General features: G+C 45.6%; 2 protein-coding genes and 1 pseudogene across 3 annotated transcripts; 2 read left to right on the forward strand and 1 right to left on the reverse strand.

Annotated features, from left to right (window-relative positions):
- The first annotated feature begins 7,703 nt into the window (after positions 1-7,703).
- PRRT4 (proline rich transmembrane protein 4) lies at positions 7,704-16,138 on the forward strand. 2 transcript variants are annotated; one of them, XM_036230209.1, is made up of 4 exons: positions 7,704-8,677; positions 8,763-8,870; positions 9,231-9,356; positions 14,239-16,138. In XM_036230209.1, exons 1-4 carry the CDS (start codon positions 8,020-8,022, stop codon positions 16,065-16,067), a joined length of 2,721 nt encoding a protein of 906 aa, XP_036086102.1. In that variant the 5' UTR covers positions 7,704-8,019; the 3' UTR covers positions 16,068-16,138. The 2 variants fall into 2 exon arrangements, with proteins under 2 accessions (XP_036086102.1, XP_016004125.2); XM_016148639.2 differs by having other exon boundaries at positions 9,231-9,350.
- Positions 16,139-20,807: 4,669 nt separating this feature from the next.
- Positions 20,808-47,331, forward strand: RBM28 (RNA binding motif protein 28). The gene is made up of 19 exons (XM_036230948.1): positions 20,808-21,035; positions 24,679-24,828; positions 25,124-25,218; positions 25,601-25,676; positions 26,117-26,209; positions 26,981-27,052; positions 27,846-28,047; positions 28,190-28,332; positions 29,698-29,770; positions 32,570-32,679; positions 35,237-35,310; positions 36,113-36,248; positions 37,246-37,310; positions 39,118-39,276; positions 41,079-41,228; positions 41,541-41,615; positions 43,894-44,150; positions 44,756-44,855; positions 46,779-47,331. The coding sequence occupies exons 1-19, from the start codon at positions 20,918-20,920 to the stop codon at positions 46,911-46,913; spliced, it is 2,283 nt and encodes a 760-aa protein (XP_036086841.1). The 5' UTR covers positions 20,808-20,917; the 3' UTR covers positions 46,914-47,331.
- Positions 47,332-57,532: 10,201 nt separating this feature from the next.
- On the reverse strand, positions 57,533-57,651 carry LOC118610977 (annotated as a pseudogene).
- Positions 57,652-70,332: the final 12,681 nt, after the last annotated feature.

Genomic DNA, 70,332 nt, shown 5'->3' on the forward strand with positions numbered 1-70,332 from the left:
ACCTTAGACACATACAGATACATATTGTTAAGTGAAAGAAACCAACCTGAAAAGGCTATATACTGTATGATTCCAACCAAATGACATTCTGGGAAAGGCAGAACTGTGGAGAGAGTAGAAGGATCAGTATTCTCCAGGGGTTGGGGAGAGGAAGCCGTAATCTAGGTGAGTTGATCATAGCGATGGAGAGGAGTGAGGGGCATTGATGTGAGAGGTCTTTGAGGGAGAAAGCTGCCTGGATTTGTCGATGAATTAGATGTACAGGTGAAAGCAAGAGAGCAATTAGGCACAACAGCCAGATTTTGGTTAGTTGGCTGAGTAGAGAATGATAGAACTATTAAATAAAATAGGAGAGGATAGGGAGGCTGAAGGAAGAGTTCTTTTGGTGACTTTTTTGTGGGAAACAGTTGGGGAAAGAGTTCTGTTTTGGATATGACAAGTTTGAAGCATCTCTTAGCTAAGTAAGGATGGTCAGGTAGGTGGTTGGACGATACAAGCATGGAGCTTATCGCTCAGAGTTGATATTTAAAACCATGTTACCAGATGAGATGACCTAGGCAAGACTATCAGTGGAGGAGGCAGAGGGCAAAGGAGAGCCAGGCAGGTGCAGCGTCTCTGGAGCCAAGAGAAGTGAGTGTTCAAGGAGCAGTAAGTGATTGATAGTGTCTGTTGTTTCAGGAAGGTCAAGGAAGATTTATGTCCACAGAACTTGGCGATCTAAAGGTCACCGTGACTTGACAAGAGTTGTTTCAAGCAGAGCAGTGGAATGGAAGCTGGACTGGAGCAGGAGGAAAGAAAGTAGGAACGATGGTGCAGACAACCTGGAGGATTTCTGCTGTGAAGGTAGAGAAATGGGATGGCAATTTGGTTAGTGCTGTTCCCACTGCTCTGACCTTTCCATTGATTCTTGTGCCAGAATTATAGTCTTGTAAAAGACCATTGTAGCTGTATAACATAGTTTAATGTTTATGTAAATGATTGTTTAATCATTGTAGCTTTGTAATATAGTTTAATATTTGTGTAATTGAATACATGCTATGCAAAGGAGTAAGTTTTTGCCATATATCCTATTTGCCACTCTTCTTTTTCCAGAGTTTCTTAAATATTTTTGCCTGTTAATCTGACAGATGAACATTAGGATAACTATTTCAAATTTCAAAAATCTCATTGATATTTTAATCGAGATAGTACTCGACATAGAAATCAAGTTGGAAAAAAATTAATAACCTTATAAAATATCGAGGGATTGATCCAGAAACAAGATTTGTTTCTCTATTTATCAAGATCTTTTAGTTTTTTAAGCTTTATTGAAGTATAATTGACAAATAAAATTATAATGTATTTAAAGGGTACATCATGATGATTTAATATATGTATACATTTTGAAAGGACTTATTAAATTTCTTTCATGTTTCTCAGTAAAGTTTTGTAGTTTTCTTTCACATAGGTTCTTTTCATTTTGTGATACGTTTCTTTCTTTAATGAATTTTGCCTATATAGACTATGCGATTTTTCTCCCAATTCTTATATACAAAAGCTACTGATGGGGATGCTTAGCTTTAACCTCATTACATTTTTTTCTCAAGTTTTTCAAATGTTTCACAATGTAATGATATTTTGGCTCCTCCTTTACTCTTTTCCCGTATTTTACACTTATTATTTCTCCTCTTTCTCTTCCTCCTCCTCCTTCTATTCTTCTTTATCTTCCTCCTCCTTTTAATCATCTTTTTTCATTGACGACAATTTGCAAGTCAAAGTTAAATGTCAGCATTAACAGCAGAATTTCCGTTTCTAATTTTAATGGTAATTCTTTTTGTATTTCACTGTTAAGTATGAGGTTAGCTATTCTTTTTGAAATAGAATTTTTCTCAATTAAATAGATATCCTATTATTAATTTTTGAATATACTTTAAAAATATCTGTTAAAATGATTATAGAGTTTTCTTAGTTGGCCTCTTGATGTAACATATTAATTAATGCATTTAAATTGATATTGAAAAATGTATCGTACTTTCAGAAGAGTACATAAAAGCATATGTTAAAAAGGAAAAGGTATATCTATACATATATTCCTTAAAAAATAATAAAATAAACACTCATGTAATTACCACATAGGGTAAAAAATAGAACATGATGTCTCTCTTAGAAGCCCCTGTGTTCTCCTTCTCCAGTCATAACCACTCCCTCTTTGCCTCCCACGCCCCAGAAAATGAGTCTCTCAACGTTTAGCTTAATCCTTCCCTTGCTTTTGTTTCTGGTTTCACCAAGCATGTGTATATTTCCAAATAATGCTGAGAAGCAAACATAGTCCTCCTACCTGTGAAAGGAAAGGACAGTTTTGAGCACGATGAAGACTTCTGGGATAAGAGATGCTGAACAGAGCCTCTGGATCTTGGTGTGGCTTTGGCTTTCCTGAGAGTTTACAAGAAACTTTTCTGGGAATGTCAGTGGACAAGGTCACGGGGAGTCCTGGGAAACACAGGGCTCACTGAAGCAAAGGCTGTAGTGCCAATCAGACCTTGGATATCAGGGTGGAATATGGTCAGGGCAGTGGACTGCTCTGTGCTCTCTGCTTCTGAGCTCACTCCCATCTCCTTCTCTCAGGAGAAGGCCAAAGTGGAACATTTCCTGAGCAGGCGGCGGGGCATGGAGGGGAGAACGGTAGCCTCATTGCACTTGGTCAAGACAAGCCGAGTGCAAATAAGAATTGGAGCAGGTGCACCCAGACATCCTCACCTAAGGTTCCAAAGATGGTACACTGAGTTCATCACACTGCTCCAGTCTGAATTGGTGTCCCTCGACATGTGGTGTACAGCTCACATCCTGGCATCCCCTTCACCATCTTCTAGTGAGCTCCCTTGGCCTCTTGCCTGTGATGAGTCTCCTGTATCCTGCATCCCACGTTTTCTGCTTTCTTGGTTTACTTTCTGATTTTGGTGGAGCACTTTCTCTAGCAGCTTTTTCAGAAACTGTGTATAGCAGGTAAACTTTTTGAAATCTTATATGTCTGAGAATGTATATATTCTGTCATTTTACTTGATTAATATCTCGAATGGATATGAATTCTATGTTGAAAGTAAATTTTCTTCAGCATTTTGAAAGCATTGCTTTTAACCTCTAGTGTTGCTGTTGAGAAATCCAAAGACTTTCCGATAATCAATCCTTTGTACATTACTTATTTTTTCTTTCCTTCCGGAAGTTTATTTTTAATTTGCCCTGGTGTGGGTTTATTTTCATGCACAGCGTTGGGTCTTAGCGGACCCACCCTTATGATCTGGCAACTCATGTTCTTCTGTTCTGGAAAATTTCCTCAGATTAATTCATTGATGATTTCCTCTGTTTTCCTCCTTTTTTTTTTTTTTTTTTTAAACTTCTATTATTTTGATGTTGAGCTTCTGGAATTGTCTTCTAATATTCTTATCTTTTCTCTCCTATTTTTCTATCTTTTAATATGTTTGCTTTTTTTAAAGGAGTTTTAATCAACTTTATCTTTTTATTTTTCTATTGATATTTTCTTTTCTGCTGTCAGGATTCTATTTTTCAAGACATAATCGTTACTGTTGCTATTCTCTGAATGTTTCTTTGTGCAACATCTTCTTGTTTCATGGATGGTGTATCTTATCTCCCTAAGGCTATTAACAATGGTCTTTTTGACACTTCTTTTCTCTGTATAACAGATTTCGTCCAAGTTACTTTTCCTGGTTGTTTGTTTTGTCTTTCTCTTTTGCATGAGAAAATTTCCTAGAGTCTGGTAATCCATGGCCATGATTAAGGTTGAGGGGCGGGGAGTGGGGGGTGGATGTGGGAGGGAGGCTAGTTAGAGACTGAGCTCACGGTAGGGTGATCTAGCTGGAGAAACTCTTGTGTCAGTATTTTTAGGTCTTTCTTCTTGGACTGGTGAAATATCTCATAGTCTTTCAGTTTCGTGCCTGGACAGCAAATATCCTGTTCCCAACACTTTGGGAGCCCGATGGTAGAAGAAGGCTCAAGGTCTCTGCACTCAGCATTACATATGACATAGTCACTTAATCCCTTGCTTTCAGAATTTTTAGTATGGTATCTCCATCCACAACTGTGCTTGAAGCTTCTCTAACCCAGATATCTTCTATCTTACTTTCTTCGGAGATAATTTCTCCAGACGTTGGATGAGATAGGGGAGAGACTGTTGCCCAGTGGCTTGGAGTTGGGGGAGAGAACTAGAGATCTAACTCCTTCTCATTCTAGTCCTTATATTAGCAACCCTCCCGCAGTTCCAGAAGTACCTTGGAATGTTAATAATTTTTGCACCTCTGAGAACCTTGCAATGGAAATCAGGTTGGCTTTCAATTTCCCCCACTGCCAGCAGAGATGTCTCTTTCCTCGGGGCTGCCACATCAGTAACCACATGGCTGTTTGCCACCCTGCTTCAGAAATTTGTGGCTATTGTCTCTCTTCCTATTCTCTCCATCCTCATAGGTTTATATCTTAATTTAAAAATCCCTTTCTTGACATTTTACTGGGGTCTTGGGAGGGAGTAAAATTAAATATATGCATTCAATCACATCTTAACCCAGAGCTCTAACTTCCCTTTTCAATATGTTTTTAAATATATAATTCCTGTGAATAACCTTACTTGGTCTTGGACGATTGCTATTTTAATGTACTGGGGTTTGTTTATTTCTGTCTTTCCATTTAGAAGTGTTTGAGTGAACATAATTAGCAGGAAATGAGCCTTTCTATGAGGAAGATTCAAGAAAAATGTCTCTAGTGGGATAACTTTTATTAAATATATGAGAAAAAACCAGAGGCTGGATCTTAGTGTGCAGCCTCCAGGCAGCTTCTAAAGGACCGGACCCTATAGTGATCCTTGAGGGTGCATTTGGGGATCCCCTTTGCAATGCTTTGTTTAGGGACCCAGAATAAATTCCAGCCTTCATCGCTGACGTTCCCTGGAGAGGGGCTCAGTTGATCTGATTTTATGTTACATCGGTCTGGGGAATTTTGTGATGAGAAAGTGAATCCTGTAACCCCTTGCCCCTATAGACTCCAGAATCATTCCTTTCTTTTTCACATATCTAATATTCACCGAGCATGTACTATGGGCAAAGCGCTGTGTTAACTTTCTATAATTGAGACAGACCCGCCCTAGGTAACCGTGTAATACCCCCTCCTCAACCCTGCATAACAGCAAGGAAAGGGGAGATGGAAAGGGGACGGTCAGAGTCACATCCAAGCCTGTAACAAGGTGACCACAATTCTCTCTCTGTGGCTTGTGAGGTGGAATGTGAGGAGACCTCTAAAGCATCCAGTACGGTGCTTGGCACACAGTAGGACGTCTGGATTTTGAGCGACAGCTTTACGTGGCACAGAGTCTTCTGTGTTTTATGTTCCCCTTCTACTTTTGAATACTAGCATTTTCGGAGGGGCGTGTGAAGGAATTGAGAGGCTCAGTACTACTTAAATCAGTCCCCGAGACAGCATTAGAGGGGCCACGAAGTATTCACAGTGACTGCCTTGCTCTTCTTTAGTCGTCTTCAACACGGTGGCAGCCTCGGCGGGGTCTCCCTTATAGTCCTGAGGCTGCATGCTCTTTCTTTGACTTCACTGGTCTCCTCCTGCCCCTTACTAAAAATGAGTTGTAGGCCACCTCTCACAAGCAGCTTAGCTCCCCTTTCAGTCTGGCAGACATTTTTGAAACTCTTAAGTATTTTTGAGAGATCTGTTTTGGCAAAAAGAAATGTTACACACACAAATTGACATTCAGCAGTCCAACCGTGCCACGTGAGAGCCCCCCCCCCCCCGTGCTACTGGGCTCAAGTCTCTGCCAAGCTGTGTAATCTTGGGGAAAAAGTGTCCTTTTCTGAGCCTTAATTTTCCAGTCGGTGAAATGGACACGCACGGGGCTGTGGGGCGGACTCATGAAAGGCGTGAAGTGCCGATTACACTTCCACTCACCGCGTAGTAAACGTAGTGGGTCATCTCGCCTGGGGAGCCATCCCGGGTCGGCTGCCGAGTGTGTGTGTGTGTGTGTGTGTGTGCGTGTGTGTGTGCGTGCACGCGCGCGCGTGCGCGGTGCTCTGGCCCACGGGTGTGTTTCCCGGGAAAGGCGTGCGTGTAGATAGATGTGCGTGATGGGCCGCCCTTGGGAGTGTGTGGCTGCCGGCGCCACGCTGAGGACGAGGTGCCCGCGCCCGCCACGGCTGATTAGCAGCGCCGGGTGATCGAGCGCGCGTGGGGGCTGCGCGCACAGACGGGGGCCCCGCCTGCCGCCGGGGTGGGAGGCGGACCCCGGGCCGCCGGCGGGTGGTGGGGAGAGGGGCAGGGAGGGAGGGGCGGGACCAAGGGAGGGGAGGGTGGGAGGACGGTCGGCGCGAGGCGGCCACGGAGCCCCGGCGAGGCTCACAGCCAGGAGGCGGCGCTGCGGGGAAGGAGCGCGGCGCGGGGCCGGGCCGCCCGCCTGGGGACAGCGCTGCGGGCCGCGGGCCGGGCCGGGCCAGACCCGGGCAGAGCGTTGGCGAAGCCGCGGCCGCCGGACGAGCGGAGGGGCGTCGAGTGCGGCGGAGAGAACCGGCGAGACTCCGCGGAGCGTCGCCCAGCTGGGCGCCTGGGCCACCGCGACCGCCCCTTCTCGGGGGACTTGGCAGAGGAGACCCGCCTCCGGGACGGAGCCAGAGGAGCAGGTCGGCTGGTCCAGGCATGGGGAGTGTGTGTGTGTGTGTGTGTGTGTGTGTGCGCGCGCGCGTGCCTGCAGGGGAGGTGGGCGTGTAGGGGTGTGTGTGTGTGTTGGGGGATGACAGTGTGTGATGTGTGTGTAAGGAGTATGTGAATGTGTGTAGGGGTATGCGTGACTGCATCTACTGTGTGTCTGTGAGACGGGTCTGTGTGTGTGTGTGTGTGTGTGTGTGTGTGTGAGAGAGAGAGAGAGAGAGAGAGAGAGAGAGAGAGAGAGAGAGAGAGAGAGAGAGACAGGAGGCTAGGAGCTCACAGAGCTTGGGTCTGAAACCATGTTGGAGGGAGGGGGCTCGGCAGGACCCAATGTGTGTGCGCGTGCACTTGTGTGGAGGTCTGTGTGAAGGGTGAGTGGGTGAGTGTGTCATGGGTGCTAGATGTGGCCGTGTGCATGATGTAAGGGTGCCGGGTACACGTGTGTTCCTGGCTCACCCTCCCCTTCCCCCACCAGAGGTGTGTGCAGGTAGCGGGGTTCCAGGGAGAGAACGGGAGTCTCCTGCAGCAGCCCCTCGCCCAGCTCGCCTTCCTGGCCACCTTCCTCGAGAAGCCAGCGGCGGCTAAGCTCCTCCCCGCCCCCCTCAGTACTCCTAGGGTTAAGGGGAAGGGAGCAGGCCAAGCCCCTGAAAGAGGGGGAGGCTGAAGGGATAGAGCTTCTGCCAGACCACAGAGCTAGGCTGCCTTCTCCATCTCTGCCAGATCACTTGGCTCTCTGCTTCGCCTCTCCCAGGGCCCTGTGCTCCTGGGTCTGAGTGAGTAGAGGGCCAACATCTTAGGTTGGGGCCCGAGATGGGGATGCGAATAGGTTGAAACTCATCCGTGAGGGTTAGCTTATTCACAGTTTCATTGCCAGAAGGGTGCTGGGAACATGGTACCTCAATAAATATTTGTGGGTGGGAAGGAGAATAGAGAGAGGGAGGGAAGGCATCTGAGTCTGGGAGTCAAGTCCGCCCCCTCTGCTATCAGTCAAGGATGAGGGCAGCTGGTTGCAGTCAGATCCTAGTCCCCAGATTGAGCAGGTGGGGGAGGCAGGGGTTTCGGGAGAGGGAGCCTGAGCTGGAAGAGAAGGAAACTGTAGGGGAGAGAGTTATGCTGGGGCCTGGATGGAGGAAGGAGCTGGCAACTCTCCTTGGGCAGAACCCTTTGCATCCTGCCCCCGGCCCCCACCTGCTTCTCTGTTATCATAAGCCTCTCTCTGGTGCATTCCATCCCAGGGTTCATAGTGGCTCTCGTCTCTCTGGGACCTCCGTGCTCAAAAGGTGCTGAAGAACTGAGCTGCCTGCCCGCCGAGGCCATCTGAGGCCAGGTGGGGCCATGGCAGGGCATGGCTGTCTGGGGCTGGGGCTGTTCTGTTGGGTCCTGCTTGCTGTTCCCGTGGGCCCCCAGCCTGCTTCTTCTGTCCCAGGTGCCCCTCTCACCACTTTGACCCCACCACCTCAGAGCGAGGCCTCTGTGTTGTCTCTCAACCTGGGACTTAACTTCAAATTGCACCTTCGGGGACCTGCTGCCGCCTGGGGGAGCCCTGTCACAGAGACCCAACCACAACCACTGTCTCCTGGGCCAAGCCGGGAGCTAGAGAAAGAAGTGGCCAGTGGGCCGAAGACTGACCCCCTTTTGGAACTGCTGGTGGGCTCCCTCGGGAATTCTCCCCCAGAGTGGGGCTCTGCTGAAGGCAGCTCTACACCCTGGGCCTCCTCCCTGCCTCTAGAGTCCACATCCCCCTCCTCTGGGTCCACCGACCAGCCCACTGCTCTCTATCAGCCCAGGATGGGCACTGTGACCTGGGACACTGCTCTGACAGCTACAGCACCTCCATCCAGTGCTCCCAGGCCCCACCAGAGTGAGCTGGAACTGAAGTTTGACATGGCGCTGAGAGCCGGTGCAGCCCCCACGCTCGGGCATCGGATGCTGCCCCTGTTGCCCAGTCTGCGGGCCAGCCTGGCAGAGATTGCTGGGCGCCTGGGACCCTTTGGTGAGTACTCACCTCATCCTGAGGAGAGCCCCTGCTGGGCAGCCTGGCAGGTAGGAGGAAGCTTCAGCCCGGGCTCCTTTTGCAGGGTTTTTTGGCACTACTCTGTCCCCACTCCGGAACTTCTCAGGTCTGAGCCCCCCAGGTCCAACCGCATCCCCAAGCTCTGCCTCTGGAGTTTCTTCAGATTCTCCAGGTGAGTGTTTATTTCATTGCAACAAATATTTATGGAACCTCTACGTGTCACACACTGGGCTACGAGCCTAATCAGTGTCTTCCTTTCTTCCTGGACTCAAGGGAGACCAGCATTGCTTTCTCCAGGCCCTGGGACATGGGCCACTGCTCACGGGGGCGGGGGGGGGGGGAATCCCCTCTTTGCCATATTGAATCTGGTTTGGTCCCTGGAGCTCTGCTCCTGATGGACATGCAGCTACAGTTCTTGGGACAGGGGGTCCTTTAGAAAGCAAGCTGGGGAAGGACAGGCTTTTCACCAAAGCCCCAGAGGCCAAGGCTGGCTGAGGAGAGGGCAGTCGAAGCCCATGTGCTCCCTTTGCAGGGTTCTTTGGCACCACTCTGTCCCCGCCCCCATCCTTCCTGGAGAGAAAGCTCCCAAGCCCAGGCCTACTAGACCCAACTGCTTCCCTAAGCTCTGCCTCGATTGCAACAGCATCGCTAGGTAAGTGTCCGATTCATTTAAACTTGACAGTTATTTATTGAGCACATACTACATATTAGTCACCCATTGGCATTCTGGGAACCTTTTATTTCATTGTCATCATAACACCATTCTCTTTGTCATTATCATGGAGATATATATAATGGACTGAGAACAAGTGTTGCTGGGGATGGCCCCACACAGAGTTAAGTAAAAGTCCTCTGGGAATTTCCCAATCACAGGCAAAGCAGGATATAGACAAATGTATCAGGGGTAAACAGACACAGGATCTCCTTCATGATTTCCATAGCCTCGGCACCAACTCCACCCTCTGCTCCAGTATGCCCGGCTTGTCTCCCCACCCCCACCCAACCTTGGGGCTCTCTCTTTTGCTGTCTGATCTGACATGACATGCTGTCACATACGGGCAGAGCTGAGCCCCTCAATAGGAAAACAATGAAGACCTTGAGCAGACAGATGCCATCCTCATTCAAGGGAGCCTTTCGGAAGATGCACAGAGACAAACTGGTGGTGCAGACGAAAGACCAGGGACTCTGGGAGCATGGGATTTTGCTTTGAACCCCAGTTCACTTACTAACTGGCGGGGTGATTGGGTGATCTCAGAACAGGTCATTTAGCCTCTCTGAGCCTAAATTTTCTTATATACCTGGGGTTTAATAATAGTACCCATCTTGTTATTCTGAGCACAAAGTAGGCGCTCATGAAATAATAGCTGTTAACCTTGCTTCTTCCACTGCTGCATCACAAATACACTTCCAGACCCTGCCTCTCAGACACCGCAACCCTGGTCTCAAGATGCGATGGGATAGCACATAACCCACAGGACAGAAGGCACACTGCTTAGGGAGAGGTCCTGCTAGGTGAAGCCAAAGGAGCCGTGGAGAGGGACCGCCAGGCCCCAGCTTTTCTCTAGAAAGGGTTTACCGTAGCTGTGAATCCTCTCAGCTTCTGCCCTCCCCATAAGGAACCTGCTCAGCAGTGGAAATCACTGGTCCCCCAGTTTCTTCCAGCTCCAGGCTCAACACAGCACCTGACTCTCTCTCACTCCTGCGTGATCACTGCATTCCTGGCCATGTGGGTGAGGAGCCTGCTGTCCCCTCCCTGTCCAGCCCAGTGTGTAGCAGTGGCAGGATCTTCTGTGGGCTTGGGGGCGGGCTCTGTGGCCTCCAGGGAAGAATGATAGCTGGCACCATGTCAGCCTTGGTGACAGTGCTGTCCGGGCGGGTTTAATGAGTCTGGACAGCAGCAGAGGCAGCCCAGCTCGCTCATACCACCCTTTCCCCCTTCTACACTGATGGTTGCAGGAACCTAGCCTCCTCATGGCTGTTCCTCTTGGATAAACCCAAGAGAGCTACAAGCGTCTTGGAGAGAAGGCCAAGGGGCCTTATCTAAGCCAGCAGCGTGTGTGGGGAGCAGTGTCAAGCATTTAGGGGACATAGGGAGTCTCTCTGTGTCTCCTCGAGGACCTTTCTAACCTAGATGTGGTTAACCTTTGACCCTAGGGCTTCCCGTCCCTTGCATTAGGTCCCCTTCGCCTCGGACAGAGCTTATATTCAGCCAGTACACACAGAAAGAGTTGTATAGGTCGTTAACACCTTAAAACACTTTCATATCAGTTGATAAGTACTCACTGCACTTAGTCACCTGAGTACTCCCCACCACTCCCTGACCATCCTGGCTGGCACCTGTGCCATTTCCAGTTGTTAAATATTGCAAATGTCACCCTTAAAAAAGTATCAATCCTCTGTAATCCTGGAGGTGGGGGTGGGGAAAAGGACGGGGCCAGGCCACTGAACAGGCTGCAGCTTCCGGCATCCGCAGTGGAGCCCAGATCCCCCGGCCCTTTGATCTGGGCAGCTGGTGGATAATCAGGCCTGACGTTTCCATAAATCTAGCTGGCCCCTCTCCCCGACTCCTCCCTAGCCGGATCTGATCTCACCAATTACTCATATTGACATCCCATCTCCTCCCTTTTGCCCCTGAGGTCAAGAGGGGCCACAGGGCTGGAGTGGGAGAATCTTGTAAGGGAGGCCTGCTCACAAGAGGGACCCTAGGAAGTCATTATTTTCTGAGCTCTTCTGGGGGGACCTGAGGGCTCCTGGGGAAGCCTCGAAAGGAGAGAGATCAAGTGGACCCTTCAAAGGCAGAAACTAGGTCTTCTTTGCCTGTTCCCAGCCACATGTGGCCCAGTGCTGGGCACACGAGCTACACCCCGCCCCCTGGAAGCAGTGCTTCTAGTTCAAAACTCGCTTCTCTGACACTTGAGTTGTGTCTGTACTTTGTTTTTGTTTTTGTTTTTTAAATTCCTTTTCTAGCTTCTTAAGGAACGTTGAAACTCATTCTAGTTGCCATAGTGCTTTGGGACAGAGACGAGAGATGGGGCTTTCTGTGGCCCTCGGTGAGGAAGGATGCAGACATCTGAGAGCTGCACTGGTCTGAACAATGAGCAAGGAAGAGGTGTGTGAGGCGGCAGTCTGGCACGGGCTGTGGGGCTCCCAGGCATGGTCTCTGCCTCTCTGCAGAGCCCACCAAGGCCAAGGAAAAGCCAGGCAAACTCGTCCACTTTGTAGAAGTGGGTTGGACAAGGGCGTCTGAGGAGACCAAGGAATGAGAGTGAGGGAATGTGTATCTAATGCCACTAATATCAGACTGATGCCTGCCTCTGATCGGCAAGCTGTCTGTTCCCAGTTGAAGGGTTCCTCCTTTAACTCATGGCTGTGTTTTTGTTAGGTGTTCAGGGATGCCCAGCCATTCGAATAGTGTTCTTCAAGCAGAGTTCACAAAGTGAGACAATACATTGATGTTCACTCATTTGACTAACTGTTGATTTTGTAAGCAAGTTTAGGACGTGCTAAGGGACAGCAGCCCTTTTGTTAGTTAAATAAAGAACTAGTTTGAGGCCAGAAATGGTCACATCCCCACAAACACAAACTGATGATGAGTGCTAAACATTAGCCTATAATGATGACACCAATGGCAGTCACATACTGAATGTTTATTATGCACAGTACTCCAAACAGCTTTGCACGCATTGTCCATACAGCAGGTACTCTTCGCCACTTCAGACTTGAGGAATGCGATGGAACGGGAAGCAGGGCACAAGCTGCCATTTGCAGTAGGCAGTGAGCTGCGGATGTTTAATTTTTTTGGCTGCTCCCTCTCTGCCCTCCCCAGTTGTCTGATTCTATCTTCTTCTTCTCTTTCTCCAGAGCCGCTTTCTGCCCTCCTCGCTCCCTTTATACTTGATCTTAGTTAGCCAAAAGGCCGAGAAGCGATCTTTTTCCTCGTTCTCAAGACCGCTCTGTTTTGCATGTTCCCAGCCTGAGCTGGCACTGCCTGGGGTGGGGGTGCTCCTGAGGTCTTCTTGTATTGTCCAGCTGAGGGCTCTTCCTGGATTATCCAGTTGAGGCATGGCTGGGCATGGCCAGGTAGTTGGGGCAGGAGTCTGGTTTTCAGCAGATCCCCACTCCCCTACTCCCCCCACCCGCATTCTACATCTGCCTCCTCTTCATCTCCCCATTCCCACCAGGCCGTCCGCATCCTTTACCACCATCTTTCTCCCTCTACCCTTGCCTGCAGCCGTAGTTCTGCTGAGCCTGCTAGGTGGACTAAGGAGAAGTTCAGGCTCCAGCATCCTCCCTTGCTGCATGGCCATGAAGAGAATCCTTGAATCTGACTCTTTCTAACTCCTCTCTTGCTCCAGGAGAGTGAATTAGAGATCTTACTCCTCAACCTCTCTTGACTTGACTTCCCTTTCCCACAGGACATGGGGAAGATGTTGAAGCACAGGATGGGGCTAGGGGCCTGAGTTAGCAAACCCCAGGGCAAACTCTGAGGGGCTCACACTGACTAAGATGGCATTTTCCCTCACTACGCTCTCCCCGATTGTTCCTTCCTAGAAGTTCAAGTAAATTCAAGCCCCCACGGAATCCATCTCAATGCCACTTTCTATAAAATGGACTGGAACCAAAGAGGCACACACCTACATTAAGAGCCTTAGACTAATGACTTTGTGACTGAGTCAGGATGGGGATCACGGCCATGGGTAGAGAGAAGGGTATAGCAGGCAGGAAGGCCGATGAATAGGAAAGGTGTTCTCGGGGTGCTGGGAACAGGAGTACCTCACCTCTCCCCCTCCTGCGTGTATGCATGTGCACGCGTGTGCCTGTATGTGTGTGTATGTGTGTATGTTGGGGCTTTTATTGAAGAGACGGGGAGAAGGGAGAAGCACTGGAAAATGGTCAGGGGAAGCTTCTTCCAGCACCGAGGTGGGAGTTGGGGAATCAGGGGTGCAGAACAAGAGAGAAGCAAACTAGTATTATGAAGAGACTCAGACTGGTGCTCAGATCTGGATTCTAGTAGTAGCTCTGCCAATATGTGACCTTGGACAGGTCACTTTGCCTCTTCGTGGACCCTAAGTCTTCATCTGACAAACAAGAAGATTCATTTAGTCGACGAATCTCTGCTCAGTGCTAACTCTGTGCCAGACACCATTTTAGGCATGGGGATTCAGATGTGGGCAAAGCACTTGTTCTTAAAAATACTTGTTCTTAGGGAGCTTTCTTTCTAGTGGGGGATTGAACTGGAGGGGGCTTCCACAGTCCCTTCCAGCTGTAAAATCCTGGGACTCCTTAAGAAAAAACCATTTGCAGTAGAGTCACAGAGTTATGAAGGGAATGAAGGGAGCTGGGGATGGGAGGGGTGGGAGGTGGGAGGGGTGGGAGGAAGGATGAGGGCTGAAACTAGCGAGAGGAGTTTGATGGGGGAGAGAAAAGTGAGGGGCCAAAAGTTTAAGACAAGGGTGTCCCGGGTGCTATGAGAACCCTGCCAGGGGGTATACAGACTATGGGCTGGACAATTGCCTCAGACACATGTTCTTTGCCCACAGACCCCATCATCCCCACCTCCGGCCCAAATGACCTCTCTCCGGCCAAACTCGGGAAGCCTTCCTTGCGGCCAGAGTGTGGACCTGGGTCCTGCGGCATAGGAGAATTTCCTGAACGCGAGGGACAGCCTCCTGCGGCCCCACTGCCCCTCTTCTTCCTGACCCTGGAGGCCGACTGGGCAGAGGCCAGGGCTCGCTGGGGTCTGGCCTGGGAGGCCCATGTGTACGGGGTAGGAGCGCTCTTCGGACTGGTGGCCCTGTTGGCGCTCCTGGCTCTGGCCCTCTTGCCCTGGCGCTGCCCACCCGGCGCCCCCTGCCTGGCGCTGCTGGACCTGCTCCTGCTCTCGGCCGGGGCCACGCGGGCCTTCCCGCTCTTCTACGACGCCTATGGGCACCGCGACCGGCTGCCCGCGCTCGCCTGGCTGTTGCTGCAGGACCTTCCGCTGCCTTGCCTGGCCGCCGGCCTGGGCCTGGCCTGCCTGCTGCTGGCCCGGCCGCGCCCGCCGCGGTGTCCGGCCGGCCTGGCCGCGCTGCTGCTCCTCGGGCTGGGGCTGGCGGCGGCCGCCGCCCTTGGGAGCGCCGCCCACCGCCCGCTGCGGCCCTTACGGCTCGCCTCCCGCGGGCTGCACGCCTTCCTCGCCGCCCTCCTCTCCGGGCTCCTGCTGGCGCTCTCCTGCTGGGGGGGTCGGCGGCGGCGGGCTGGAGCGCCCCTGGGAGGGTCAGGCTTCAAGGGCACCACCCCTCTCCCGAAGGCCCGCAGCCCCTTCGCCCCGCGGGAGTCCTGGCGGCGCGCAGCGCGCACGGCCCCAGTGGCGGGCACCTTCGGGCTGCTGAGCGGAGCTCTTCAGGGCTACGAGGTGCTGCACGCCCTGGGCTATGGCGGCCAGCCCGGCCTGGAGGGGCCCTGGCCCTGGTGGGCCTTCCAGCTGGGCCTGCGCCTGGGCGAGGTGGGCATCGCGCTCCCGTTGGCGCTGCTGGGCCTCTACCCCACGCTCTGCAGCCCCCGCGTGCCGCCGCCGCGCTGCTGGGCCAAGCTCTTCCGCTTTTCCCCGGGCCACGCGGCCCCGCTGCTGCCCGGACGTTGGGTCACCGGGCCCCCGGACAAGGAGCACCTGGGTAGCGCCATCGCGCGTGGTGACGCGGAGCTGCTGCAGCTATGCGCCCTGGCAGGGCCGGGCCCCGACCTCCTACTCCAGGGAGGCGCCTGCCAGGGTTTCGAGGGGGCGGAGGCCAACCCGGTACCTTCTCCGGCCTCATCCCCCTGCAGTGATTACACCGTGGACTTCCGCCCGCCTTCCCCAATCAACCTGCGGCGCAGCATCGAGGAGGCCCTCTGCAGCGAGGCCCTGCTCGCGCCAGGCCTCTTCCAGGGCCCTGCCTTCGGGGAAGCCCTGCCCGGGCTCAGCCTCTATAGCACTTCCTCGCTGGGGGCGAAGACCAGGATCGTGCCCAGTGGGAGGTCTAAGGAGGCCCCTGGCTCCCCCGCGCCCCCGGAACTCCCCTCTCCCGGAGCCTGGCCCGCAGGCAGTAGCGCCTCATCCGGGTCGCTGTGCGGACTCTCCCGGGACAGCTCGTCCATGCTGCTATGCTCCAGCCCCGACAGGCCCCCGCGCTGTCCGCTGGTCTGTGTCCTCAGCCCCCCGCGGCCCTCGGGAAGCAGCCCTAGCCTCCCGGCCTCAGGATCCTACCAGGCCTTGTCCCCATCCTCCCACGACTCTCCAGAGCCTGCTCCTGAGCTGCAGGCTGAAGAAGCCTTGCTGCAGGAGCAATTCCTGGACGCCTGCCGACAGATCGACGAGCTGAGCGTGGGCAGCGACACCATAGACCTGTGAAGAGGTGGCCTCCTCGGTGCCCGGCCATCCCTGTCCCCTTCTGGCGCCTGCTCTGCCCAAGACCTGCACACTGTAACCCTTCCCCAACCCTGCCTGGCTCAGATACCTCTCCCGGCTTCCTTCCCCACCCAGGGGCTGGGTGGGTGGGTCAGCAGCCAGGCTCTGTTGATTGGGAATTAGTGCCACCTTCTCTGGATCCCTGGGCGCTGATGCCCTCAGCTGCAATTCTAGGCTGGCAGAGGTCCCACTTTCCTTGGCATTCACCAGCAATAAAGCTCCAAGGTGCTTCACCCCTGACCACCACTCCCCACGTTGGTGCTGAGTGGGAGGGGCTGTCCTCAGAGGACCTCCTGACCAGCCTCAGTCCCGGTATCCAACTCTGCCATGCCCGGGAATCCCATCCCTGCCTGAGTGAGACTCCCTGTCCTCCACATGACCCTTCCCTACAGAAGGGCCCATGGCCCACCTGGGAGACTCCACAGCAGTTAAGTGGGAGGTGAGTCCTATCAGAGTTAATTTATCAATAAAATATTTTCAGAGGAGAAAGGTCTGATCTTCTTGGAAAAGCTTTGATGAAGCAAGAGCAGCAACGGTTCTGCCAGAACTGGAAGAGAAGCAGCATTTGGGTGGGGTGGGTCCATCTCAGACCTTAGGGACCTTTACTCCTGACTACAAGAAGTTTTTGTCCTGTGGCTGGAATGAGTGAGGATCTTGGAAGAGGCTCCTTGAAGATCCTTCTGACTCTGGGAAGTGGCTTTTTAGAGATGTAACACGGCCCTGAGAGGTGAAACAGAAACTCTACAGTCATTGATGGAAATGTCTGCATCCCTAGGAGCCTGGCTTCAGGTGCTGGTGGGTGCCGAGCCAGGGGGCTAGCTAGTGGTAAAGTTCTTTGTGGAAATGTCAATACACATAGCAAGGGCTTGATCACCTTGATCTGCGTGCCTCAGCAATCTCCCTGCCATATTCCCAGAGGAGTTTGCACCTGCTCCACCTACCAACAGGACCTCTTCAAGGTTGGACTCACAACACAACCTCTCTTCCCCTGCAGAACACTCATCACCCATAGATACCGATCCTCCCTGGAGCAAGCCTGTCATCTCCAAACCTCATCTGCATGCTACCTACCAGAGCAGAACTCCCAGTACAGAGACCCATGAATGCATCCAACCACCAGCACTCTGTAATCCTTCCCTTGTCCAGAGCGTTGAGCTCTGAGCTCTGTAGTCTGCATTTGTCATTCAGTTAAAATGCAGTAAGTTCAGAGTGGCACTAAAACAGGGTGATAGATTAAGTTTGAAGAGGAAATCTGGCAGTGTTTCGGCAGATGTTCTGTACATTACCGGGAGACCCACGGCGGCACACATACTAGGCTTGAAGTGGAAAAACAGGAATAAGAGTGGTTTTTCTTTCAATTCTGCCCATCAACTGGTGGGGATTTGAGAAGGGAAGAGAGGGAGCCAAGAGGGAAGCAGGCAGGGAGGCCAGAGCGGGGAAGGGGACGCTCACCAGACCAGGTCCAGTGAACTAGAGGAAGAATTAAAGCACAGCTGTCCTTGCACATGAAGATCTGTCTTGTCTGAAAGAAGTGTCCAGGTCCTGGGACCACAGAAGGAGGAAGGAAGTCAGTGATGTTTTGGGGGGTAGTGAGGGTCATAGTAGGGAAGAAAATGAGAGGAGCGTGGGAGCAAGCACAGCTGAAGGATGGGACTGGAGTGGATCTGACTCTGTCTCCTCCATCACCTGGTTCAGCGGGGCTCGGAAATTCTTGCTGCATCGTCACTCTGGGCTGAAGCCCAAAGAACTGCCAGGCTCCTAATTACAGGCATTTCTCAACTGCTGTCGTTGTGGCGGCATGGCCCAGCATCAGAGCTGCTTTGAGTCATGGAAGGAGTGCTTGCTGTTTGAAGAAATTACCCTCTTCCCCATTCAGCCTTCCGTCTGCCTCTGCTCACATTCAGCTCCTCTCTGCTGTCTCGTCCTCACCCTAATCCTTGCCAGCTGCTCTTGTTCCATCCACTTTCTCCATCAAGGGTCCTTGAGTTTGTGCACACACCTCTCCACAGAGCAGTCTAAGCTTCATATACTCCAGTCAGTCAGACTCTCCTTCTCTCTCTCTCTCTCTCTCTCTCTCTCTCTCTCTCACTCACTCACACACACACACACACACACACACACACACACACACACACACTGCTTTTCTGTCTGGAAGCTCTGAATGGGGCTGGTGAGATGGGGGGAGGGTCAGGGAAACACAGCTGGTTGTTCACCAGCTCCAACACTCCTTCGATTTTCCTCAGCAAGAATTACCTTTGACTTTATAAAGAAGCTGAGACTTTGACGAGACAACCCTTCTCTTTTATCTCATGCCTCAGCCCTTACTCTAAGCAGGTTTTCCACAAAAGTCCAGGTAATCATAATGCATACACCCTTTAGTTCCATTTCTTAGTAAGGTAGGGGACTGAGAGACAAACTCACCTTTATTCATTTGGCCTCTTTAAAACATTTTATTGAATACTTATAATGTGTTGTTAGGTGCTGGGGACAGAGTTGAACAAAGTGGACAGTAACCCTGAACTTATGAAGTTGAAGGTCTTCTGGGGAAGGCAGACATTAAAGAGTCATATTAATCATTACAATAGAACAAGTAACAGTTGTGAGAAGTGCTAAGAACAAAAAGTATGCAGTATTTTAAGAAGATTTGGCTTGCAAGGAGGAGTGGAGCCAGAGGGATGGGGCTTGAGAGAGGCTGGCTGAGCACAGCCCAGGCCTCTCATTTCTTTTTCTGGTTCCTGCATAGTGATGGATGAGAGAAAGGCCAGTAGTTTATTTACTCTGGAAGCCAGGTTGCTGGTGTGGTGCACGGTACCACGACTCCTGGTATTTAATAAAGAACACTGCATGTGTCCTAGGTAGATGGATGAGCAAATATTCATGATTGAAGGACCACGTGGCCTCTCCGACATGAATGAATTGGAGAGGATGAGGCTGAGGCTGAGGCTCAGAGACTGAGATGGGAAGCCAGGTCTGAAACTTGGGAGGTGCAGAAAGGGTCACCGGCATCGTCAGCCTCTTCTAGAGCACAGAACTCCTCCACACTGTGGGTGACTACTGCCCCCTGATGGGCACAGGGACACGTTTTCATTTTGTTCTTTAAGGAAGGTTGGGGTCCTAAGTATTAAAAACTTAGCATTGTGGGGGTGTCACAAAGGAATGTCGAAACAGCCTTCTAAGAGTTCTTTTACTTGTGTACACTGCAGGACTGGGAAGGGATCCCAATAGCTGGGGCCATGAAGCTTGCAATTTAGTCTTTGGAGATGGAATTTTGATTGCTAAGGTGGTGAGGGGACAGGAGAGAAGGAGGAAAAAAGGAAAGAATGCGGAATCCCAGACCAACTTTATTCTAATGATCCATCCTATTTCCTTTGTCTCTTTGTTTCTCTTTATCCTGGATAGAATTAATCCCGTAGCCTTAAAAATCTGTTTTTATTTCAATATTTTCTGTCCCAAGTTATGTATTTCAAAATAACTGTGATGTTTTCTTTTAAGTGTGTATAACTTACTTGGAGCTAGGTCTTCATAAATTTGATGTTAAGTGTTCTCCCTTCCCCCTTATTACTATCAACAAACAAACTATCCTTCCATCAGTCCATCCATTCATCCAGAATATGTTGAAAGTAAATGGGGTGTGAGGTGAAAGGGAAATCTACTTTTCACTGTACTGTTTGTACTTTTTGAATTTTTACCTACCATGTGTTTAGCTTATATCACTTAAAAGTAACCAAAAAATACGCTGGGTACGTTTTTAGCTCGATGTTCTGCAGGGTGCTGCAGTCTTGCATACAAGTCAGTTCCTGAGCCCAGTGGGATGGCAAATACTCTGTTTCAAGATCCAGGAGCACTCAGACTTCCTCCTGGCCAGTGAGATCCCTCAATCTTGGGTCTGTCTGATAAACCTACCTGAGGGAAGATAGTCTCTTGTGTCAGGGAACACCTGGGTTGTGTGTATAAACTGGATATTATATTTGCTTTGGATGTGTTCTCATGGGATTTGCAGTGTGCCTGCTGTGATTCATTTGTAAAAAAAATTTCTTTTTGATTCATTCTGTCACCTCCACTGATTGTATATTCCATGAGGGCAGGGACCGTGTCTCTTTTTAGCTCACCAAGTTTTATCCTCAGTGCTTGGTACGTAGAAGCTCAGTAAATATCGAAGGAATGATTGTGTACAAACTGTTTCTACGTGTACTTTAGTAGCTATACTTTGTCCGTGAACCATCATAAGCACAGTTATAGTTATGTGACAGTGTGACGGATGTCTCATATTCTCTGATAACACGAGAATTGTTTGAATGATGTGTATAATGTACTTGTGTCTATGTGTATTCTGGCTGCATTTTGTACCGTAATCTGGGAGTCTATGGTGGCACTTCAGAAATTATTTGTTAAACATCCATTATAGGTCAGATCCGGGATTAGAGCAAAAACTACTTCTGCTTGCCCTGGTAAATTTGGGATAGATCTCCTGAAGCTGAGATTTTAAGGAGAATAATAACTAAGAAAGTCAGATCCCTAAGGTGGCAGGAAGGAGGGTGGGTGGGTGGGTGGGGCGGTACTTGAACTAGGGGTGGAGCACCGTTCAAGAAACTCCGCCCCTGGGAGTCACCATTTTTTTCTTTCCGGAACATTTTTTCCCCATCCCACCACGTTTGCCTTCGGACTCTTTTAAGTGACGAGCACTTCCGGAACCTCCCGGCAATTTGGCGTGCTCGGCTTGCTAAAGCCAGCTCCTTGCCTCGCGTGCGTGGCCGTGCTTTGCCCGTGGCCTTGCGCCTTTGTTTCCCGGCTTCATGGCTGGGCTGACCCTGTTTGTGGGCCGCCTCCCTCCTTCGGCCCGCAGTGAGCAGCTGGAGGAGCTGTTCAGTCAGGTGGGACCGGTGAAGCAGTGTTTCGTGGTGACTGAGAAAGGTAGGGGGCGGGGCGGTCGAGGATAGGGCTGGGGTTCCTGGGTGAGGGACGGGGACGAGGACACCCTTCCAAACTTCAGCGAGCCGTAATTCTTTACCCGCTCCTAAGAGAAGGATCTGGGAATTGAGTTTCTTCCAAACTGACTCTGCTCTAGATGAGTCCATAGGGGTCTGTTTCTGAAAGTCAAAGCAGTCCCTTAAGTTTATATAGCACTTTCCGTTTATTATGCACACTTATAGACAAGGCCTTATTTGGTAACAGTGAAAATTACTAACTCTTAAAACATAAGCGTATTAAGAATCACCTGATTGCCAGGTACAGTGCTGAGTTCCATACGTGTTATCTCATTTAATTTTTTCAGCAGTCTTTTGGGCTGGAGAGTCTTAACCCCATTTCGCAGATGAGGAATCTGAGGCTTAGGGAAATTCAGTAACTGTCACATAGGTTTGTACAACTAGTAAGTAGTGTACCCAGAATTTGATCACCAGAGCCAGAGCTCTTAACAACCATGTTATTCATTTACTCAGTTATTTATTCAGCAAATATTTATTGAGTACCAGGCACTGTTGTAGGTCCTGGGGGTACAGCAGTGCACAAAATCAAACCAAAAACCTTGCTGTCATTTATGTCTTCAAGATGGGGAAGACAGGCCAACAAGCAAAATATATAGTGATGATGGTGGTAAATACTAAGGGGACAGATAAGTCGAGGAAGGATAGGGAGTGTGTGTGTGTGTGTGTGTGTGTGTGTGTGTGTGTGTGTGTTGGGTGGGGAGGAGTGTAGAGTCATCAGTTGCAGATAGAGTAGCCAGGGAAGGCCTGATGGAAGCAGAAAATAAACATGTGTCTCTCAGGAAGGAGCAGTCTAGGCAGAGGAAACTTCAAGTTCAAGGATACTGAAGAGCACTGTGCTTAGTATATTGGAGGAATAGCAAGACCAGGGTGACTGAAGTGAAGTGAATGAAAGGAAGAGAATTAGGAGATGAGATCTAGGGTACCAGATTATGTAGGACCTTATAGGCTATTGCAAAGGAAATTATGGGTTTTTAACAGGGATCAGTAAGAATGATCCGGTTTACATTTTGAAAGATTCTCGCAGGCTTCTGTGTTGAGAATATTCTATTGGAGAATAAGACAGAAACAGGGAGACCAATTAGTATGCTCTTGGAATAATCTTGGTGAGAGATCATGATGTTAGAGCAGGGTGGTAGCAGTGGAGGTGGTAAAAAGTGATTGGAATGTGGGTATTTTTTGAAGGTAAACCTGAGAGGATGGGCTGATGGATCAGATGTGGGGTATGAGAAAAGAGGAGTCAAGGAGTCAAGCCTGACTCCAGGGTTTTTTGGCTTGAGCCACTGGTGATATTTACTGACTTGTGGAATACTGCTGCATACTTCACATTGTTTGATCTCATCACATCACTGCGAGGGAGGGTTGGCATATATTAGAATGAGGATGACTTGTAAGGGTTTTAATTGTAGAAGCATTCCTTCCTCTTACCTAGCTTCAAGGGACACTTTAGATAGGCACCTGATGTTACCTAGAACATACATTTTGTTCCCTTTTAAGTCATCAGGCTGTCTCTCTAGGTGGCCGCCTCTTTACCTTTCAGCAGAACAACTGGTGAGAAGCGGCATCTTGTTGGGTCCCCCTTACTCCCTGCTCGTGGTATTTGAGCGTGTGAGTAGACAAGCTATCAGTGTGCTAACCATCACTCCATCCTTAGCTTCTGTTTTGTTAGTAACAAGTTAGAGTTAGGATTGTTGACATGGCTCTGGTTGCTGTTTGAGCCATAGTACCTCCCTGGTTCTTTGTCATTTTAAGTATAGATAGGGCCGAATGAGAGAATGAGAGTGCTATATAGCAGTGTTTCTTAAACTGCAGATCATTACCCATTAGTGGGTCTTGGTTAGAATTTTTAAGTGAAATAGTATATCCATATATGGTAAAGCATAAGTATTCATAAAACTTTTTTTGGCTTTATATAAAAAATATATATGTGGACTAGGTTCTACTGTGAGTTATGTTTGCTACTATGTGTTGTCAAAAACAATTTGAGAAACACTACAGTGCCAGATGATTGTGTTTCAGGGAATAACAGGCCATTGAATGGGAAATCATCTTTGGGTCCTCAGAATGTAGGCTATGTGTAACCTTACCTTCTACCTTGTATATGCGGTCTAAATATTTAAAGAAAGCTTATTCCCTTATTAAGAAACTATGCTTTTCTATCCAGACAGCCTAGATGTATTGGAAAGAGTACTGCATCTAGTGGGATGGGAGGGAGGGGTTGGGGGATGAAGTCTTACTCAGTGTGGGTGACTTGAGCATGCCACTTAATCTCTTTAAGATGGGAATAATGTCACAGGATTGTTGTGAGGATTCAAGTAAATATGTCAGTGCTTTGTGCAGACATAAAAAATGCATGGCATTTATTGTGAATATGGGCTTTTATTTCAATGCCGAACTCCTTCATGTTTTAGCTGCTTTATTTTTGGTTGTCCTGATCAGGAAGGGCCTGAATTTTCTTGGTCTTATTTTCTGAAAGGTGAGTGGACAGGCTTTTCTGAGAAAGAGTTCCAAGAGAAAAGAAACTGATCTCCAGATCACAGTACGCTCTCCTAGTGCCAGGTGTCAACTTTAACCTGTTTAGGTGGATCAGTGTCCTGTGTTTGAGGGCTTGGACCCTGACACAGGTTCAACCGTAGTTGAAAAAGAAGCAGAGCATGTGAGCTATTTCTTCTTTGGATAGTAGGCAGACTACTTGGTCTTTTTCCATTTTGATGCAGAAAACTACTTAAAATTTTACTACACAAAAATGTTAAACCAAAAAACGTTTACCGAAAAGACCAAAGGAATTTTACAGTTTTTTATTTTGCAGCTGTTCATCTGCTTGGTCCTAATAGTCTTCTCTGTGGGCGTTATATTAGTAGAGTCCCATTGGAAAGAAGATGGGGCTGGTAATGAGAAATTAATTCAGCTACTAACACCCTGGGGGACATTAACCAAATTTATTTGCTTTCCTTCATCCCAAATTATTCATTTGGAGAGAAGGGATGATAATATTTGCTTTACTTACCTTGGTGTGTTCTGAAGATAAAGGGAGATAGATTCACAGCTGCATTGGAAAGGTTTAATTTGATATTGATCGCTAAGGCTTGGTAATAATGGTAATAGTATCTACAGGCTCCTGAAGCATTGTTTATTATTCGAGGTTCTTTTGGACCCCAGGCATCATTGCTGATCTCTTGTGAGGAGGAGCTGCATTGTTACATGTAATTTTCAAAGCTACCATACTTTCCTACCATCTCTGGTGATGCTCCCTTCTATTTGATGCTGAGTTCTTCTTTGGGGAGTATAGTGGATATCATGAATCCTCTATAATCTTGAGATTATCAGGAAAGGAGGAAGAAGAGGAGCCAATAGTGAAGACACCAAATTAGAAGAGGAAGCCTAACAATATCTAAGCAAAGTGGAGAAGGGGGCCACTGATACCAACCTTGTTTCTCTCTCTCCTGAGGATTTTGGCAAACTGATTATCGGATGGCCTGGAAGTATATCTCAGAGCTTAGTTTAGGGCTCTGAGAATTTACTGGCTTAGGGCTCTTGGCTTATGGTTATCTCTCCACCCTCTTATTGTTCAGGGAGTAAGACATGTCGAGGCTTTGGTTATGTCACTTTTTCTATGCTGGAAGATGTTCAAAGGGCCCTCAAGGAGATCACCACCTTTGAAGGCAGCAAGATCAACGTGACCGTTGCCAAAAAAAAACTGAGGAAGACATCCAAGGAAAAGGGTGAGTTTTCTCCCGGGGTGAAGAGGAGGTGGAGTGGTGGGGTAGGAGTGGGGATGAGGGTACCACCTAAATTTAAAGCTTCCTGAGTTTCCTTTTGATATCCAAAACCATCCAATGTGTTATGTTACTCATTTTAGCCTTTCGTTTTCTTCTAAGTCTGGAAAATCTGGTGGTCCTGGGTGTTGCCACACTGACTCCTGTGGTAGATATTAGTAGCTTTTTTCCTGTTGTGTTCTGGGCCTGGAGGTGGGTGGTTTTGGAGCAAAGACTTACTCTATCGCCTCTTATATTTTAGAAAATTTAGAGTCCCCAAAGAAGGATCAGAAGCCTAAAAAAGCCAAAGCGGCAGATAAGAAAGCCAGATTAATTATTCGGAATCTGAGCTTTAAGGTAAGTGACAGAGAAACTCGAATACTGCCCATTCTGAAAGCTGTTGGGTAGAACTCACTAGGATGGTAGATTGGACATGATGCCTCTGGGAATGAGCCTTAGCATTGCTGAATTCAGAAATTGTATAAACAGGAACTTATTAAGACAGTGAGGGAAGATGCTTTTTTGAGAAAGGGAGGGGAGGAAAAGCTCTCTGGTCTGTCTTTTTGCCTCTTAGATACAAGGCAAGATGTCTTCTATTCAGATATGTTTGTTGTCCTAGTCTCAAAAGTAAAAAAGTAAAAATGTTCAAGCTATTCCTAATGAACCAATTTAATAATTGATGTTTCATATTTATTTATTGTGATAATATCTCTATTTCTTTCTTTACGTTTGCCTTCAGTGTTCAGAAGATGACTTGAAGACAATATTTGCTCAGTACGGAGCGGTCCTTGAAGTAAACATCCCTAGGAAGCCAGGTACTAGCAAACCTTCATTTGGTGTAGATTAGATTAATATTACTTAACAGAATGGTCTTCTTCCATATCACCCTTGAACTAAGCACCATTAGAAATAGAAATACAAGGTTTATGTCATACTCTTTACGTGCTCCATGATGTGATATATGAAAAGTATCAGGCATAGTGCTTAGCAAGTAATAAAAACTCATGTAATAGTGTTTATTCCCCTGATGATATTTTTAATTAGATCAAAACTAGTTTTAGAAGACAAGTTATAGTTTGAGAAAATGCATCGCTCTTCCCGAGCCCGAATCAGGGTATACTCAGCAGGGCTTTGGGTGAGGGGCTGGCTGGTTGGCAGCATTTGGGCCATCTTGCCAACCTTGGTTGCTGTAATTTCCTTTTTGGTGTTAGCTCCCCACCTGCTGCTTCTAATGTCTTTGTACATTTGCACACAGATGGAAAGATGCGTGGTTTTGCTTTTATTCAGTTCAAAAACCTCCTAGAAGCAGGAAAAGCTCTCAAAAGCATGAACATGAAAGAGATAAAGGGTAAGTTTTCTATACTCATACCATTGACCCAGATATTTCTGGTGTTTGGATGAATTAGCACAGTAACCCACTTTCTACAATTTCTAAAGGTGTTTGTATTATTGAAGGTCTCAATGCTAATATAGAAGCCATTTTGTTGAAACATTTCTAACACTTGTTCTTAGGTTAAACTTGAAAGAACCTATATCATTATCCTCCTATTTATTTGGTAATGAGTGTCCTTTTAAATCTCTAATGAAAAATGTCCCTGAAATAATCACTGATAGATGCAGGTTGCTGTCTAGGGGATGTGGGATTTGCAGTTTTTTTCCCTCTTGGTTATGAGTGTTATTCAGCATCCGTGGGCTATTAAGCTGACAATGAGGCTACTCTGGGTATGGATTTACCAGGTACTGAAGAAGGGATTGACTTAGAGACTTCTTAACTTCTGAGTATAGTGCAAATTATTCCAGAATACTTGTTTTGCCTCTTGCTAGTCAACTGGAAACTTGTTGGTTTAATAAGAAGCACTGTTTTAATTGTTTTTAAAAACTATCTCAGGTGTAATGGCTGTGTGGAAAGGCAAAATTTTTGTTTATTGATAAAAAAAAAGTTTAAGGGTTAAAAAGAATAGACAGCTACTGGGAGATTTATTTTAGAACCAGTATTCTCTGAATTGACAGTTTGTCTCCTTTTGTTCCTTACTGTCTTCGATGAATAAAAAGTCATTTACAAGAGGTAGAAATGTCAAAAAGGGAAAGCCTTTTCTGATGTTGCTTTTCTGTCTGACAGGGCGGACAGTGGCTGTGGATTGGGCTGTGGCAAAGGATAAATATAAAAATACACACTCTGCCTCTGCCCCAGGTAAGATGTGATGGGGCAGGGTAAGAGGGGTTGTATGTCCTGGGGTGAGTGCAGAAACAGTTCTGCGATAAAAGTATGAGGGAACCTGCTTCTCAGTGAGAATATTGGGCTGGAGATACCAAAAGCACAAGAGTACCCAAAAGAACAAGACTGAGTAAGAAAAACTGAATTCCTGCTGGCTGAGAAACCCAGAGCTGTTTGTCATTTCATACTGTACCATCTGGTGATCTAGTCCCAAAGCACAGGAGTTTTGAGTCTAGGCCCACATGCTTGGGTGTGGATATGGTTGAGGAGTGGGCCTGAGTTCATTGCTCCCTCTACCTGACGTCCTTCCTCAGCTTTTTATAATGAAGAATGATGGAACATTAAGAATAGAGAAACGTAAAAGTTGAGTTTTATTTAGAAAACATTTGGTTTTAAGGCAACCGGGAGCCCAGAGAACAGAACTCACCAAGATTAAGTTCATGGCTGGGCTCCAGAGTGAGCATTGTGCTGGCTGTGGTGCATGATGGGTAGGCTACTTGTAGGGGCTCAGTTGCTACTTCTCATTCTGAGCCAGGTTCATTTTCAGGCTTCTGATGAATGGGATAGACTCCAAGGGAATTTCAGGGATAAGGGGCTTTTGTTGTTTGTTTTTATTCATTATCCTTTCTCTTATATATATAGTAAGAAAATATATGAGATTCTGTAAAACCAAACAAACTAGGAACTTGAGGGTATTAGTTATTTTTGTTAAAATAACCTTGTTTTAGGTACTGGATTAATTCCTAACTTTCTTTACCTCCCTGTATAGGTGCGGAGAATAGGCCCGAACCTACACCTCAGAAATTAGGTAAAGAGATTGGCAGGGAAGAAGAGAATATGGGAGAGGAAGAGGATGATGATGATGATGGTGATCTGGAGGAGGAGGAGGAGGATGGTGATGATGGTGATGACGAAGAGGAGGAGGAGAATAAAGAATCAAAGGTGACCGGGCCTGTGCACATTCAGAAGAGGTAAGCAGTTCAGGTTCTGAGACAACACAGGGTTCAGGCTTGTCTCTGAGGGGAAAACGATGACTCTCCCTGCCCCCGTCATCGCATGACTGACAAGCATAATGAAGTCGGAGGTCCTTAGTTCTGAACTGTGCCGTTGCAGAGCAATCAAGAGGGCAGCACCCGCTGAAAGCAGTGAAGAGGATCTTTCCGATGAGGACAGCGACACCGAGGGAAGAGAGAGTGTTGACAGTGGAGAGGAACTGGCTCAGAGTGATACTGACACTGAAGGACAAGAGGGTGAAGGTTGGCCGGGGATCTTCAAATTTAAATTAATTACTGGGAAATTATATCCGTTCAGTGCAGACCTCTTTAAATAGAACCCTAATGTGTTCTGTCAAATTTATGTTTTAAATGTTGGAGATGAAAGCTTTATATTTTTCTAAAGGTTTTTCGATTGTGTTTTTTAAATGAGTTTGGAGTGGTATTTGAGGGTTAAGATTCATAGGGGATTTAAACCCTGTCTTAATGCCAAAGTGCTATCTCTTGATTATCCAAGTTGAATGACTAACTGGATAAACAGGATATTATTACATCTAACACCAAGGTGGATTTTAAACAATCTTTTGAGTTGAGATAGGGATAGACATTTTGTAAAACTAATCAAACCCTGTTGCTTATCAAGAATGTTGGAGTAAACTCAGTGCTTTCATTGAGGGAGGCAGATCATTACAGAATGAGGAATGGCTAGTAACTGGTCCTTAGTTTGTCAAGGTAGAAATTTTTATTTACTTATCAGGTCACCCCCTTCTGCTTCCTTTTCTCTAAGTCTGTCATATCGGTTTGACATATAAGAAATCTGAGGAAGTAAGCTTTTTCCATGAGAGAATGGTAGGCATCTTATAATCAAAAGCTTTTACACTGAAGGAACTTTAAGACCTTGCATTCTATAGCCAGATTGAGCTGTTTCTTACCGTTCTTTCACTTGAAAAAATTACAGGACTAGTACATAATAATGAGAGAATATTAATAAGAAGTACACTACAAAAGAGTATAATACAGAAAGTGAAAATTCCTCACCAGTCCCCCAATGATGTCCCAAAATAACCACTGTTGCTTCTTTTGTATCCTTCCAGAAAGCTTCTGTGTATATATAAGCATATGTCTATTAAAAACAGTGAGTCTTCCTTATACCCCGATCATCAGCCACTTAGCGCCCCTCCCCAAAAACGACTAGTGTGTGTCTCTGGTGTATCTAAAGATAGTTAACACCTTTATAAGTACAAACACTCACATACAGTGTAGTGTATATTTGTGTGTGTGAATATGTGTGTATTTTTTTCTTCTCAAATGTTCTACATGTTTTGTTTTCAAAAAGTACACTGTCAAAATGGTATATGGGAATCTCTGTTTTCCACATTGAATTTCATCTGTCTTTGTTTTTTGCCATTTCGTTGGTGAAAAATAGTATCTCATTTCTTGTACTGTGTTTTTCTTTAAATATGAGTGAGTTTGAGCATCTTTTTATATTTATTTGCATATCCTTTGTTCATTTTTAATTGGATTTTTCCTTATTGATTTGTGCAAGGTCTTGATATATTTAAGAGTTTGCCCTTTGTTGTATGGCTTGTACTAGTATTTTTCAGTTTGTTGTTTTTCTTTTTACTTTAGATGAACAAGTCTCAAAGAAAAAGAAGAGGAAATTACCCTCTGATGTGAATGAAGGGAAAACTGTTTTTATCAGGTATACCTTTTTGCCCCGAGAACTGCTCTATTTGTGTTGCCTTCATCAGTTTCTCTTCCCTTTTTTTTCCTCCCTCCCTCAGTCTCTCCCTCCCTCCCTCCCTCCCTCCCTCCCTCTCTCCCTCCCTTCCTTCCTTCTTTTTTTTTTTTTTTTTTTGGTACTAATTCTGTTGGCTAGGCCAGAAAATTAGATGCCTCTAAGACCATCATGTCTGGCTCTATGAACATACCAAACAATGAAAAAATGTAAGAGAATCAGAACTATACACAGAAGATAAATAACAGGATTTTCATATCTTGTCATTTAGATTTCATTCTTTGTAATTGGGGTGGCATCATTTGGAACAAATCAAATCTTTAACTATTAGAAACATTTTCCTTTATGGCTTTTGTTTTAAGGAGAGTGCTGAGAAGGGGTGACACCTCTTGTCCCAAACAGTTTCTCTCTTTATGTCTAACTTATTGTCTAAAGCAGTGTCTAGAATAAAGTGAGGCATCCTGTTTGTTTCTAGAAAAACCGAGAAAGGGAGATGGGTGGAAATAGATTTTATTTCATGTTGCCATCGTTATTTTTTTTTTTTTTTTACCAACTGCAATAGATTGGTGTTTTCAGGAGGTCAAGATATCTTCACACCTCAAACATGCCTTCTTGTCTTTTCTTAAGTACCAGTGTGCAGAGCCATTTGAGTCTTTAAAATGCGTATTTTATCCTCATGTATAATCTTTTTAAGATTGTTTTTATTATACAAGTAATTTATGTTTACTGTAGGAAATAAATGTACAAAAACATATACAAAAAAATTAACCTTTATCACTACTCAGAGAATACCTATACATACCATACATATACCCACATAATAAATATTTACAAAGATGAGTTTAACATATACATGCTGTGCTGTAACCCACTTTCTTCCTTTACAGCATGTCCCTCTATGTTTTTGTTTTTTTACTGTGTTATATGGAATTGCCATATAAATAATTTTGTATTCATAGAGAATTCTAATAGGAAGGAAGAAAGTCACACTTAGAAGCCTGTAACCTCAATATCAAGGATGCCATTCCTCATACGTCTTTTAAATTAATAAAGAACCTAGGAAAGTAAAGGGATAGAAGAAACAAAACTATGAACATGATGAGGCAAATTAGAAGAAATAATGTAGCTAAGATGTGTCTTATTGCAGAATATATATATATATATTTTAGTCTCAGTTACTCCATAAGATAGAATCATTTATGGGCTGTTAACTGAGTATAAGGAAGTAAAATTATAGGTACTTATTTGGAACTGTTTTTCTTTCCTCCAGAAGGCTGTACATAGTTGGGGAAATTAATCTTTTTTTTTTTTTTTTAAATGCGAAGTTATTTTTAAAAAATTTTTTTTAAATATATTATTTTTTTCTATAGTGGTGAAATTGGGTAAGTTTCAGGTGTGTACAGTTTAACAGTAAGGCACATACATATTGCATTGTCTGTTTACCTCCCATAGTTAGATTTCTTTCTGTAACCACAAATTTGACCTGTTTTACCCCATCTACCTCCCTCCTCTCCTCTCCCCCTACCCCCGGGTAACCACTAGTCTATTGTCCATGTGTCTCTGTCCTGTTCGTTTGTTGCTTTTAGGTTTATATTCCACATATAAGTGATATGTGGTTTTCAACTTTTTTTGTCTGGTTTATTTCGCATGATTATCTCGAGGTCCGTCCATGTTGTTGCAAATGGAGAAATAAGGAATCTTTACACTGTTGAAATTTAGTCGAACAAAATCTTTTCCCAACATTTTTAAATCTCATCAAGAGAAATAAGTAGGTTTCTGTTTTTGTACTTAGCCTCTAAACTTTACCATGTTTGTTTTTGAATTATTATTTTGAAGGATTTTCTTAATTCATTTTGTAAAATTTTAACTGAAACCTGGATTTCAAAGAGGAAATACAAAGGAGAAAATGGCTAATGGAGAGGGAGGGAGGGACGGAGGGAGAGAGGGACGGAGGGAAGAGAGGGAAAGGGAGAGGGTGGGGAGAGAGAGAGAGAGAAAGGTAGATTGATTTGACTTTTCTCATCCGCCTGCTTGCTGTCTTTTGTTTGTAGTAAGAGAAACTAATTGTAGGTAATTTAAGTGAAAAAGCTGGTTTGTTGGATAAACATTAGGCTGGCTCACAAAATCAAAGTTGTCAAAGAGCAAACCTCAAGAAGGGGGTGAAAGTGTGGGCAGTTCTGGGACCCCAGAACTGTAAGAGGCTGTGGGTCTTTTCTTTGAGGATACCCTACCATTTTTTTAACTTCTTAAGGTATAACAAATTCAGTTAAGTGTATTAAATACCCTAAGTGTACATCTCAATGAAAAATTTCACATATATGCAACCACACACATATATAAATATATAAATAATACATATATGTGTGTATATATAGATGTACACATACATCCATGTAACTACCACCCAGATCAAGCTAGAGAACATTTTCATCTCCCCAGAAGTTTCTCTTGTGTGCAGCATTGCTGTTTTGAAGTGAATCTACATCTACAACCTCTGGACTTTGTATATGTGTTCAAGTTTTAAATTCCTGGGAGAGAGACTGACATAGGAAGGTCTGTCAATTATGGCCGAGGGGCAGAGTCATATATCAGAGGCGTGGCCACTGGAGGCCATCTCTATTGGTGCTATTTCTGAATAAGGGAGAGTGGTCACAAGTAAGGGTACCACTCCAGTTGGAGTCTGACTCACTCACCTTGTAGTACAAGAACACAGGGCCTCACTTTTGTAATTGACCCTTCTTGTGACCTGATTGTCTTCTGTAGAAACCTGTCCTTCGATTCAGAGGAAGAAGACCTGGGGGAGCTCCTCCAGCAATTTGGAGATCTTAAATATGTCCGCATCGTCTTGCATCCAGACACAGAGCATTCTAAAGGTATTTGCTGTCAGCTGGTCAGGCCCTAAAAGAATTGAGACCACTGCCATGGGCACTGACTAGGTTACGTGAGGGCATAATATGTGCCATTCTGAGGGGTTCATAGTCCATTCAGCCCAGGTTTCTGTGGTCCATGGAAGCATCAAGATGCAAGGATGTTCAAGGAGATTTTTCCATAATGTCAAACTTAGCATCTTTCATGGTGCTGCCAGCCACAATTTTTTCTTAAGCTTTTTAAGCCCTTGCTTATTTACGTTAGGGTAATGATTTCAATTTGTTCTTTCAATTTCAAATGTGACAGCATCTCATGGGTATTAATCATTCTACATTGTTTGAAATTACTGGAATCTTTTTCAGTTATGTTTGTTAGAGATGGAAGTAGACAGAAACTTTATTGCAGTGGCAACAGTTAGAAAACCGGGTAACAGGAACGCTGCCTTAGATTTTTTTTTCTTCTCCCTAAAGCTATTTCTTTTGAGTTTCAAGGGTTGACCCACTCATTGTAGTATACTGCTCTTAGGTAAGCATATTTTCAACCCATTCATAATCTTTGATTTCATCAACTGCAGTTGTTCTAAAGCAGTAAATTCGTAATTCATTCTGATTCTTGAGTCCTTTGAGATCTACCGAAAGCTATGAACCCTTTCCTTAGAAAAATACCACTTTTGAGAGTTTGTGGGCTCTCTAGAGCCTATCCATGGACAAATAACCTCCATTCTAAACCTTTTTATTTTCCAAACTGATGAGACCTGATCTTTTTCGGGTTTTCTCAGCTAAAAAAAAAATGAACATAAGACAGTATGATGGAAAGAAAACGGCACTGCTTCCTGGAGATTAGAGAGCTAATCCTAACTAAGCCGTGGACCAGCTGCTTGATTTCTGGCGAATCGTTTAACCACTGTGGGCTTCAGTTTCTTATCTGTAACTAGAGTAATCACTTAAGGTGACTTAAGCTCCAATATTCAATTATGGTTCTTAGACCTTCTTCATTTCCAGTATGGTTTTCTAAAAATAGGCAACTAGAATTACGTATACTATTCCAAGTTCGGTAGAATATTGCTTTACTTTGATGATGTCTTCTGTCCCTTTTTGATTGCATGGTGTATTGGGTTGATATTTTCTGAATGTAGCCTACAGTTGACTTGCTTCATTCTCTTTCGTGGTCTGCTTAGTTTTAGCTGAGACTTAATGATCTTAATAAACATAGTTTTCATTATTTTTTCTTAATGCATGTCTTACCCTAGCTCATATTAAATGTTTCTAGCACTTTCCCTGCCTACTCACTCACACAGCCTTGGTCTCCTCCTCCAGTTTGTAGCTGTCACATGCCATTTCACTGCCTAGAAGAGCTAAATACTATCTGCAGACTTTTACGGAAGTGTTAAGACTGAACCCAGTACTGACCCTGGAAATTCCAATGATAAAATTGTTCCCCCTTTAGAGAGGAGTACCCATTTTCTTCATATTAGACAAATAGGCTAATCTAACTATTATAAATGTTTTCTCCCTGTATTACTTCTCTTTTGTTTTTTCATGTTGACTATCTATTAATGCTGGACATTATGGTAGGTGCTAGGGATCTAGAAACAGCCAAGAAACGTGGCCCTTATTCCTGAGGTATTCAGTCTTTTTGGGAAGATGCCACCTGACCAGTGCTATAATAGAGATGTGAGTGGAGGAACAGCAGGGTGGGGCGCTCAGCTCTGCCTGGAAGAGTTAGGAAAGACCTCACTAGATGGTGACCCTCTGGTTGGCCTGCCACATGTGTCCTTTCAGTTAGTCTGCTGCCATTCATTCTTATAGGGTACAGAAGGTCAGTGCCCTAGTAGCTCTAGGAAATACAGTGTCATTTTCATATGAGGGAATATTTAAAGTTTAAAGGAATACTAACAAAATATTATGAGACTTATATTTCTTTTTTTGGAGTTTACTGTAAGGTGAACTTTTCTCTTAGTATATAAAGCTGCTTTTTATCAATAGCAGAAATTAGGATGGGTTGGTTGACTCTACATCTAATCAGTGAAAGGTGTGCCTGTGGAACTTCTGAAGGATGAGTTAAGAGCTGGGCACGTGGCTTTCTGGTTTACTACTCTATTCATGTGATAGCGGCCAGGGCTTTTTACTCCAAGGGGTTGATCTACCATTATCTAATGCATCCCAAGGAACAGCGATGACAGTGAGATCTGTAATTAATTTCAGGGTTAAGTTGTTGCTGTCTCATTTTTTTAAATCCTCTAATAGGCATGCAATAAGTTTTGTCAAATTAAATATTAGTTTGCAATTTCTCTAGCATTTCTTGTGAGTATTATTAAGGAGAGAAATGGTAAGACTAAAGTTCTAAGAAGCATTGAAAAGGATGAGGGAAATTTCATTGTGTGAACAGTTGTGCTCTCATCTGTCTTTGACCCTTCAGTGCCTGACACGGTGCCTGTCTCATTTAACGGAGGGATGCTACTACCGCTTCCCCTTTGTGTCAGGCTGTTGCCATTTGTAGTGTTGTCTTAGTGTTGGTGGAACTTGTGAGTTTAAGATCTCACCTAATTTTGTCTCTCTGCAGGATGTGCATTTGCTCAGTTCATGACTCAAGAAGCAGCTCAGAAATGCCTGGAAGCAGCTTCTCCAGAGACTGAGGTAAGAAGGACATTTCTTTTACCCTGTAACTTAGGCGACAGTGGCCCGAAGGGGCAGCGTCTGATGTTTATGCAAAGCTTTTTTGTAATTATTATTGTTGTTATTATTGTCAATAACATAATAACAAAGCTAACATTTATTGAGTGCTTAGTGTATGATAGGCACTGAGCTTTATAAGCATTACTTTATTTAATCCATGTATCAGCCCTATAGAGATATGTAAGGTAAGTACAATTCTTTTTTTAATAAGTGAGGAAACAGGTATAATAATGTATCTAATATTTATTGATCACTATCTATATGTGAACCTCTGTCCTAGGCTGATGACATGAAAGGCTGGGTCACGAAGAGATTAAAGTTATCTATGAAGTGGAGTAAATGTTTGAGAGAGAACATGTGTGGATGATGGAGAATTTTTCTGTGTATTCTGTAACCAAGTGTAAATTGTTTTGAGATAGTTGTATTGACATTGTTAATTTTTTTTTGAGTGGAGTTAACACCACCGTTTCATTAGCTTTCTTGAGAATACTAAAAATTTTCCTGTTTATAGATCATTTCCCTCACTTTGGGCCTACTTTGGGCCTAATTAACTTCCATAAAATAAATTATTGCTGACTGCCCTAAGTATACAAATGGCCTTTTGCACAGCTATACTAAATACTTTCAGCTGGGCTGAAACATCTTGGAGCTGGCTTCCATAGCTTAATTGGGGTCCGCTGTTTCCCTTTCCTTAGTGTTCCTTGAAATGTGCTTAGTTTTTACTTGTTACATATTTTAAGAGAGATGATTCAATCTGTAACAGGGTGGTGGGCTTAAATTGGATGGCCGGCAGCTCAAGGTTGACTTGGCAGTGACCCGTGATGAGGCTGCAAAACTCCGGACAAAGAAGGTGAAGAAGCCGACTGGAACCCGCAACCTCTATCTGGCCCGAGAAGGATGTGAGTAGTGGAAGAGACACATGCACCAGGCCTCAGTAGCTGGCCCTGTGCTGTGACAGGGACCCCGCAATGTTGTGTTTGGAGGCATGTTTCACTTTAAAAACCCAAACGTCCTCTTTAGCAGTGTTATACTGTTATTCCACTTTAGCAGATGCGGTTTTCTGTTAGGAAACCTTCACCCAATTTGTAGATTAACCAGTACGTTCTTTTCTGCCCGCTCGCCTTTAGACCTTTTCATCAGTGGTTTATCAGAGCAAAGAGGGAGGAAAAACTTAAATTACCTTTTCTTCTTGTCATCATTTCTAATACGAGGTTTTCTGAAGGAGTGAAAATTATGACTAAAACTACTCTTTTGGATTATTCATGGATATAAAATGTGCACTGAGTACCTTTCCTTTAATGCCAGAAAGATAACCAGAAATTAGCCTTAATTAAAAAAAATCTCTTCCTCTAGGTTCTACAGTATTTGTCAGCCCACCTGCTGCACAGTTGTACAGCCAGGACTAGTTACGTTAGGCCATTAGCCTTTGATACCAGGCTTCTCTCTATATGGTGATGTGACTATTTTCTGGGCTGGGCTATTACACTGCTTAGTAATGGCCTCCAAGTACATGAGGAGCAGCGAAAATCCTAAAGCCAGATTCCAGGTGTAGCATTTTTGTAATCCAAATCCCTAAAATATACTGATTTTCAGCACTTCCTCTAGGCCTTTCCATCTGACTTTGGACTTGTACATAAAACTTCTTCAAGGGGAGGGAAGGAGAAGAGGAACAAAATTACAAAGTGTTCAGAGCATTAATTAGTCCTTGAGAGCAGCTCTGAGCTGAGAACTTAGCCCTGTAGCCCATTTCTGGACCTAACCAAATACTTCTGTATCCTAGCCAATGTAGTCCTCTGGGCCCTGTGCAGAGAGCTTGCATCATTCAAATCACATTCCTCTTGTTGCTCAGTGAAAATTCCCTTGCGGATGTCTTGGTCTTTTTCCCTCTTTCGGCAGTGATTCGTGCTGGGACGAAGGCTGCAGAGGGTGTGAGCGCTGCTGATATGGCCAAGAGAGAACGGGTGAGTAGGTTAGGCACCGCCCTTCAGGTTCTGCGTTACCTATTATAAATCAATAAGTAGTAGTTACTGAAGGCTAGAGGTGCTCATCAAAGATCCAAATACTGGTAACAGACCCTACCCATGCTCTTGTTAGAGAGAGAAGCATACAGGTGAAACAGCAAATAATCTAACATTATATATCATATTATGTCTGCATTATAAGCCATTAGAAGAACTAGGTCTTATTCTTTATTTTCCTAACGCTCAGCAGTAAATGTGTGCTGAATAGTGTGCCTGGAGATCATGCAGTAGACACTTGCAAGCTAGCGCTATGCTATGTATAATTATGTGTCAGTATAAATGCAGAATAAGAAGAAAGGAAGTTCAGAGCGGGCTGGGGTTAGTACAGGAGAAGGGAGGTGTTGGTCTTGGAAGAGATAGTCAAGATGTTCATTTTGTGGAGGAGGGTGATACCTCTAGATTATACAATCATTTTAGGAAAAATTCTGTGTTATGGGAGTTTCCACTGCTAACTGATCCCATTAAATTCCTTTGCTGCTTGGTAATGTTAGTTCCACTTTTGCCCATATAGCTTACTCTCAAAAAGCTAAGCCAGCCCAGGGTGGTAAAGATCCATAACCGTTAACAGAATTAGCTATGGAACTTGAAAGTGCAGAAGATGATAGATGGGAATGAGAATATAAGGACAGTAAGAGGCAGTGTGTCTTTTCTTGTACACGGTTTCTATCTAGACGAGCATTCGCTACCTTTTTTCAGTAGTGAGCATCAGGAAATCATGGTATTTGGGTGGCATCTGTGCCCTCTTTTGCTCAGTGCAGTAGTGCCACATTTAATTTCCTTTCAGAATGAATTTTTCTAGCAAAAGCTCACTATATTATGTGTTATAATTCACAGCAAGTACAGCTTTTCTGGGGAGAAAAATTAGACGGTTGAACTTAGGCATGGTAGCCTCTTCAAATATTCCTTTACTATTCATTTCCAGGGTATCTGTTTATTTTGTGATTTGTTAGTACCTTTTTCAAACGAGCAGCAGGAATGAGAAGACTTGATGAAAGAAAACATTTAATTTAAAATGTTTTTCTACTAACACAAGTCAGGAGACATTTAAGATGTTTTTCTACTAACCTAATTTTAAACACAAGTCATCTTTTCATTTCATTTTAGAGACAAGGCTGCCCTGGGACCAGCATTTCGTGTAGCCTAGTACAGGCCAATGCTCTAGAAGCAGAATTCTTTTCTGTGCTCATGGGCATTCCTTTGCCTCAAGGTGGCAGAGTAGAGACAAGACAACATTCTCTCAAGTATTTAAATAAATTCCATTTCCTTTTAGAAAGATGAGATAATTATTTTGAGTTGGTGGGTAGAGCAAGACTGGGTGGGCATAGATGTTGATTACAGTATTATTTATCATTTGCTCTGGATCAAGGTTTGAAGTCAAGATTTTATGCATATTCCTCATTTCAGCCTTGCATCACTGCTGAGAGATTGGTGTTATATTTTGATCTCCGGTTTCACTTTATAGGCGAAAAATTAAAGCTTAAAAAATTTCATGTAACTTCTGCAGTTAGGGATGGATTTCTAATTCAGTCTGACTTTACCCATGACTATACTACCTACCCACCATCTTGCCTCCTTGAACCTTTCTTTCCCTATGCTGGGCATTGGAAGGCTGCAGAGTAGGTGATTTCCCTCCGTTTTTCTATGTTTGTGGTTACTGGATGGGCTCATGTTTTTTTCCTGTTGGAAAACTATGAGCCTGCGTTTTTAAAGGGTGGGTGGTATTGTTAACAGTTTGTTGTTCTTTCAGTTTGAGTTACTGAAGCATCAGAAACTGAAGGACCAGAATATCTTTGTCTCCCGGACCAGGCTGTGCCTGCACAATCTCCCCAAGGCCGTGGATGACGCACAGCTCAGAAAGCTGCTGCTGAATGCCAGTAGAGGGGAGAAGGGGGTGCGCATCAAGGAGGTGAGAGTTGGCCCTCCCCTCTCAGAACCTTGGTACTCGTCACAGGTCAGATCGAGCATTACTCTTGGGCTGTGGTGCTAGCAGACTAACAGATTTTCTTTTGGACGCATTGGAAGACAAGGCTAAGTTTGGCAGTTTTCATGTTGTTCCCCTCCCCTTCTAAGAACTGCCTTTCATGTCTGACAAAATTGCAGAAGGTGAGGAAGTCTCTGCCTTATGAATTACTTTAGCAAGCATTTATTGAGTGCCTGCTGTGTGATCAGCATTATACTAGGTGCTGTAATGTTAATTTTCTTGCAGAGACAATAATCTGTGTGCTTTGCTCTTTTGGAGGGCATTTTATTACCATATAGGCTCTTAGCCTATGATGAGGGTCCTCAGTGCCCTGTGGTGAGCACAGGGAGGCACATGGGTCTTCAGAAACTTTATTAGACAAACTGGATTCACACCAAGACTTGGTTAGACACCGTATGAGAACAGAAACCTCTCCTGTGCCCCAAGGGCACCCTTTGCAATACTTGGCGCTTATTAAGTAAGCACACTGTCCTATAATTGTCATTTCTCTGACCAGACTGAGTTCTTTGGAGGCAGGTGTTATTTCATTGTTCCCAGTACTTGACATAGTTCATGGCACATAGTAATCTCTTGCTCAGTGTTGACTAAAAAAATAACAGTATTATGAATCTACTTTGCTCTGTTTTCATCATCGTAAACTTTTCCTAATCCCTGAAAGCCTCACCAAAATGTGTGGTATTGGTATTTGGGGAATTACATGAGAGAATGCGAACATATCAACACATTTCTGACACTACTCTTGGTAAAACTATTCAAAGTGTTACTAGTATAGGGGTCAGTTGTGTAATTTCTCATATCAACATCCACAGTACTTAATGTGTCTGCACATTTAAAACCTGTCATCATTTAGAGAAATTTATGTGTTTTGCAATATTTGTATTACATTGAATTTTTTAATTCTTTCCTATATGTTAGTGTCTCAACAAGATAGTAAGCTTCTTGAGGATAGGAACCTCGTTTTATGCTTTTCTTGATTTCCCTACAGTGCATGGCGCAGTTCTAGGCACAGAGTAGATGCTGGATGTATACTAGATGCCACATCCAGTATCCCTAATACCTACATCTCTCCGTTGGATAAGAATTACAGCATTTGAATGATTATAGTTTTCCCCAGATTCTCATCCTTGGTGCCTCGGGACGCTTATTACATCTCTATTACATTTCGGAAAAAATCACATCAGAGAGGATCTAGGCAAAGAACTGAAGCTTCTTCCTGTATATCTGAGACTGCATGTTGGGCAGGCTCTTTCCCATGCCTGAAATGTCTTTCTTATCTAAAGCCATCAGGCCTTCTTCCTTCTGTTCTTCAGTGATTTTCTTTCTGAGTGGGTTTTTTTTGTTTGTTTGTTTGTTTTTGTTTTTTTTTGGTAAGCAGTCCACGGACAGCACTTCATCCTCAGTGATAATCTAATATACAGCCTAAAGTATCATGGACCTCTCAAGTTTTATGTATTGTCAACAGTTAGCTATTATTATTTTTCTTTGGGAAATTTATATGCATGCTTATTCCTAGATCTGTGTTGATGTCTGTAAACTCTCAGAAAGCAAGAAAATTAATTTGTTTTGCGCTCTCAGGTATATTCTAATAAGATACATTTTTAAGTGTTATTCTAGTACAACTCTTGTGATATAGGTGAATAGTCTGTCCCAATAATCTGATTTCTTATTGAATCTGTTAAGGTTCCTCATCCTTTAATCACTGATTTTTTTGTGTGTTCTATTCATAGTGTAGGGTGATGCGAGACCTCAGAGGAGTTCATGGGAAAATGAAGGGTCAGTCCCTTGGCTACGCGTTCGCAGAGTTCCAGGAGCATGAGCATGCCCTGAGAGCCCTGCGCCACATCAACAACAATCCAGACATCTTTGGGCCTCAGAAGGTGAGCCTCATTCTGTGGGGAGAGCTGTTCCCCTGAGGGCCATTTGCAGAAACCATTCCTCTTCACGTCCAGTGCCCTGTGACATTTGAGTGATGGGAAAGAGTAGCAAGTCGATGGAGGCAATGAACAGTGATGCAGGTGATAAAATGATTGAAAGGAACTCTAAATTAGACCACTTGCAGAACTGTCCCTTTACCTTTAAGTGAGCAGCCGCCTCTGACTTGCAAAAAAGAAGGCAATGGTGGGACAGCTCAGCCTATTGGACTCAGAGATTAAGAAATCTAACGAATGACGTTGTCTCTCCTGACATAGAGACCAATAGTGGAGTTCTCTTTGGAAGATCGAAGGAAACTTAAAATAAAGGAACTGAGGATCCAGCGCAGCCAGGTACAGAACCGAAATGTTTTTTTCTGTTTTTTTTTTTTTTAATTGTGGTTCAAAACACATAAAACTTACTATTTTTAAGTGCACAGTTCAGTTAAAACAATTTTTAAAAGCCATATTTAAACTCGTTCAGTTTGTGGTTTTGCCTCCTTGAAGTAGGTCTCTACCTCAATAGACTCTTTGTTACCCTTTATGCTTAGTTCTCCAGAACTCTCCAGGCCACCTTCTCCTTTGCTGGCCTGTCTTGTGATAGCGCCACAGAAGGGAAAGAAAGGAGAGAGGAGAATCAGACTGGTATTGTTGCCCATCAGCAGTTCTTGTCCAGTGCTCGGTTTTGATACATGATCAAAATGAATGGCCAAGATTATAGTTCTGAATTACCTTTAGATTTCAGCTATTTCTTCCATAATTCTTTTTTTCTTTTTAGGTGGCTCCAGCAGTGTGACACCTGATAGGTTTAGTACTGTTTTTAATCTCGTGTGGTATAGAGGAAAGAATAGGGGCTTTGGAAACAGGATCAAACTGCTGCTTTCTGAGTTTCTTGGCAAGTTTTTTCCTTTCTCAGCTTTAGTTTGTAGTTTGTAAAATGGGATTAACAGTGCCCGCTTCACATAGTCCATGAGGATTAAATGAGATCATACATGTAAATTGTCTCACATATGCCAAGGTCAGCACACAGTCAGTACCCACTCTCTTCCTTGTCTTCCCCCAGGGCATACAGAACCAGGTTATTCTTGATACTGAAACTCTTATAGCTCTCGTCCCTATTATACCCGAATCGGCATGTATACCACATTGGCAGTCTCTGTGGTGGATATCATGAGCATGACCAGTAGAGCAGATTCAGTGGTTCACACAGTGGCCCTGGGTTGGAAAACCTGGGATCTGGTGATCGTTCAAGGGAACTCTGTTGTCCTAGGTATAGAATTATTTACTACTGTAAGTCATTGCTTTAGGAGGTGATTCTGAAGATACAAATAAAGTCAGATGGCTTTTTTTTTGTTCATACTGGTCTTTCTCTGTAAAAGTACCTCTTTTCCCTTAAGTCTGTTTCCATATACAGATCAAATGTACTTCCTCAAGTAACATTTTCCCACCCCTTTCAAAAGAGATAAGACTTTATTACTTATACCTTCATTAACTTTCTTAAACTTTTCTTTAGTTTTCTACTTTGTTTTTATATGTGTCTTTTACCTCCACTAAGCTGTGAGCTCTCAAAGGCAGACAGTATTCCACTTAGAAGCAGAGACACATAACAGGCATATAATAGATCTTTGTGTATCAATGTGCCTATCTAGATTTTTAAGGTGAAAAAGACAGAATAACACTTATTAATTTCACATGAATCTTCTTTTTTTCTTTTTCACTGCAGTGCAACATAAATCTGTACCATCTTTGATGCCTTCTTTCTCACAGGATCTTTTTCATCTTCACTATTTATTCCTTCTCTAATGAGTGCTCTTCCTTTCTTTATGTAGATTTGAGTTTCTGACCTAGGCCATTTCTTTCTCTGAAAAAATTGATTTAGCATTTCTTGCAAGGCATGTCTACTTGTAACAGATTTCTTTAGTTTTTGTTTGTCTTAGAAAATCTTTATTTTTCTTTTAGTTTTAAAGGATAATCGCACTGGATACAGAATTCTAGGTCGATGATTCCCCCTTCCCCAAACTTTAAATATTTCACTCTATTATTTTCTTGTTTACATGGTTTCTGAAGATAAATCCAATGTAATCTTATCTTTGTTTCTCTGTAGGTAAGGGATTCCTTGCCCCAACCCTTTGACTTCTTTCAAGAATTTCTCTTGATATGATATGCCTAGGTGTAGATTATTTTGGTATTTATCTTGTTTGTTATTTGTTGAGCTCCCGGACCTAGAGTTTAGTGTCTGTCATTAATTTTGGAAAATGCTCAGCCCTTGTTACCTCATATATTTTTTCTATTCCTTCCTTTCTCATTCCACTTTTGTTATGCCTTTAGTGATTGTCCCATGCTACTAGTCTTTTTTATTTTTTCTTCCACTGGCTTTCTCAGGCATGCATGCGCTTTCCCCCTGTTTATGCATATGCAAAGGGAAATGGTTATTTCGTGCTCCCCACTCAGTAACCATCTGTTCCCGTATCAGGGCCTGTGAACTACGTGTATTCACTTTTCTGTAGTCTTTAACTTGGGAGGAAGAATTCCCCTTTTTTTCACTAAGCTTACATAAAGCTTCTTTTCTGCTGAGTGTTTCCAGCACATAAACTTACCCAGAAACCAGACAGCAGTCTCTTGTTTTATGCAGCAAAAAGCGAAATCCAAGTCCACAACTGGTGAGCCCCAGCCGGAGCGACCAGAGTCTGGAAAATCCCGACGACGGAAAGTGGCTCAGAACCACACACAGGAGCAAAGCAAGGCCTCCCCAGAGCAGAAGGGGAAGGCGGGCTCTGTCTCATGGGCAGGATTCCAGACCAAGGCCGAAGTGGAACAGGTGGAGCTGCCTGACGGAAAGAAGAGAAGAAAGGTCCTGGCACTGCCCTCACACCGAGGACCCAAAATTAGGTGAGATGCAGGGTGGTGGCACAGAACAGTGGGCGGCTTCTGAGAGGGTTTGTTTTTGCGTAGCTCTTTTCATCTTTGTGGCTTTTGTTTGGATGAAAGGGATGCTTAGTGCTGTGCAAGTCCCACATTTTGAGGGTTAAAGCACAAGCAGAGATGTCATTCCTAGACCACATGGAGGCCGGAACAGGACAGAGGGGGCCTCGGTGGAGCCTTCCAGGGCAGGCTTTTGTGCTCTTGTCCTCTTCTGAGGAGCTTCCTCCTGTCCAGATGGTTGTCTGTCAGCTGAGACCAGCCTACTTGAGATTCCCCTGCAGTTTTTTGGGGGGCAACAGATGAGCGCTATGAACAAAGGTCGACCTTTAAAAAAAAATTTGTTAAATGAAGGCTTTTGAGATTCTCTTGAGGTTTTTAAGCCAGAACAGAAAACACATATACAAATGTTGAGCCTTAAGACATTCTGTTGCAGTATCCCTTTTTAGAATAACTTATCACGGGCTTAGAAAAAGCCAGTGTAAGAAAAAGCATTTTATCTTCCTGGCTGAGAGAACCTCAGGGGTGCCAATTAGAAGAAGAACTCAGGGTGACGCTTGACCATATTGTTTCAGGTTGCGGGACAAAGGCAAAGTGAAGTCTCTCCCTCCCAAAAAGCCAAAGCCCCAGATAAACCAGAGGAAGCAAGAGAAGCAGAAATTACCTTCCAAGCAGGTAAGTCTATAGGGCACGAGGCTTTGGATTGACAGGCTCTGCTAGGCTAGCAGTTGCTTTGGTGCCTTGAGTTGAGCAAAAAGAAAGGGCTTCTAGATTGCAGCTACATACAGGACTGCAGCTTTTTAGAGGATGTCGAGGTACACAGTACTAAAAGTGGCGAGAATGGGAAAATAAAGCCCCATATATTGGTTAATGTGCTTCAACAATGATCTTGTTTTACCTATCCGCATACTCGCTCCCCTTCCCCAGGATATAGTGCAAACTCCATATGTAAATATGTCCCATGTGGAAATGAGGTATATTGCTCAGAAAAATACCCCAACTGATCAGGTCTCTCTCTCTCTCTTTCTCTCTCTCTCTCTCTCTCCCCCCCTCTCCCTCTCCCTCTCTCTCTCTCTCACACACGCACACACACATCCATTATCACATCTAATTAATAAGCCCTTAATATCATCTGAAACATAGCCCATATTAAAATGTCCCAATTGCCTCAAAAATTTTTTTTATAGTTAGTATGGAACAGGATCGAAACAAAGTTCATGTTACCTTTGGTTTTTATATCTTGAGTCTTTTTTCCCCCTATATTATGGAGTCTTTTTCATCAGCCCCCTTTTTCCATGCTGTTAATCTGTTGGAGAAACCAGGTCATTTGCCTTTTAGAATGTATTACATTTTGCCTTTAGCCGCTTGCCTCCTCGTGGTATCATTTAACTTGCCAGTACACCGTAGCTACATCTAGAGGCTTGATTAGATTCAAGTTCAGTATTTTGGCAAAGATATTTCCTAAGCGATGCCATGTGCTTTCTATTGCATCACATCGTAAGGCACATAATGTCTGGTTGTCCCATATTTGGTGATGCTCAGGTTCATCAGTAGGTTTAGGGATTGCCTTATCCTACCATTTATAAAATCCCCCATCAACTTCTCACCTAATGGTTTAACACCCATTGATATTTGCTATCTAGAGCCGTTATTTTAATATGGATTGCAGAATGATGATTTTTCTAATTTTATCAATCCTTTCACACTCTTTTAGTACAATTCTAGAAAAAAGAATCTTCCTTTTTCAACTATTTGGTTACAGTGAAATATCATTTATATAGGAAAGGCAAAATAATGCTTGGTCTTTTTTTTCTTTATTAGTTTCCAGAATAATGAGTAGGTACCCTATCAACTTCCTCTGGTGACCAATAAGATTTTATAGTATTATGAATTTCTGAGTTTTTATATACTCGATGTGTTTCCATCTAATTTAGTCATTGTTTCTGTACCACCTTAGGCCAGCAGAAGCCCCTTCGGGTTGACTCCCGAGTCCTCCTAACATGACCCTGCCCTCGTTAGTGTCTTTGCTTTCTAGTTCAGCCACATGGCCTAGCTCATATGTTTCTGCCTGGGTCCTGGCATTAGCCATTTTTCTAAGGATCCTTGTTCTTTTTAGGAGAAAACAGTAATCCTGAGTTCTTGAACATTTGAGGGCAGGCTTTCTTTTCCCCTTCCCTAGCAGCTTTCCATCATGCTCAGAAATCTGTGTGTCTGGGAAGTCTCCAGTCTATACTGTCTTGCAAAGCTCTGTCTCTGAAATCCTGGAAGCAGTGTTCTTAGTGAGGGAAAGGGCAAATGAGAGCATTAAGACTCTGGCTGACACATCTACAGGAAGATTCAAGTGAGCATTTGGGAGTGGCCTCTGAAACACCTAAGCAGTGTTTTAGTGGGGCCTCCTCTAATGCATTCCTGACCTGATTTCTTACCAACGGGTGATTCTGGGTTTTTCCTCTCTAAGAGCCATTCTCTGGAAGTCTCTCTCTTGTGGTGGACAACTTCTCTATACCTACTTATTTTCTCTTTTGCAAGGCATTAAGGTACGGTGATATTTAATGCTTGAAATTGACTGTCTGATGTCTCCTTACCTTTCATTTGTAGGTACCTAAGAAAAAAGCTAAGAGAAATAAGACAGAAATTCGCTTCAACCAGCTAGTTGAACAGTATAAGCAGAAATTATTGGGAACTTCTAAAGGAGCACCCCTTGTAAAGAGGAGCAAATGGTTTGACAGTTGATGATACCAGCAGACTGGATAAGAAGCTGGATTGTGCACTTATTGGTAAAGCTCCCAGGCTCCTCCCCACGCCAGCCTCCCAATGTCATTTACCGAGGAGGAGACACCCCTTGAGTCCACTGCCACTTTGTTGGGGGGGCTCCCTGAACTGTACGTATCTGAACTTTGATCCCTCCCTCACATGTGGTTAGTTAACCACAAAGAGAAGTACCAGAAAAACATCGTGATGCTTCTTGCATTGTCTGGATTATTGTGTGAAGTCGTGTCTGTAACTGTTGCCCATTTTAATTCTTTGTTTCTCAAAACAAATGTAAAATGCGTTCTTGAGTGATGAATTTTTAAGATGTATATTTTGTTGTGTCTTGTATAAGTAAGATTTTTTGTTGCTTTTTGAATAACAAACTATCTCATTTCTAATATATGTGAATCCTTTATTATTTATGAACAATTTTTACATCCCTAACTCTTAATTCAGTTACAGTCCTGCATACTACAGAAATTGCTTAAGAGCGAGAAAAATGATTTTCAACCTAATCTGGGAGAAACTTGAAAGTAATTGAGGGTAGTGGGGCCTGGCAGAGAGTAACATTTAATAATGAGTTGCCAAACAAGTGGTTATTGTTGGTAGTTGACAAGAAGTCAGTTTTCAGGGGCCCATAGACACTAGCCTGTCTGGTGATAACCTGGCATTTTGTCAAATCGAGTGCCTTCCCCTGGGGAAGTAGAGAGGTAGAGAGTGGTGGAGAGAGCAGTGTGCTCGAGGCCTAGCCTCTAGCCTGACCTGCCCTTACGTAATAGATGACCTTGAACCAGACACAGACAATCTGGGTCTTAGTTTCCTCATCTATGGAGTAAGGCCTGGTTCGCTTTTTCCTCCGATCTTTTGCTTATGACTCAAGTCTCCACTGAGCCGTTACCTCAGTGACCTCCTGGAGCTCTTCCCTAACTAAAATAGTCCTTTTCTTCCCCTCCATTCTAGCCTGCTCTCATCATTGAATTCTATAACCTTATTATTTTTTTCTAGCACTCATCTCCATCTGAAATTGTTTATTTCCCCTAGTTCGAAAGTATTGTGAGAGGAACTTTATCTCTCATTCAGTCCTGTAGACACAGCACCTAGAATTGAGCCAGGCACATAGTAGGTATCAAGTAAATATTTTTTCTGAATGAAAAATAAAAAGGGGTCAAAGGGAGAAAGAGTTAAATTTAGCCTGGAGTTTTTGACTCTTTGGTTTAGTGTGGTACTATAATAAATGATGCTTTCTTCAAAACTGTTGCTGACGTAGGGATATGGCTATTTTATTGCAGTATCTTGGGAAACCAGTGAATGCTCAAAAATGCTCTTAATTGGTTTAAAGGTGGATAAAGCAGAGGCCATGAAAGTATTAAAATCTTCTTTTGGAGAGAGCTTAAGGACAGGGGCTTTATCTCCAGAGTTACCTTGAGACAGTGTGACTTGGAGTTTGAAACGTTCTTGCAGTACTTGGCAGCACATCTTCCCCAGGGTGGTCTGGACACTGGGTGGGAGTAAATACCTCGTTAGGGGTGTGCACAGGGCACCCACAGCCTGCCTGTCAGCTGCTCTGTTTTCCCGTGGCCAACTCTGTCTGCTCACCATGCACTTTCCCCCTCATATATAAATATCTATAAATTAACATTCAGAAATGTACCTTAACATTTAGGATAGATACAAATTGGTGTTCACTTAGATAGCTATGCCAGATTTTCCTGTGTCCCAATATTTCTTTGTCAGCTCTAGCAACTTAGTATGCTTGAAGCATCATTCAACTGCTCGAAAAGTTATTGCACAGTTTTCTTTAAAAAAAAAAGTACTAGGATAACTCATCCACGTGCTCAGCAACCAGATTCCTTGTTTCGTGTCCGCCTGTGGCACGTCTTACCGCGCGTTATCCGTGCAGCTCCGTCTGCCCTCGCCTCGGGAACACTGACGCGGTGAGAGCTGTGCTCACGTCTTCACTTCAGAGCCTGTCGTTTCAGGAAAGGGGATTTTCTGAACTAAATGTGAAGGCAGAGGTACAGACCGCTTGGTTAAAAAACAATAGCAACAGATAATTCTGTTAACATCCAAGACTGACAGCCATCAGTCAAAACTATCAAGTTATATTAGTATTTTCCTGTCGGGTTACAAAATAGCCTGGCTCAGATATTTCCTTTAAGAATCTTTAGGTTGTGTACTGGCTGCTCCTTTGCCATTTTGTTTGTTTTGCTTTGATTTTTGGCTACTTGGTAGCTTTTTTTTTTTTTTTAATTTATTTATTTAAATTAGTTCCAAGTATACAGTACATTGGTTAGACATCTATATTGTTCATAAAACCATCCCCCCAATTGCTCCCTCCCTCTCCTGGCCCTCCACCTAGCCATCACATGACCACTAACTGCATTTCCTTTGCCATGCTCCCCATCCCCGTGACCATCTATCAACTACTAATTTGTACTTTAACCCTTCACCCCATTCTCCCAGCCCCCACAACCCCCATCTTCTCTGTCCATCACCAAATTGTCCACTATATTTGTGAGTCTGATTAGTTTGTTCTTTTTGTTCCTTAGATACTGCATATAAGTGAAATCATATGGTATTTACTTGGTAGTTTTGAACTTTCTGATCTGGGATGTAGAGTCCCTTCCTCTAGAGCAGGGGTTCCCAACCCCTGGGCCACAGATGGTACCAGTTTGTAGCCTGTCAGGAAATGGGCTGCGAGCGAAGCTTCATCTCTGTATTTGCTCCTCCTCCCCAGGGCTAGCTTCACCGCCTCAGCTCCACCTCAGATCATCAGGCATTAGATTCTCATAGCATCAGTCCCTGGTGCCAAAAAGTTTGGAGACCGCTGCTCTAGAGTTAGCCTGCAGCAAGGATTATGCTTCAGCTGTCTTGAAATGAGATCTGCAGCTTCCTGTTACAGAGTTAGGGCATATAAAATCGTTCTTTGAAATACTTCCAAATGTCCTTTGGTATGATGTATTCCCTTAAAGAGAGGTTTTCCAACTAAAAATTCAGGGCCCAGAACCTCAAGGCTCTAGAGATTCCCTGCTCATCATGTATTTGGCCTTCAGTCATCTGAGGAAGCAGGAGGTCAAATACACGACAAGAAGTACCAACCACCCAGAATCTTACGCCCTCCGGCTGACCTAAGTAGCCAGTTCTCTGCCTAGTATCCCCGCGACTCACTTTTTGTGAAGTGACCAACGAGCATCTGCCCTTCTGTCTTGTAAGTAGCAGCCCTGCCCATGCGACTTGGACAGTTCATGAACTTGTCATGGACTGCTCCATCCTGACAGTAACCACATCACCGGACTGTGAGGATGCCCAAGATTAGCTGGCAGTTCAGTTTACCTCAGGTGATGCTCCTGCTCTCCCCACTCAGCCTTAACTGGCGCTTTAAGGGTTGGGATGAAATCGCTTTATTTCTCTCAGGCCAAATAAAGATTTCCAGACTTCTCCTTCCCAAGGTTGGCCAATTGAGAAATTACCCACATGCGTTGCTTATTTTGCTGCTTTTGCTCTTCTCCTGGTGCCTCTTCCTTTCCAGAATTGATTACAGAGTGTTATTCAGTGGCCCAGCCATGGATGAGTTATAGGTACATCTGCAATTACTTTGGCTTCTGATTCTGAGCTGGTGTTTGGCCGCAGACAAGCCCCTGTGCTGGGAAGAATGTGAAGGACACAAGACTGACTGAGCCTAGTAACCAATTCTGAGAAGAGAACTGCAGAATCGCCCATACCTTTTGGATCACCCCCAAATGGAGCATCTTGACAGATGGCAAATTCAGTTTTCCTTGGACTTGTCCATGCTTTCTTTTATCAGACATCGGACTTCACTGCTGCAGTCATCCAGAGTCTTCTTCACTGGCTATTTGATAAAAGAAAAGTCCTCTCTGTCCTTGAGGACAGAAACTATATTATATACTTTTTTACATATCCTGCAATACTTAACGATGATTTACACATAGTAGGAGTTGATTTAATTTCACTGACGGCCATCTGTCCCAGAGCTTTGCTGGCTTGTGAAGGACAATAGAGTCACTTCCTGAGATGATATATGTGAAAGGACCCCAAAATACAAGGTTACAGAAAAAGAAGAATAAACTGCTGGTCGCGGTCCCTTGAACACACCACCTGTGTTCTTTTTGCGGTGCCTTGTCCATACCAATTTGTTCCTCCTGTCTACCCAAGTGCCATCCAGCATTCAAGTTCAGGCTCAAGGCCACATTTCTCCCTGGCGACTTCAGCCATCCCAGGACATTGAGATCTTTCCTCAGTCTCTGGCACACTTAGTGGTTGGCATCCATTCACTCTACAGAGCATATGACACTGTGGCTTACTTGTCATTTCTTTAGGTCTTGTCTCCCCAAGTAGACTGTGAGCCCCCTGATAGCAAGAACTTCCTGTAATTCCAGCCCCGGGCTGGGCACATGACTATCCTTAGTAATTGTTTGCTGAGGCTGATGAAGACAGGGAGGTGTTAGACACTCATCCGAGGCAGGGATCTCTCCCCGACCTGTCCTTTTATGTATTTTCACTTTCTGCTCAGCCTCATTCCTCGTAGTGGGTGCTCAGTGAATGTCAGTTCCTCTCACGCCTTTTCATTTTCCTCCCCGTTCTGTCTGGGCCTCATTTCACCAGCCTCCCCCTAGGTGTTGCTCAATCTGCCTGTGGCCAGAGCCCACTCCATTCCTGTCCCTCTGCCGCCCCACGGACTCTGAACAGGGCTCTCCGCCCTTACGCACAGGGCTGATGTTTAAGGCTGTATGTGCAGAACCCTTGTAAGAGACTGGCTCTCACTCTCAACCTCCATTTCTCCCTCCCTCTCTTTTCTGAGTCTGACGCTCCACTGTCGGCTTGCACTTTTCAACTAAAAGATGCTCAAATGTGCTTTTGATGAGGTTTTCCCTCTGGATGCTACTGCAGAAAAGATGCTATCCTTGTATTCCTGCCCTCGCCGGGGAAGGTCATCACCTCAGATGGAAGGCAAGGCCCAGAACATTGTTCCTATACTATTTGCAGAAGGGATGGGATTCAGGTGCACCCTCAATAAGATAATATGATTTATAATAAAATACATATTTGGTCTTTGCCAGGAGAACCAACCATGTAAGTAGACTTTCAGGTCCCACCCTCTGACCTCTGGGGAAGAGAAGGCCTAAAGGTTGAACCAGTCACCTGTGGCCGATGAGTTCATCAATCATGCCTATGTCATGACGTCTCCATAAAACCCCAAAAGGACAGGGTTCAGAGAGCTTCTGGTTAGTGAACACACAGAGCCTGGGGGAGAATCATGTGTCCGGAGAGGGCATGGAGCTCTGCGCCCTTCCTTATACCTTGTGCTAATGCGTCTCTTCCATCTGGCTGTTCCTGAGATATACACCCTTTTATCAAACCCCAGGAATATATATAGGAAGTAAAATGTTTCGTTGAGTTCTGTGAGCCGCTCTAACAAATCGCTTGAACCCAAAGTGGGGCTTGTTGGAACAGGTGGCAACCTGAACTTGCAACTGGCACCTGACGTGGACAGTCTTGTAGGGCTGAGCCCTTAACCTGCAGGATCTGACCCCATCTCCAGGTAGATAGTGCCAGAATTGAGTTGAATTGTAGGAGACACAGCTGGTGTGGGAGAATTGCTTAGGGTGGGGAGAAAACCCACACATCAGAATTGGGTGCAGAATCACAGTTGGTGTCAGAATTATAGATGATCACCCAACGAACACTCCCCTCGAGTAGCACAGTGACCATCAGGTTCTGGAGTACGTGCGGCTGGTCAGCCCTCAACCCCACCGTCTGCAGCAGGGCTGGGGGAGCGAAGCGGCTGGTATTGCTTCAGAGGCTGGTAACACCACAAATAAAATGAACAAGTTAGTGGCAAAGTGCTTTGGCTCTTCCAAGCCAGCGGTCCGAAAGCAGCCTCCCTCCTCACATCAGATGCCGGACCCTCCTCGTGTGTTAGGCAGATCAGAGACTACGTCTCCATTTCAGAGACAGGGAAAACAGGCCCAAACAGCACAGGCAGCACGGGATGAGCCCAGGTCTCCCGGCTCCCAGGCCAGTGCTCTGCCCTCATCTGACCTCTGCTGCCCCATGGCCTTACCACCCCTAGGACAGAGGCTTCCCTTGCACTTCCTGTCACTGGCTCCTGGATGATGTGGCCCGGAAGAGCCCATGATTGTTAAGAAGGGGCAGGGTCAGAGCCACAGGCTCTAGAATAGTAGCTGAGTGTGGGCAAAGGCAGGGCTGGGGGCTGCCAACAGCCTCCGCCTGGGACCTTGGCCTTCCTGAGGGATCTGCCCTGTGGGAGAGACCCAGGGGGTGAGGGGGACAGGGATGGTGGGCCCCTCCGTACCACTCCAGGCTTTAAGCTTTTCTCCAGGTGGGAGAGAGCACAAAAAAACCATCTCCTTCTCCTTGCCTTCCTGACCCCTCCCGGGGAGGGTGGGGCAGCCTGGCTCTTAGAGAAGTGGACCCAGTTTGCCTGGGGAAAGGTGGTCTGGCTGTATAGGGGTTCAGTCTGGTTTCGCAGAGCTGTGATCATGTCGCCCCCTTGGTGGGGACTGGGTTTGAGCACTGCTCCTTTCAGATGAAGACTGGCTGAGCAGGGCTTTTCGAAAGCCCTTTTGTATCTCTTATCTCAGGTGATCTTTGCAATAATCCTGGCTTAGAGCTAGAGGGGCAGTCGTGCCCGTCCTAATCTCACAGCTGATGGACACAGGATGACACCCTTCTGAGATCCCTCTAGCTCCAGAGCTGGACCAGAGCAAGATCCCAGCTGGCCCAGAGCCCCGTCTCTGGGGCCTGTTTAAGGGACTACCTTGTATTCGAAAATGCTTTTTTTTGTCAGCTACACCTGAGTTAAAAAAAAAATCTTTCTCTTTTTCAAATTATATGGTAAGAAAAGGAAGGACATTTTCATTCTCTCGTGTTCTTTGGATGGCAGCAAAACCTTTTAAAAGTCCTTCATGTAATCAATAATGCCAGGTTTTTATGATAGATTATTAACTTAGAAATGAAGTCCTTTGCTTGATCAGCTCTTTTCCCCTCAACTCCAGGACAAGAAAAAAAAGTCATCACATATTTTTGTAGGGTCTCTCCCTGCCCCCACCACCAGAAAGAAGCCAGTTGTACCAGATACATAAAAATAGGTGAAAAGAGGGTTCGAGATGTGAATACATTTGTTTTGTGATTACCGTGGCTTCGCGTCGGGGTTGCCAACGCCGAAAAGATTCTCCGACTTGGACTCGGTTTTATAACCGCCTTTCCTGGAATTCTGCAGACATCCTCATTCCCCTGGAGGTCAGATAATGGCTATTTATTTTCCATAGCCATGAAAATCTCTAGGGAGAGCCATGGCAATTTGACGAGGACTATTAAAGGGACGTTGGGATTGAAGTGGCTGCTCAGGAAATTCTGTGCCCTTGCTCCCCCGCCTGCCCTGCAGGGAGGCCGCCAGCTGGGTGCTCCTGCCCCACAGCCGGCTGCGTGTGGGTGCAGCTGGCCAAGGGGGCGAACCCTTTGCCTCTGCTCTCTTACCCTCCCTAAGAGGAAGGGCTCTCTGGACTCCAATAATAGTTCCTACTAGCAGCTAATAATCGCTGAGCGCTCACTGTGTCAGGTACGTGCTAAGGATTCTCTCATTAAGTAAAATGCTTATGGCATTTCTGTCCCTACACCCAGAGGCCCAGATGAAGGTGACAGAAGGGAAAACTCTGTGTAGGAAGCAGGAGGTCCCCTTCCCTCTGCTTGCAGACCTTCTGGGACAGGAAGCTCACCACCTGCCTAAGAACCCCACACATTTTTACAAAGCTGAGAACACGCAATCCATCAGGAAGCTGGGCTTATTAACCGAGCGAGTCCTGTGCACCCAGAGCGCCCATGGATCTCTCTGCGCTGCCATTGAAACTCCCCGTTTCCGGTTTTGTCCTCCCTGCTGGGGTCCTAGCTGCAGGAGGGCGGGCGGGGTGTAGTGGGGTGATTTTCTTCCTGTCTGCCCAGGCCCCAGGGCATACTTGGTAGAAAACGGGCACTTAACCCATTTCCTGTTTGCCTAGAGACTGACTACTTGCCCGCGGTGCCTGCAGCTGCAGCGTTCACCCCGAGATAACTCGCCGATTACAGTCCCAACCTCACCCCAAAGTTTGCCATGAAATATCTAGCTTTTATGATGATTTTTGCATTGTTCTAGTATATCGATAGTCTTTGGAAACAAATGACATCATTCTATTTATAGCATTCTGGTTTTGGTAGTGCTATTTCCACTTACAAAATATAATAATTCTCGATTGCCAAAAATGTCAAATCCTAGATGTTCTGCTCTGTGTTGTTCTGTGCTTTACCACACACACACAAATTATTAAATACTGACCATCATATACATTTCTGTTACATTAGGATTAGAGACAAGTCCTGTTTAGAAATAACTCCAGGAATAGTTTTTACATTTTATTTTCACCTTGAAAACCAGTCAGATTTGCTTCGGCCTCAAAGAGCGTGTTTATGTTAAACTAAATTAATGCTGGCAGCCAGCTGCACTTTTTTTTCTAAACGGGAAATGGGTTAAGTGAATGTAGTGAGAGGGATCTCCAGGGCGCCCAGTAGTGGAAGGGGTAGGGGGTGAGGGGCGGTGAGGTGGGTGGAGGGGTTAGTGACCAGTCCTTTCAGGAAGTATGAACGTTCTCGGGGTGGAGGGGCTGCGCGCCTGGGCCAGGACGGGGCCCCTATGGCTGCCAGGGTTATAAAAGGGGCCAGTGGGTTTGGGGTCCCTCGGTGAGCCACACGACCTTCTCCAGGTGGGCAAAGGACAAAAGGGGGGAAATGAGAGAAGGGCCATGGCTCCTCCCAAGAGATTTTAAGTTCTGGAGGGCAAGATGCATGGAGATACAGCTACAACATGGATGGATCTGGAAAACGTTGTACTGGATGTCTCTGTCCGTTCAAGCTGCCGAAACCGAATAGCATTGACTGGGTGGCTTAGAAACGCAGTTCTGGAGGCTGGATGTCCAAGATCATGGCTCTGGCAGATTTTGTGTCTGGTGAGGACCCACTGCCTCATTGATGGCCATCATTTCACTGTAACCTCACATGTCTGAAGGAACAAGGGATCCTCTGGAGTCTCTTTTATTAGGGCATTAATTTCATTCATGAGCACTCCTCCCTCACGATCTACTCACATTCCAGCAGAATAGGAGTTATCAGGGGCTGGAGGGAGGGGGGGATAGGGAGTTATGTTTAATGCATAGAAATGTCAGTATGGGATGATGAAAAGGTACTGGAAATAGATAACAATGATGGTTACACGATATTGTGAATGTACTTAATGCCACTGAATTATACACTTAAAAATGGTAAAATTTATGTTATATGCCTTCCACCACAATACAAAAGAATTAAAATCATCCATAAATCACGCCGTCCAGAGAAAACATAAATATTTGGTTGATTTTAACCCTTTTCTCTCCTTGTTTTATAAAATTTGGTTTATAGTATACATATATCACTGAGCTTTATTTATTTTTAGTCTCTGATTTTATTTATTTTCTAATTTTTATTTTTCAGTTACAGTCGGTATTCGATAATAGTGAGCTTTTAAATTTTACATCTTTATTGCTAATATTTTCCATGTCTTTAAATAGACCGAAATCATCACCTTTAATAGCTGCATGATTTTGTGCAATGATTCCCGCCCGTACTGTTGGACATCGAGACTATTTCTAATTTGCCATTATTATAAATAATGCAATGATGAAGATCTTTGTAGATAAATATTCACCTATATTTTAATTGTTTCTTTAAGATAGATTTTTAGGAGGAGAATTACTTCATCAAAGAGTATGGATTTTTAATGAAAAGAATTAAAACTTTTTTTTTTCAATTACAGTTGATCTTCAATATTTTGTTAGTTTTGGGTGTACAGCGTAGTGGCTGAACATTTATACAGCTTACTAAGTGATCCCCCCCGTAAGTCTAGTACCCACTGGCACCATACATAGTTGTTATGGATTATTGACTATACTCGCTATGCTGCACTTTACATCCCGAGACTATTTTGTAACTACCAGTTTGTACCTCTTAGTCCCCCTTTTTCACCCAGTCCCCCAACCCTCCTCCCATCTGGCAATCATTAGTTTGTTCTCTGTCTGAATCTGTTTATGTTTTGTTTGTTTGTTTCTTTTATTCTTTAGATTCCACGTATAAGTGAAATCATACAGTATTTGACTTGTTTCACTTAGCATAATACCCTCTAGGTCCACCCATGTTGTTGCAGGTGGCAAGGTTTCATTCTTTTTTGTGGCCAAGTAATATTCCATTGTGTACATGTACCACATCTTTATATGATCACCTATCAATGGATACTTACACTGCTTCCATATCTTTGCTATTGTAAATAATGCTGCAATGGACATACGAATGCATATATCTTTCCAAATTAGTGTTTTGGTTTTCTTCGGCTAAATACTCAGAAGTGGGATTGCTGGTTCTATTTTTAATTTTTTGAGAAACCTCCATTCTGTTTTTCATAGTGCCTATGTCAATTTTCAATCCTACCCACAGTTCATGAGAGTTCAAAAGATATGGGCTTTTATTTATTTATGTATTTATTTATTTATTTTTTAAAATGCCTACAGCACCTGGTATACCAAGGTGGTCTGCCATCCAAGTACCAACCAAGCCCGACCCTGCTTAGCTTCTGAGATCGGACAAGATCGGGCACGTTCAGGGTAGCATGGCTGTAGGCAAGACATGGGTTTTAACGGCACCAGATGACATTGTAAAAAAATGTAGAAATATTTACTTTGAACAGTACTATGGAGAGGATACAATTTTTACTACACCCTAATCGCTATTAAGCACTCTCATATAAAATATTGTTAACTGAATGACGAAAATCATTTTTTAATTTATGTGCACTTGATTACCAATGAGGTTGAACATTTTTATGTTTACAGTCATGTGCATTCTGTGACTTGTCTATTCCTGATTTTCATCCAATTTTCTAACGGAACTTCAGAGTTCTCCTTATATATTAAGAATAATGGCCATTTGTCATTTTGTAGTAATTATAAATCCCAGTTTGCTGTTTACCTTTTAGTTTTGGTAAAGCTATTTTTTTTTTATGTAAGTTTAAGGTTTTTTTTTTTAAATATATAAAAGTATTGATTTTACCTTTGGATTTTTTCCATTGTTTTTATGCTTATAAAGACCTTACGGTTTTTGAAAGCATATACATTTTCACCTACATTTTCTTCGAATATCTTAAATCGTTCTAATTTATACATTCGTATCAGTTTTCTTGGGCTGCTGTAAGGAAATGCCACAAACTGGGTGTTTTCAAACAACAGAAATTTATGGTCTCGCAGTTCTAGAGGCCAGAAGTCCGGTGACAACCAGGCCATGCTCCCTCTGAAATCTCTAGGGTAGGAGCTGTTCTTGCCTCTTCCAGCTTCTGGTAGCTCCAGGTGGTTCTAGCTAACATATGTGTCTTCTTACAAGCACACCGGTCACATTGGTTTAGGGGCCCCACGCTCCTCTAGTATGACCTTATCGTAATTATTTGCACCTGCAACAATCCTTTTCCCCAAAAAGGTCGCATTCTGTGGTGTTGTGGGTTAGGACATCAACATATCTTTTCCCTGGAAGGAAACAATTCAACCCAAGGAAATAACATTTACCTCTTTCATTACCTGGAATTTATTTATTTGGATGTGTGATGTGAAAGAAGGCATAATTTTTTCCCCCTGAATAGTTAACCAGTTGTCTCTATACCATTTATCAAATAATGTGGCTTCTTCTGACAGGATTGTGATGCCTTCTGCTTTGCACACCGGATTCTTGCACACTAACTTCTGCTTGTAAGTATGACCCACTGATGTGTCTGCCAATACTTGCATCAGGACTATACTATTTTCATTATTTTAGCTTCATCGTATATATAATATCTGATAGCACAAAATTCCTCCTTATTCATCTTTCAATTTTTTTCTTAGCTATTCTCGTCTACATATTTCTTCTAAGTAAGCTCCGGAGTAACTGGCATGTTTAACAAAAACGAAGCAACTTTTAATTGGTCAGTGTTAAATCTACAAGTTAGCTCTACATCATAGTCAGTCTTCTCACTGAGGAACATGGCGTGCCTTTCCATCTAATTGATTATTTCCTGTGTTTTAGGGACATTTACAAATCTTTAAGATCTAATTTTTCCATTTCCCACATTTGCCAGTAGAGCCAACCATGGGTATTTTTGTTACTGTCGTCGCTATTGTGGCTACGATCTCTGCTCCCTCATCCCACCCCCCCCTTCATTATGTTTCCTAATCGGTTATTGCTAGTTGATGAGGAAGCTATTGAGTTTTGCGTATAGCCACTTTATTAAATTCGCCTGTTAGTTCTAATAGCTTTTCAATTTATTCTTGTAGGTTCTCTGGAGCCTTCTGCACAAACCAATTCAAATGAATAATTAACTCTCCAGCTGAATCAATGACCTTCCCTAAATCATGTCTCTTATAAATTTAAGAGTTTAGCTCAAGGAGAATACCATTTAAATGCAGTGTGACTAGGGGCCTTGGAAAGTTCTGGTAGCCCCAAAGATGCTTATGTTCTTTAATTCATAGTTTCGTTGCTCAAAATCTGTCCTAAAAAAAGTGATCAGACTGTGATGGACAAAAGAATTTGGATATCAGATTATGTATTGCAATATTTTTCATTTATAACAATGAAAATTGGAGACAACCTAAATTATTAACATTAGTGGATTGGTTAGGTCAATGTTTCCTTTGTTTTCACCCCATTTCCTGATGCTCTCCTTCTACCCACTCCAACACAGGCTTCACCCTCCCCTTCACGCTTCAGCCTCATAAATCCTGCTGCCTGTCGAAAGGCCCTGGTCATGTTTCAGAGCCTATTCAAACCTCTGCGAGGCCCAGTCAGAGCTCAGCTTCTTCCTCCTCTGATTAGGTCGGGCTCATGGGACCCACTCTGAGACCAAGATTTGAGTCTGATTATTGGGGAGGACTTTAAGAGCAGCATCTGTAAGGGGGTGAAGGAAGAGGATTGGGCGGAAGTCCTCCCAAAATGATGGTATGTAGTGATTAATCACTACATACAACCTTTAGGCTAATGTAGCATGTTCTGAGCACATTTAAGGTAGAACAGGCTAAGCTATGATGTTTGGTAGGTGAGGTGTATTAAGTGCAATTTTGACTTACGATATTTTCAATCTACGAGAGGTTTATTGGGATGTAACTCCATCGTGACTCAAGGAGCATCTGTAGTTACATCAGAGTCATAAGCTGATCCCATGGAGAGGTCTAGAGCTGGGGTGACCCTTCAGAGTAAAGGGGACTGGGTTCTGACGTCTCCCACATCTACCAGTCATTGGATGGGGCTGTCCTTTGAGCACGGTGTGTGGGGAGGGGAGGAGCATAATTCCTGGAGAGAGACTCAGCTGTGAGCAGTCAAGATGCTCAGCAGGGAAACAGATGCCTCCATCTGAAAGAGGGGGCGGGGCTGGATAGCAGTGATGCTTCACTTTATGTATCGACTTGACGCAGTCATGTGGTACCCAGGTATTTCGTTAAACTTTATTTCTGAGCATGTCTGTGAAAGCAGGGACAAGGTTAACATTTGAATCTTCAGACTGAATAGAGCAGGTTGCCCTCCCCAGTGTGGGTGGGCCTCATCCAATCTGCTGAAAACATGAGTAGAATAAAAGGCTGAGTGACAAAGAACTCTTCCTTTCCACCTGACTGTCTCCAAACAGGGACCTTGCTTTCCTCCTGACTTTGGACTCAGACTAGGCCTGGAACTTTGTTCAGCGCAGGCCCTCGGTGGATTGGATGATGCCCACCCACAGTGGGGAGGCTGGTTACTGAGTCCACTGATTCGGAGACGTCCTCACGGACACACTCAGAAATAATGTTCATGCTGGACACTCCGTGGCCGGTCAAGTTGACACATAAATTAATCACTATATACAACCTTTAAAACAGCTTCCACAGAGAAAGGTTTATCATTGGCTGTTCAGGAAACAAGCACTACACACAATTAGGAGTACGATGTGGTCTCAACTAGGTAGAGGAGAAGAAGGCAGCAGAGAAGACTGGAGACAGGTGTCCTGTTTTACTAGCGGCTGCCTCTGGGAAATGGACCATTAGTACTTGTTTTTTCAGTTTCTTCACTTTTTTCTGCACTTTCTATATTTCCTATAGTGAGGATGTATCATTGTGATAAGGAAAAGACCGACGAGGGCAAACCCTGAGGGCTTGGACAGCACTGGGATCTCTTCACTGCCCAGCGGAGCCAGGCCAGAGGCGCCTTCGAGCCTCGTCTCACGATCACCTGGACGGCCCCTTCCTGCAGACCCTCAGCTGGGCCCGCAGCCACATGCCCCTCCTCAGTGCGGAGCACCCACTCAAGCTGCTGCAGGGCCAGAATTCTGTCTGAGACTGAGGTACTGAGGGGTCCTGTAAGGTCCCCCCAGCCATGACCCAGCCTGGGAACATGGGGAGAGACAAATAGGAGGGATGTGTTAGAAGGGGCAGGCCCATGAGAATAGGGCGTTGGCACGTGCCAGAAGCTGCCTGGTGGCCCTCTGTGAAAGCACCTGGGGACACAGGGAGGGGGCACAGCCCCGTCCAGTCCCCCTGTGAGAGGCTGGGGGAGAGCAGAGAAAGGCATGGGGACTGGGGCATGAGGGGGGTGCTGGCTCTGCAGCAGAACCGCATTCAGCCGGGGAGACCCCGGCACGCCCCTTCTGCTTGCAGGCCTTAGGGTCCAGGCGTCTTCTGCCTCCTGGACTCTCTCTGGATAGCCAAGGTGAGCAGCCAGGGACAACCATAGGTGACAGGACTCCCTGGCTGCCAAGGAGAAAGGACAACAGATGAAATCTAAATAAAATAGAACCCTACATTTCTTCCCAAATCCCCAGACACAGTGAAAAACCAAACGCCTCTTGGTCACAAACATCCACCTTGATGACAAGAAAAAAAAAAAAAGAAGAAGAAGAATGCGTGGGCAATTTTCAAGATTCCTGGTCCCCAGTCTCATATCCATGAGTAGGAGTAAAGATGGTTTCATATGCCAAAGGGACAGAGAAATTGGAAAGAAATTTCACTCCTCCCCCGAGTTAGATTACGGTGGAGGCTGTGACTACGGGAGGTGAGCGCAAGGTCCTCTCTGGGCTCAAGTCCAGCCCTGGGGCTGGCGGAGAGTGGGCTGGCTTCCAGGCCGGGAAGGAGGACTCCTGGCCCAGAAGGGGAGGGAGGCTTCTGGCCTTTCTCCCTTTCCCCTCCCTCCGGTCCCAACCTGCCATCAGGCTGGGGCATTGTCATCCCGCCTCACCTTGCCGACATTGGGCCTGTGGGTGAATTCAGGGGCCCCAAGACTTTTATTCTGTTAACAAACATTCGTGGTCTTCTTTAGGCCCAGTCTATTTGAGTAATAATACTAGAATTTTCTGTCTGAGGTATGAGATTCAGTCACTGCAGTAGTAGTGGCTATAGTATTAGTGCAAATAGTATTTAGAATCTGCAGTATTTAGTGCCTGAAAGCATTTAGTATCTGTAATTCTTAGTGCCTGCATTTAATATCTGTAGTATTTCGTGTCTCATATTTAGCATGTGTGGTATTTAGTGCCTGGAGTATACAGCGCCCATAGCACTTAGTGGCTGCCGTATTTGGTATCTATTGCTTTTAGTGGTCATATTATTCAGTGGCCGTAGATTCTGGTGGCCTCCTGGAATTCAGTGGTTAACAATGTGCCCTGAGTTCCCTTTGCTGCCTCCGAACAAACTGCCCTCCCAGCAGTTCTTCCGTCTGCCCTGTCAGTCGCGCTGCTCCCTGGGCCAATGTCCTCTGCTCCTAAGCAATTTTTCAGTCCCTTGGCACAGCTTCATTTAAAAACGCGCTTCTCTGCAGCGCCTGAGAGGTTTTCCTACTGTTTTTCAAAGTTCAGCTGTTTCTGAATCATCTCTTAAACTTCTCTCCTCCTTTCACCCCTCGCTCGCCCCCAAATTGAAGTTCTTTTCAAAGGGGAATCTGTGGGGTTTTCCATCCCCTGCCTCTACCTGCAGAACTTGAACATGATTCGTAAGCTTTGGGACCGAGTAGGTGTTTATCTAAAGGGATCACTGGGAGGGCGCTCTGAGCTGGTGAGAAGGAGCTACTCGCTGTGACTTCTGTCCTAAGGTGTGCGGGGGCCAGTGTGGGGTCATGGGCTCAGGCTCTGAGGGCAGGGGGAGGGCTGGTGGCACAGGTGCACCCTCCTGGCCAGTGGTGCCATCCAGGGGCCTCTCGAAACCCAAAGGTCTTGATTGCTACACTGGCCATAACAACAGTCCCTTTCTCCATGGGCTGTGGTGAGGCTGAAATGGGGTCAGCTCATTGTACCGCACTTACTAGCTGCTGAGCTAACCGAGAGCAGTGAGGACAAGCATGGCTAGCTGAACTGACTGGTCGAGCTGGGGTGTCCCTGGGGGTGATTTGAAAAGCAAAGGAAAGCTCTTCCCAACTTTTCTCCACCAACAAGAAAACCTGTCACTGAGGGCCGGAAGTCCACCAAAACCTGTCACCGAGGGCCGGAAGTCCACCATTAGAAGTTTAATGGTGCTAATGTCTCCTTCTCTCTCCTATCTTAAATTTAAAATCTGGCTGGAAGGGGAACAATATATCAGGTCCCCGAACCATTGGTCGAAACTCTCTCTTTTAAAATAAATTTTGTTTAATTTGACAAACATTTACTGGGTAGCTATTAACTAACAACATGCAAGATATGGTTTCTGCAACTTGAGAGAACTTCCCACTCCCAGGGCTTGGGGAGAGGTTTCCCTGGATCCCCATTTGAGTCCTTGAAGGAATCAGACTTGTCTGGTCGAGACCTGTCTCGCCTCCTGCCTTCTGGGTGACCCCCCCAACCCCTTTGCCTTTGAAGCCTCCCTCAGACAGTCCCCATAAGCAGCCGCTCATGCCTGGGAACTGTGGTCAGCTGCTATCAGGGCTGGTCCGTGAACCAAGAGAATGGTCCTGGCCATTTTTCTTGGTTACCCTTTGTCCTGTAATTTGGGATGCACTCTGAAGTGTCTGATAATTTCAGACTCTTATGACAATTTAAGAATTGCAAAAGCAGGAATTTAGCCTGGTCCCGGGGGTAATTTAGATTCTCAGCCAAGCCCTTTAACCTTTTCGATTAAAATAGAGACATTTAATATCATTAAATGTTGCCCCCCAAACACCCTCCAGCTTTACACATTAGTTTCCCCCGGAGCCACTGGCCTCAGTCACCTTGAGTCCTTCCTCTTCTCACCCCTCCCCCCACACCCAGCAATTCTGTCCATTCTGCCTCCTGCCTCTCGCTTGGATCCTGCTTTTCTCCTTTCCTGCTGTCCCTGGTTCAGGTCCCCGCGATCCTTCATCTGGACTATGGCAGCTGCCTCTTCACTGGTCTTTCTGTCCCCATTGCGTGCATCCTCCACACTGTAGCCAGAGCGATCTTCCTAAAGTGCCCATCGGCCCATGCTGCTCGGACAGACCTTCCACTGGTTTCCACAGCCCTCAGATCGAGTCCATCTGAAGGTGGTTCTGTGGGGTCTGGCCTGGCCCAACTCCCTTTCATGCCGTGTGAGCTTCATTCAGTTGTTCGGTGGGCTTTAGCCCCACCTCCACCTCTTAAAAAACTGAGATATAATTGATGTACCATATAATTCAGTGGTTTTTAGCATATTCACAAGGTCGCGCAACCATCACCACTGTCTAATCTGCAAACATTTTTGTCACCTCCAAAAGAAACCTGAAATGATTTGCAGTCACTCCTTGTCCCCGCTCCCCTACAATCCCTGGCAAACACTAATCTACTTTCTCTGTGGATTTACCTATTCTAAACATTTCATATAAATGGAATCACGTAATATATGGCCTTTCGTGTTTGACATCTGTTCATTTGGCATAATGTTTTCAAGTTTGCAGAGCCTCTCTCTCTTGTCCTGGGAATCCCAAAAAACAGTTACTCTACCCCCCAGCTACCCTCCATGACTCTTCGCCTGGAGAACCCCTGCTCAGCCCTCAGGTCTCGGCTCATCTCTTCTTTGGGGAGACCTTTCCTGACCCAGACCCCACCTGGGACCCCTGCGTCATGCCACAGCGGCTTCACTTCTCCCAACGCACCCCTCATCACATTATTTACTTATCTAATTGTTATTACTTACACCGCTACTATTATCTAATTTCTAACCACTTACCTACTTTGTTCTCCTGCTAGACTATAAGCCCCATCAGGTGAAGGACCCATCATGCTGGTCACTCCTGTATCCCTGGGGCATGGCACATAAAGGCCCTCAATGAGCATGTGCTGCATGAAAAAAAAGTCAAGCCAGACCTATTGGATCTTTGGCAGAGTCCACTGGGAATTCAGCACAGACACCATGAAACTCCTTTTCAGCTTCTTACTCTTTCCCTTGCTCCTCTCTGACATCTGGATGGAATTAGAGGTGTGTAGAGAACGGCTTTGGACAGGTGCCTATAGCTCGGAGAATCTGGGGCTGTGGGAGAGGAAGTTGCCAGCCCCGAGCTGTGGTGGGTTTTTTGTGGAGAGGCCTTCAGGAGAGGCAAAGCACGAGGGACCTGGCTCTAAGGTCCCAAAGGCCTGCCAGACCGGATTTGTCCTTGTGTCCCCATCTGCAGCACTAGGGGAGGAGGGAATGTCCCGTGCAGGGCCCACAGGGCCAGGACTGCCAAATTTAGCAACTCAAAACACTGGATGTCCAGTTAAATTTGAATTTCAGATAAACAACGGTCATGTTTTAGTATAAGTATGTTCCAGAAAAACAGCAGATAAATTTTTATCATAATATTGTCCCAAATATTGCTTGGGACATACATATTCTAGATACTTATACTGGTAGATTTTCACATCTGAGTGCAGAGTAGTATTTTTGTGGGCAGGAAACTTCCAAAGACCACTTCAAATCTTAATACTCAGATGAAAAATTACTGGTTTTCTTTATTCTGATGATTATTTTGTTACACTATTGCATGGTTTGATCACGACAGCAACAAAGTGGTATAGATAATGAGAAAACCTAGTTACAGAGTTGTAATGAGGACAAAATGAGTTAAATGTAAAGCACTTATTAAAGGGTCCGAAGTCATCAGGGTGTCATTGAGCTGGGGAGAAAGGAGGAGCCTTTTCGGGGAGGGGAGTCGCAGACAGCAGGGCAGCCATTGATTGGCGCGGGACCACAGGTGATTGTGGCCCCCGTGACGTAGCGCCCGGCCCTCTCCCGCCAGCGCTCTTCGACAGACAGGCCTGGGCGGGGAGGGGAGGGGAGCGGACGTTTAGTTACCTGGGCAGAAAAGAGGGCGAGAGGAGCGGGTCCCCACAGCGCGGGGCTGGCCAGGGAACGAGGCAAAAGCACCTGGGGGCGCTCTGGGCGCGTATCTTCCTCTTCGCCCCATCTGCTTCGCTGGGCTCAGCATTGCTGACTCAAGGGAAGGAAAAAGAGAAAGGGGGGGGGGAGGGAGCGCGGGAGGGGGGAAATCAACAGAGAAAACCAACAACAATATAGGGAAATTTGCTGAGCGGGTGGAATTCTCTCCCCAGGCCAGCGAGTTAGCGCGCGGCGGGGCTGGGGCGGGACTGGGGTGGGGGGCGGCGCGGTGCGGTTAACCCCGCAGCACCCGCGCCTCCCCCAGAAGACCTGTACCCCAGGCAGACCCGAGCTGTTCCAAGAAGGCTCCCGCCCTTCCGCCTAATAGAGGCCACAAGGTGGACTCTGTGAAGAGCAGGGGCGGGGTCGCAAAGGCAATTCTGGAAAGATTTCCCCCACCCCCCCCCGAACCCCCCCACCCTCCAGGACAAAAGGAAAGAAAAGAGCCACAAGGATTTGGGGACGTGCTCTCCCTTGCGACTCCGTTCTTTTCCCATCAGATTCCTAAGCCCCTTCCCGGGTTTAACCCCAAACCATCCTGTCTCATGAAGGACCCAGGTGAGACTTCGGATTCCTTCTTAACACAGCGCCCGGGACGAACTCTACCCACAGACCTGAGCTGGCACATGTAATAAAACTTGTTTTCCGAACGCAATAGTAAACCTAGAATAGACCTAAGAAGTTTAGTTCCACACGCGGATTTTTCAGATCAGAAAACTGAGGCCGGGAGAAGTGAACGCGTTTGCCCAGGGCCACCCAGCGTCAGGATTAGAACCCGCGTCTGGCATCCCTGTGCGTGCGTGTGTGTGTGTGTGTGTGTGTGTGTGTGCGCGCGCGCGCGCGCGTGGGGGTTGTTAACTCTCCCGTGTGGACGCGCAGCTCCCCAGATGTTCCCCGGGCTCCGGACCTCGCCTCCTACCCGCCCCTTTCGCCCGGGCTCGGGAGCCCAGAGGCAGAACTGGAATCCGCAGCCTCCACCCCGCGGAGCCGCGGTTTGGGGGCGGGACAGGGGCCGGCAGCAGAGGAGAAGTTTGCGTGTTCCAGTTCTGCGCGTGGAGCACGAGGCTTGGACCTCCTGGGCCAAGCGCCGCCTGGCGGTAGCAGCCGCGCGGGGAAGGGCGTGAGGGAGAGTGGCTGGACACCGCATGATGACCGTGTTTAGAGAGCAGAGGATGGGTCAGGTTTGTTGGGCAGCCACCAGGCGTTGGGCACAAATCGGGGTTAAGTCAGTTTCAAGGATCAGCAGCCAGGCATCCGAGACCCATGGTCTCCCCTATCCAGGTCTCAGGGCAGCCTGGTTCCCAGCTAGCCTGTTTTAGGAGGCCTTGAAGATGCCTTTTCAGACGCGTGATCGATCCTTCTGGCTCAGGGTCCGGAAATGTGGCAGTCACAAAGATACCCTTGTCCATACACGCTTCTTTCTCTGCTGTTTACCCTTAAGTATTATACTGACAGCGATTTACATATAAAGGAATGTGAACAGTGACCCGTATAAAACGCAACAGTCAGCTCTCACTTAGGTATGTGAGGAGAGGTCTCATCCCCTGGGTGGGGTGAGGAGAGGAAGGCTCCCACAAGCCGGGCCTGCCGGCCGTGCATGCCCAGGTTCTGTGCTTTACCTTTCCTGTCCCACTCATCATGTCATCTAAACAGCACAGAAACGCTGAGAGGTAGGCTGGAGAGCTTTGGCGACGTGCCCAGCTTACCCAGCTACAGTGACAGACCATGGACCAGATCCCAGATATCCTGACTCAGGTCAGCTGTGATTTATTGACCACCCCTGTCCCTCATTAAACCATGTTAGCTTCCCACCTTCCCTGCATCTGTCAGGATTCCTAAAACTTTGCCCTTATAGTCCCCCAAACCCCTTTACTGTTGGAGGGTTTGAGGGCTTCAAGAATTTCCTCTTTAAACAAATCCTGCTGGAAGAAACCCTTCATTAGTCATTATGACTGTAAAAGGATTCTGGCACCTGCAGAGGTTGAGTGGGGGGTAGGGGTGGGGTGGAAGGCAGGACGGGGCAGGTGCACCAGGACCCCACAGATGACCTCTGTGCTTTTCCCATAGCTCTAGGAGCCTCCTCTCCCCTCCGTGCAGAGGTCTGTTCATTGGGCTGTGAGCTCCTCTATTTGCTCCTAGTGGCCTGTTTCTCCGGGGCCTAGCACAGTGCCTGGCACACAGTAGGCACTCAGGAAGTGTTTGTCATACAGCTCTCTGTCTTTCCCGCAGCTCCCCACATGCCAGAATTTAATTGGCCTGACCCAGAACCTGCCAGAATTGGCCAAAGGGCTGCCCTCCCCCAATCTTTCCAGCCCCTCACAGCCCAAGGACGAGGATATTGATGAAGGAGGCTACAGGATTCCTCTAGAAATGTTTTGCATAATCTAGGCTCCAGCAAGGGATCTGGGAATTCCTTAAACAGCCTATGTGCATTTGGGTGTAAACACTTGGCCTGCCAGCTCTCCAACGTGTCTATTAAAGGCATTCGTCAAGCAGCCTTGCTGGCAGGCAGGCTGGGCAGGGCGGCTCCAGGCCTCCAGGATGCTGCACAGGACCCCTCGGGGCTGCTCATTCGGGGCCAGCATGTCCTTCCTCTCCCTGGGTTTCCCTGCAGGTCACAGCTGACCCCTGAGATAGCAGCTGCTTGTCCTTGTTCCAGGTCTGGGAACACATCTGCATTTGGCAGTGCTCAGATTAATCCCTATTACGTTCCCTGCTGACTGGGCAGGAGCTGAGCAATTTCTCTGCACCCCACCCTGCCACCTTACCCCATGGGAAAACAAAGCTGAATGTTCCCACAGCCAATGTCCTCACTAACCAAGGAGATTATGGCTGGGTTGGGTTCTGGGAAGAGTGAGGCCAGAGTGTGTTCTTAGGAGGGCAGAGGGGCACCGAGGGATCTCCCAGCTCCCCAAACGGGGCAAGTGGAGCGAGGCTGTGAGCCCAAATGATGCAATACGAACAGAGACAAGTAGAGAGAGAAAGTGGTGAGGGAGGAGTAGGAAAAGGTTTGTAGCAGGAGATTTTATTCTGTCAGCTTTGAAATTAGACCGCAAGTGGAATCAGGAGCAGAAAAGCAATAAAACAGCAGGGAAGGAAAAAAAATTGAGACGCCAGGCAGCTGGCGTGTGCTTCTCTGACCTGCAGGCGGACTTGTTCCACGCCCAACCCTACACCAAAATGCCAGGAATCACCCACGCTTAGGGACACGAACAGATGACCGTGGAGAGGGGCTTCCTGAGCAACATTTTTCTAGGAGACACTTGTAGAGCGGGGCACTCCATTATGCCTATTATGCCTAGTAGAGAACCGGACATAGAGTAGTTGCTCAATAAATAATAGCAATGTGTTAGGAGCTACTCAGAGCCCTTTGCACATGTTAACTCATCTTAACCTTTCACATGGTTATGAGGTAGGTCCTATTATCTTCATTTTACAGATGTGCAAATGGAAGCACAGAGAGGTTAAGTTATTTGCCCAAGGTCACACAGCTAGCGAGAGCAAAGAGGAAAAAAGTCTTAGTCATGGAATTGTAAGAGACCCTGGATGTCATTTAAATCCAGCTCTTTGTTTTATCAACTAAAGACAAGAGAGGAGGAAGAGGTTTGTCCAAGATCATCGGCACTAGCCAAATACTTGCAGAGTTCGGATCAGAACCCAAATCTCCTTACTTTTGGTCCCTGGAGTCTTCTATTTCCCCAGCTCATCCTCGAAGAGAACAACCAGTGCCCTCCAGGGTTTGTAAACTGACTTTTTAATAGCATCAGCGTCCACCAGGCTTGGGAAAACAGTGGAAACTGGACCCTTGTTCTCTCTCTCTAATCTTCCTCCACCGCCCGGCCCTGGCCAGGCTGGCTCCATAAGGCAGGTCTGTTTTTCAGGCCTTGGCAACCCAGCCCAGCAGGAAGATATTGAAGCTGCAGGTCCCCAGGAGGCAGACAGCAGGTGTCATAGAAGGAGAGTGCCCGAGCTGGCCCTCAGGAAGTGGGGCTCTGTCTGAG

This window comes from Rousettus aegyptiacus, unplaced genomic scaffold (assembly GCF_014176215.1).
Source record: "Rousettus aegyptiacus isolate mRouAeg1 unplaced genomic scaffold, mRouAeg1.p scaffold_m13_p_13, whole genome shotgun sequence".
Lineage (NCBI taxonomy): Eukaryota > Metazoa > Chordata > Mammalia > Chiroptera > Pteropodidae > Rousettus > Rousettus aegyptiacus.

What these genes read in the sequence shown, in the direction of transcription:
- PRRT4 (XM_036230209.1), top strand. Translation starts at nt 8,020, where the DNA reads ATGGCAGGGCATGGCTGTCTGGGGCTGGGGCTGTTCTGTTGGGTCCTG. An exon ending in AGTTTCTTCAGATTCTCCAG is followed by an intron (nt 8,871 to 9,230) that starts GTGAGTGTTTAT and finishes CTCCCTTTGCAG; the next exon opens with GGTTCTTTGGCACCACTCTG. An exon ending in AACAGCATCGCTAGGTAAGT is followed by an intron (nt 9,357 to 14,238) that starts GTCCGATTCATT and finishes CTTTGCCCACAG; the next exon opens with ACCCCATCATCCCCACCTCC.
- RBM28 (XM_036230948.1), top strand. Translation starts at nt 20,918, where the DNA reads ATGGCTGGGCTGACCCTGTTTGTGGGCCGCCTCCCTCCTTCGGCCCGC. An exon ending in GAACATGAAAGAGATAAAGG is followed by an intron (nt 26,210 to 26,980) that starts GTAAGTTTTCTA and finishes TCTGTCTGACAG; the next exon opens with GGCGGACAGTGGCTGTGGAT. An exon ending in ACACTCTGCCTCTGCCCCAG is followed by an intron (nt 27,053 to 27,845) that starts GTAAGATGTGAT and finishes CTCCCTGTATAG; the next exon opens with GTGCGGAGAATAGGCCCGAA.